Source organism: Natator depressus, chromosome 10 (assembly GCF_965152275.1).
Source record: "Natator depressus isolate rNatDep1 chromosome 10, rNatDep2.hap1, whole genome shotgun sequence".
Classification (NCBI taxonomy): Eukaryota; Metazoa; Chordata; order Testudines; family Cheloniidae; genus Natator; species Natator depressus.
The window spans coordinates 76,741,071-76,802,840 of NC_134243.1; the positions used below are offsets into that span (position 1 = coordinate 76,741,071).

The following is a 61,770-nucleotide window of genomic DNA, read 5'->3' on the forward strand; positions in this document are numbered from 1 at the left end:
GAAGACAGGCAAGAATAGGAAGTCATGTGATCTCTTCCAGTCAAAAGCCCAGTTGGGGAAAAGTTGGGGGAAGCAACAGGGCTGCAGTTTTTTCAACATTTTGCCGTGGGGGGGGGAGGGGTGTAATTAGAAATGGGTCAAAAGCAGGACCTTGAATCCAAACCCCTTTGAACACTGGGGTTGGGAGGTGAATTTGAATCCCCAGATTTAAGTCAGGCATGATGTTTTGGGATCTTGAAGGATTCTAAAGTGCTTCACGAGCTACTATACAAACCCTCCAAAGCAATGATTTAATCCCCCATCGAAATGCAGCCACCTCTGCGATGGCAGTTGATTAACAGCATACAGCAGCACTGCTCAACAGTTTAGGACAGGAAGTGACGATTCCATATCTAACTGAAACTGCCGAGGCAACTTAGAGAGGTAGGATGCAATCACCAGCTGTGACTTGGCCCCGAGGCAGGTTAACAGCTGTGTTCTTCCAAGAAGTGCCCTGGATCGTTAATGACCTCCATTAGCAGAGGATCCCCTTACAGTAAGCAGGGGTATTGGTTCAGAGGTTGTCTACTGAATTACCAGTATTTGCAGCACTACGTTATTCCCTAAAGGTCTCTTAAAGGTCTCCAAGTATCAACGCAACCTATCCTATAGGGTCATTTGGCCCATCGTTGACCTCTGAGATAATATGTGACAAGAGCAACTGTACACAGCAATTCTAGGACCGAAAATGAATTTTTCCAAATATTTGGTGAATCAGAAAGTCCAAAAAAACCATTTTGGGTCAAACGAAACGTTTCATTTCAACAAAATCAAAAGGTTTCATTGCGATTTCAACCATTTCAAGTTGGTTTAAAAAAAAAATTAAAGACAACTTTGAAACCAAAAATTTCAACCTAAAAATCCAAATGTTTTGTTTAGAAAAAGGCTACCCGAAACATTTTGATTTTCTCTGATTTTTTTCTTTGTGACTGAAACAATTTGGTGAAATTGAAGCAAATTCACAAAATGTTTCAGAGTCACCAAACCTACATTTTTTGCCAAAATCAAGTTTTGGCCAAAAACATTCACCCAGTTCTAGTGCAGTGCTTAATTTGTAATGAAAGACGTGCTGGGACTCAAGCAATTAGGTGCCGGGGCTCAAGCAATGTTTTTACCTTCATAACAGACGCAGCAAGCCCAGAGGTGCACTGCTGGAGCTATGAATTGCCAAGCCGAGAGGTGCTGAGGCTCAGCCCTGGCAAGCCCTGGCACAAATTCAGCACTGTTCTAGTTTCTAAGGCATTAAACTCAGAACAGCATGGAGAAAAACAGGCACTCAGGCAGGTACTGATGGATTCCTGATCCTGCAAACACTGATGTACACAGGTAAGAAACCCATTTAGTTCAGTGGGGTAGTGGGCTCTGTCAGCAGGCTCAGATGCGAAAGAGAAAGCGTACGAGTATGCTTGGCAGAATCCAATTTTTATATCTTTATCGTTTTGACAGAAAATCCTGGTGTTTATTTTTAAGCATTTTTGTTGATTTACATTGTCACAGTTGCAGGAAATTATGAGAGAGCTGTCAGGCAACAGGTCTTTCCTGACAGTTGAGATATATAATCCTTAAAACACCGAATCACCAACATCCCACGTCAAAACAGGCAAAGCGCTTGTCTTCATGATGGCGCTAAAGCGACGCTGATGTGGTCTGTCCGGCAGAGGTGAAAGTAAGCCGGTCCGGTCCGGCGTACCGGCAAGAGCCCGTACGCCGTGCGGGACCGGACCGGCTTCCCCAGGTGGTGCTTTAAAGGGCCCGGGGCTCCAGTCACTGCGGGGAGCCCTGGGCCCTTTAAAGTGCAGCCCAAGCTCCATTGCCGGAGCCCCGGGGTAGCGGCAGCAGGGCTCCGGCGGTGATTTAAAGGGCCCGGGTATTTAAAGGCCCTTCCTCTTCCGGTTGAGAGCATGCCCCCTTACTCAGGACTCCGGAGTACCGGTAAGTCCTTTAAGTTACTTTCACCCCTGCCGCCTGGTGAAGACGCATCGTGTACATGGGAGAGCGCTCTCCCGTCTCAGTAACGACTCCACCTCAACAAGAGGCAGAAACGACGTTGGCGGGAGAGCGTCTCCCACGGGCCTATCGCCGTGTGGACACCACTTTAAGGCGGTGTAACTTATGTCGCTGCAGGGGGTGATTTTTTCACACCCCTGAGCGATGTAACTTTTTATGCTGGTCGTGTAGACCAGCCCATAGTACATGCCCTTAAATCAAATGCCAATAAGTTCCGGACATAGGGTGACCAGACAACAAGTGTGAAAAATCGGGACCGGGGTGGGGGGTAATAGGAGTCTATATAAGAAAAAGGCCCCAAAATCGCACTGTCCCTATAAAATCGGGACATCTGGTCACCCTATCGGGACCCAGCATTATTCTGTACGTTGTAATTATTATGGATGGAAATATTTCCCCTCCCGTTTCCGGTACGGGGAAATCAACGGTTACCAACATTTACCAAAAAGAAAAGGAGTACTTGTGGCACCTTAGAGACCAACATTTACCAGTAAAGGTCCAATCTTTCCAGGCGGGCGGCCCAGCTGCCGGCTTGGCTGGGCTGGGCACAGGCCTTGTCGGACAGGGCCACGCTCTCCTGGAGCGTCCCGTTCATTCTAGGCCGCCTGCTTGGGGCTCCTGACTGCTTAGGCTCCTGGAGGGAGGAGGAGAGTGACCCGGGATGGGGCCACTTCCCAGCCACCCTCCGCTGCAGCCCGGCATCGCTGAGCCAGCCGCGTGGGGGGGGCTCGGCTCCGGAGCGCGGCGCGGGGGCGGATTTTGGGGCGTCTCCCCCGGGTCTGGCCGGGGAGGAGCCCTCAGCCCGGGGGCGGGGAGGGGGGCACGGCTGGAGAGAGTCATTTGACACCGTCTTAGCAACAAAGCCGCTGGCGGCTGCCGGGCTCGGCGCAGCGGCGAGCGGCGCGGCGGACCCGCCTCATGCCGGGGGCTTGAGGGCTCGCCGGGGCTCGGATCCCCTCGGGGCGCCGGCGGGACCCGCGCGATGCCGGGGCGCTGACCGGGGAGCGCAGCCCGGGCGCTCCGGCGGCTGCAGCATGGAGGACGGGCTGGGGTCCGAGGAGGAGACCTGTGAGTGGGACCCGCCGGGCGGCGAGCGGGCCGGGCTGCGGGGCTGGAGCCGGCTGGGCGGCGGGTGGGCTCGGGGCGGGGGTGGTGGGGATGGGGAACGGGGCATGGCTCAGTGGAGCGTAGGTGCAGACACGCACCTGCACACTCAGCGAGCTCACACTCACGTTCACACACAGGCACGCTCAGCCAGAGCACACACAGACACACTCAGCAGGCGCACACAGATAGAGACACGCACTCAGCGAGCTCACACTCACGTTCACACACAGGCACGCTCAGCCAGAGCACACACAGACACACTCAGCAGGCGCACACAGATAGAGACACACACTCAGCGAGCTCACACTCACGTTCACACACAGACACACTCAGCAGGTGCACACAGAGAGACACACTCAGCGAGCTCACACACACATTCACACACAGACACACTCAGCAGGCGCACACAGATAGAGACACGCACTCAGCGAGCTCACACTCATGTTCACACACAGACACACTCAGCCAGAGCACACACAGACACACTCAGCAAGCGCACACAGATAGAGGCACACACTCAGCGAGCTCACACTCACGTTCACACACAGACACACTCAGCCAGAGCACACACAGACACACTCAGCAGGTGCACACAGAGAGACACACTCAGCGAGCTCACACTCACGTTCACACACAGACACACTCAGCAGGCGCACACAGATAGAGACACGCACTCAGTGAGCTCACACTCACGTTCACACACAGACACACACTCAGCAAGAGCACACACTCATGTTCACATAGACACACTCAGCAAGCGCACACAGATAGAGACACGCACTCAGCGAGCTCACACTCACGTTCACACACAGGCACGCTCAGCCAGAGCACACACAGACACACTCAGCAGGCACACACAGAGAGACACACTCAGCGAGCTCACACTCACATTCACACACAGACACACACTCAGCCAGAGCACACAGATAGAGACACACACTCAGCAGGAGCACACACACATTCATTCACACACAGACACTCAGCAAGCTCACAGAAACACATAAATGCCGACACACTCAGCTAGAGCACACACTCAGCAAGCCCCCACAGATACAGAGATGCACACACTCACACTCTTATTAATTCACACCCAGACACTCAGCAAGCTCACAGACACACTCAGCAACAGCACACACTCATGTTCACTCATATCCATTCACACCCAGACACTCAGCAAGCTCACACAGATACAGAGAGACACACACTGAGCAAGAGCACACAATCATATTCACTCACACACAGATACTTAGCAAGCTCACACACTCAGCAAGCTCACAGAGACACACACATGCACACTTAGCAAGCTCACACTCGTATTCACAGAGATTAACTCAGCCAGCTTACACACTCATTCACACACACACTCAGCAAGATCACTCAAAGACACACTCAACTGATGCGCGCGCGCACACACACACACACAGAGGTGAAATCAAATAAAAATGGGGGCGGGGGGGAGAGAACCCATCGTTATCAGGAAAGGCAAATATTTTTAAAACTACCTTAAAATAAAACCCATTTGGAAGAGGATGGACTCTTTTACTCCTACACAAACTATTGTTAGTCTTTAGGTGGGAAAGGGAACTTTGCCAAAGTTGAGACTATGGAAATTATTTAAGAAACCTGCCCTTTGGGTTTCATTCATACATGAATGAACATGAAAATAAGACCAGGGATTGCTGTGCGAGTGATGCCATTTTTATTATGTTCCTGTTTGTCATTAGACTGTAGAAAATGGAAGTGAATTGTCATTATTTGTAAATCCATTATTGAGGGTTTTCTATAGCGCCCATCATCCTAGTATTTGAATGCGTCCCAGGTAAATCAGGTTTGCATGTTGAAGTCCCTAGGGATTTAGGATGTTTTTTACAGAGCAGGAGTTTCCCTGCAGTTTCTATTTTTGATGCTCTTTCAGAATGGCTCTTCAAGAGTTCCGGACCAAATTCTGCCCTCAGTTATGTCAGCATAAATCTGCACTATTTCCTTTAGAGTCAAGGGTTTAGCTCTAGATTGACTGTACACTGGGGTGATTTAGGGCAATTGGGCCCACTGGGTGAAATCAGGGATGTTACTTTTTTAATATTTTATTTTTACAGGAAACGTTAGAAAAACGGGCCCATTCTTATGGGCTTTGTAGAGCACCCTGTAGACACTGAGTGCTCCATGCATTATAAATAACTGTGGCATTCCAAATATTAAAGTAACACTCAGGGTATGGCTGAAAGCCAGAGACAATTAGACAGGAAATTTGGAAGAAATGAAACTCAAATCTTAATTCACCCCATTGTAGCAAGTGGGGATTGCATACATCTTTTATATGGAATTGGATAGGTTTTGCGATCATTCTCAGTGCATAAACGGCAAGGCAAGGGGGATGTGGACTATAGTTTTAAATTTTCCTCACTCCTATTACTAACATATTAGACTATTGAAACAGAATTTTTAGCACCTAATTTACTTTGCATAATTTCTTTGATTTTCTTACTTTTGCATTTCTCTCAGTTTGGCTACTGAAATGAAACTGGTTAGTTTTCATTTTTATTTATAGTCAGTGTCAGCTTTTGGATCTTAGGTCTCCAGTAAAGCAGGTGATGGTTTGAACTAAAGAAACCTCAGAAAATTCCATTCATACATAGGCTTTGTAAAATCTGGACAGGGATCTTTTCTGTTTTTTATTTTCTGTAATGCATCATGCACTTCTGTGATGGTAAATTTAATACCAATCATCATCCTATTTTCATCACATACTAATTCATGATCCCTCTAAGCACAACATGGAGTGATGGTAACACTGCAAGGCTGAAGCAACCACAATAATTGATCTTCTTTGTGTTCCACTGATTTAAATAAAACAAAGACCGTTATTTTAATACATTTTTGCCCACAAATTTCCTTTGCTGTTTTTCAAAATCTCTTGCCCAATAAGCTTTCTGCAAGTGATACTTTCAAAGCTGGAGGGGGGGAGAAACAAAGGGCCTGTGTCTGTCTGTGTGATGCTTTTGCCGGGGACAGAACTGGAATGGAGTCTTAGAACTTAGTAAGTAATCTAGCTAGATATGCGTTAGATTATGATTTCTTTAAATGGCCGAGAAAATAAGCTGTGCTGGAGGGAATGGATATTCCTGTCTTTGTGTCTTTTTGTAACTTAAGGTTTTGCCTAGAGGGATTCTCTATGTTTTGAATCTAATTACCCTGTAAGGTATTTACCATCCTGATTTTACAGAGGTGATTCTTTTTACTTTTTCTTCTATTAAAATTCTTCTTGTAAGAAACTGAATGTTTTTTTCATTGTTCTTAAGATCCAAGGGTTTGTGTCTGTGATCACCTATGCAAATTGGTGAGGATTTTTATCAAACCTTCCCCAGGAAGGGGGGTGCAAGGTTTTGGTGAGGATTTTGGGGGGAAAGACATTTCCAAATGACTCTTTCCCAATAATAAACCCGGTTAGACGTTTGGTGGTGGCAGCGAAAGTCCAAGGACAAAACAAATAGTTTGTACCTTGGGGAAGTTTTAACCTAAGCTGGTAAAAGTAAGCTTAGGAGGTTTTCATGCAGGTCCCCAAATCTGTACCCTAGAGTTCAGAGTGGGGAAGGAACCTTTACATATGACGATTGAAGCTAGTGCCCAAACTCCCCTTGTCTTCAGTGGGAGCAGCAGGGCCGGTCCCCTCTAGGATACTACTGTTCCCCATTCAGCTTTGTGTTAATTATGGCTCTGTTGATGGAAAATCTTGGCAAGGTGTTTTGGGAGATGGGGGGGCGGAGCGTCGTGGAAAGGGAGGAATGAGCAAAAGGAAAGTTGAAGTTATGTCTCTGCCACTCATGAAGCCTGGCATATGGATTATCAGAATGTATGGCAAAGAGTACACAGTTGATGCTTAATTGGTACTGATATAGATATAGAGAGAGTGCATATATAAACACACACTATGCACCCTCAGCTGATGTAAAACCACAGTGAAGTCAATGGAGCTACATCCATTTACAGCCACTGAGGATCTGGCCCAACAAATCTACCATCATCATCTGCCTTTAAAATCCCCAGCGCTCATCCATGCAGCAGATTTGTCAGGTTGAAACCATCCATCCTGTTCCGCCATCTGCCCTGCTGTGCATCTCTTTCGCTTGACAGTCAGTTAGGCAAGATGGGGTGAGAGGGCAAGCTCCTCACACATGGTATCATTCGCCCAGGTTACATCATCCCACCCAAAAGCATAGCTCTGAAGATCACGCTGCTTCCTAAAAAATGGGTTTTGTCCTGCCCCAAAATAAGCAAAACCAGAAAGCTGAAGTTCTTCATATGCTGATTTGGAACCAATTTCTGATGTGTTTATAGCAGTTTAGTCAGTAGGGCACTGTCTGTCTCGCTCATGTGTGACTTTGGAAATCTCTCAAACTTTACCCTCAAACGCTGTCAGGCACGGAGTATTAGTTTGTAACAATGAAACTGGCTGGTTACTGTTTATTTCTTGTATTGCAGTAATGCCCAAAAGCTCCAGTCAGGATCAGGACCCCACTAGTTGTTAGGTGCTGTACAAATGTAACAGACGACATCACCCCTGCCCCCAAAGCGTTTATAATCTAATGTAAGACAAATTGCTTTAATAAATAGATGGGAAGGGATTGAGAGGATGAAGGTAACCCTGTTAATAACATACAGATACACTGGCTAGAGATCTCTTGCTGATTTGTTGCTCTCGGTTTCATTATATAATGGCATGTACATTTCCCCAGACTCTTGGTTTTATTGCATTCATTGTAAGGTGGATCATAGCTTTCTATGAAAGGCACCACAGCTATATTAAGCTACATACTCTATTACACATGTAATGGTGACATATGGTAGGTGACGAATACAAATATTGCATAACTGTAGTGTTTGACATCATAGAATCACAGAATAGAATCATAGAATATCAGGGTTGGAAGGGACCTCAGGAGGTCATCTAGTCCAACCCCCTGCTCAAAGCAGGACCAATCCCCTATTAAATCATCACAGCCAGGGCCTTGTCAAGCCTGACCTTAAAAACTTCTAAGGAAGGAGATTCCACCACCTCCCTAGGTAACGCATTCCAGTGTTTCACCACCCTCCTAGTGAAAAAGTTTTTCCTAATATCCAACCTAAACCTCCCCCACAGCAACTTGAGACCATTACTCCTTGTTCTGTCATCTGCTACCACTGAGAACAGTCTAGAGCCATCCTCTTTGGAACCCCCTTTCAGGTAGTTGAAAGCAGCTATCAAATCCCCCCTCATTCTTCTCTTCCGTAGACTAAACATCCCCAGTTCCCTCAGCCTTTCCTCATAACTCATGTGTTCCAGTCCCCTAATCATTTTTGTTGCCCTCCGCTGGACTCTTTCCAGTTTTTCCACATCCTTCTTGTAGTGTGGAGCCCAAAACTGGACACGGTACTCCAGATGAGGCCTCACCAGCGTTGAATAGAGGGGAACGATCACGTCCCTCGATCTGCTGGCAATGCCCCTACTTATACATCCCAAAATGCCATTGGCCTTCTTGGCAACAAGGGCACACTGTTGACTCATACCCAGCTTCTCGTCCACTGTAACCCCTAGGTCCTTTTCTGCAGAACTGCTGCCGAGCCATTCGGTCCCTAGTCTGTAGCGGTGCATGGGATTCTTCCGTCCTAAGTGCAGGACACTGCACTTGTCCTTGTTGAACCTCATCAGATTTCTTTTGGCCCAATCCTCCAATTTGTCTAGGTCCCTCTGTATCCTATCCCTACCCTCCAGCATATCTACCTCTCCTCCCAGTTTAGTGTCATCTGCAAACTTGCTGAGGGTGCAATCCACACCATCCTCCAGATCATTTATGAAGATATTGAACAAAACCGGCCCCAGGACCGACCCTTGGGGCACTCCACTTGATACTGGCTGCCAACTAGACATGGAGCCATTGATCACTACCCGTCTGTTCTCTAACCTTTTGTAACTTTTCTGTTATCTCACAGACCACTATAGCCAACTGTTTAATGGACGCCATAAAAGCAGGAGCCAAGAACTCTCATTCATCCACAGATATAGTGCTGTAAATGACAAGACAAAGAAACTTGCTAGTGTTAAAAGCCAGGGATGAGTTTCTAGGTGACGCCTGAACAACTATTGACTAGAATGAATCATAAATGACATTGTCCATCTGAAACTCTGACATTCCCAACAACTAAGGAGTATGACTTGAGAGTTAGTTATGGGCAAGGTAGAAATTAGATTTTTCTCTTTCCAAATGTGATGCCCAATTCTTCAAAGCAGGTCATGCCTGAGAAGTCCTAGTACAGAGGTAATCCCATGACAGTCAGTAGGATCGCCCAGGAGAGTAAGGATAATTTACCTGAGTAAGGGCTTCTGGGATCCCCCACTTGTATGTTTATTCTAACTATTGTCTAGGATCCTCCCTTGACTATCACTTCAGGGCTAGCTGTTGGGACCATGCTGGATTGTCTAACATCCTATTATACTTTGGACAATGCCGTTCAGAGAGTTAGAAAGGTGATCATTGCTGTCATAGGTAAAGCAAGAACTAGAAATCCCCATTTGTATTTGAAAGCCAGAATGAGGCACATTGTAGGAGCAAAGAGGTATAATTCATAAACCACATAAAGACTCAAGAGTGGGTTAAAATCTGACCATGCTTGATTTGACTAACAGAAATGTCAGAAAAACCTACCTTTCACCGGTCGGTCAACACAGATCTTCCCAAAAATTAAGCTGGACACTGGGTTAGTTACATGGCCCTTGTGCTGCGCAGACGCATCAGAGAATGTCACACTTCCTTGGGTGGATTCTTGAACGGGCAAATACTGGCCTATCACATCCTTCATCTTCCTTTTTTCTTCTTGCTGACATACATGTCCTGAGTCCGCTGTCCATTGTAAGAAGTCAGGGGAAAGTAGGTGGAAAGACAGGGAAGGAAATGGTAACATCACACTAATTGTGGTGGAAAATCTAGTCCCAAATTCAAGGTTAAACCAATTTGGAACAATGGAGATGGAACACGTGAAAACTTGAGCCCAGAACATGTTCCCCCAGAAGAAAATCCATTGACGAGCCAAAGTTAGGTAGAAAAATCTACAGCCTCTAGACCTGGTGTGTTCAGCGGGGGCATGGATTGGCCAGCTGTGGATTGGGCAGGGGCATGACTCTCCTAACCCCTGGTGTATCCTGAGTTCCATGGGGAAATCCCATAGATCAAGAGATCCTTGCGGACTGGGAGGCGCAGACACCCTGAGCCCCACATCCACTGGGGCTTCTTCACTGGTATCTGGTCTAACATCACTGTCCAGGGGGGAGGAGGTACAGAGTGGAAGCTGATACTCATGGCTCCGTCCCATTCCTGCTCAGCCAGCTAGCAGGACTCGAACAGTGCAGAGTTCATGGAAGGGGGGTTTTGAGGGGAGGCTGCTGAACAATAGATTTGAGGTGGATTCCTCGTCCATCAATGTCAGAGGGGATAATCTGGCCTCTGACGAGGAAGTTCAGGAGGCAACATCTGCATCTGAAGTGAAAAAAGCGGCCCCCAGAAATCTGTAATCCCGAATGGCAGAAGGATGGCAAGGGTGGGCCGTTGAGACCATCACTCTATACTAAGGATTCTCACTTTAATATTAAGGGGCAAAAGTAGAGCAGTGCAGAGCAGCCAAGATGGATCCACAATCTGCTGAAACAGGTTTAGTGGCTGAATTAATAACTTGTCAGAGGAATTCCCCTGGAAGAGCAGCGGCACAGACAGCATGTGATCCAGGAAAAAAATCCCTCTGCAAAATGGCCAGACATGTTTCCTCCTTACAAATCCAGCTGTAGAGCCTCTCTGTCAAACACGCTGGAAAGATGCAGAGTCCAGAACTGGGGTTTGATCTCATTAGTTAGCAGGAAGGTTTATTCAACAAAGCAGGGAACTGGTGTGATGTGTTAACCCAGTGCCCCATCTGAAAAGTAAAGCCATTTAACTCGCTCCTACCGCTGCAGGATTAGTGCAGTTATTCTTAGCAGAAGTGATGTTCACAATAACCATAGTCTATTAACGTATTTAAAAACTAGTCCCTGCCCATGCTGGGAGATACTTAAGGAACCTCTCTATACTATGCAACGCTGCTGACTCATGTTCGCCCTAAAGCAGTTACTGCTTAATTAAGACAAGGGGCCAGATTCTTATTAACACTAAGGCCCCTTTACTTTGCTCTGGCCATATAAAGAGGCCTTAAAGTGAGCATAGCTGTAATTTACACTCACTTTAAGACCCCTTGACAGCAGTGTAAAGGACCCTAGGTGTAAATAAAAACCAGGCTCTTCCTATTTTAATTACATATGAAAACCTCATTCAAAGAACATCAAGGTTGCAAAGTCAAGCACTCAGAGGTTAGGATACGCCAGTATTAAGGTTGCCCATGCAACCTTAATTCAGCCCCTACATGTGCATATGATACAATCTTTAACTACATCATTACATTCAAAGGCACATCCCTGACACCAAAGTGACCCCCTGCCAAATTCCAAACCCCTGCTCCAAAGCATGGAGGCGCTAGATGTTCTCAATCAAATGATTGTAAGAATTTTTTGAACATGGGCAAAACACTGTATTTTTGCCCCCAATCTCATTCTCAGAGCAGCTGTACTGTTCTTGCTGAAACTTTCCCCAATATATTTCAGCTTAAACACTTAAAAGTTTGGCAAAGTTCTAAGCAATTAGAAACAGGGTCTTCTAATGGGAAGTGTCGGACAACCTTCCTGTAACAGAGAGAAAAGGAAGCGTGGAGTTATAGCGGATATATGGGACTGGGGATGAAGAGGAGAGGAGGCTTATTTCCCTCTCCGCCGCTGACCTGCTGAGGTGACCTTGGGTAAATCACATGAGCTTTCTGTGCCTCAGTTTCCGCAGCAGCAAAATGAAGGTAGTAAGACAATTACAGAGGGACGGAACAAATAACAGCAGAGGGAGAGCAAGATAGGGATGTGTAGGAAAGAGAGAAAGGATGTGTTTGCAGCTGAGGTTTGCAAAGAACAGGAGAGTCAAGAAGACAGAGAGGTGGAGGGGACGTGTTCTTCATGGCAGGAACTGCAGAGGAGAAGGCCCTTGCGCCTACAGGGAGGAGACTGTGTGGAGGGACAGAGGAGGCCAGTGCTGAATGACAGCGGGAGCGAAAGGGCCACAGAGAGACAAGATAGGCAAGAGCAAGTCCAGGAGGCAGGTTTGGAAACCAGGAAGGCAATTTCAGTCTGGCTCCTGAAATGGATGAGAAGCCGGTGGAGCTGGAAGAGGACTGGGGTGACGCAGTCATGCTCCTGTACGTGTGGGAATGCAGGGAGCAGCATTGTACACACTGAAGTCTGGAGGGCTGGGACTTTAGCAGGCAACAGAGGAGGTAGAAGCCTAGCCAGTGAATTATCCTTCCTAAAGCCCATTTATGATGAGTGAGTGAGATGCAGGAAACATTCAGCAGGAACGGCGATTACTTCTTGCTTCTGCTCAGCACCACCACTTACCGTACTGCCTGTCTTGTCTTTTCTCGTGCTTCAGTGCTTCATTCAGAGAAAGAATTCCACAATGCAGCAAAGCGGAACGACATAGCCAGGATGCAAGAGCTCATCAGGACAAGGGTTAACGTCAAAGCCAAAAACAATGTAGGTGCCTTTTGCTTTCTAGCTGCAGAGGGGACCCTCGGAGCTGCAGCCAGCAGAAAGCGTTAGCATCCAAACTGTGTCTCCAGACATAAAAGAAACGTTACTCTCCTCATTAGTTGCTCCTCTGGGCAAAGCGTAAAAGCATCGACCCAGGGCCAAGTAGTCAATGGTAGAGCACATCCTTCACCGCATTGAAATCCAGGGAGTTGCACCCTGCATCAAAGTTGCTGCCCCAATGCAACCCCTCCTGGCTGGATGCGGCATTGCAGCATCTTTGCCTCAGTTTCCCCCCACTGTCCTTTGGCCTACTGCAGCCATAGCAGCGTCCTAGCTCTCCGGCCGCAGCACTTTGCCACAGAGTCCTCCAACGAATGTAAACAGAACCAAATCTTTAGCCCAGCTGGGGTTAGCTGACACAGACGTGCCGCTGCTGTTCTCTGCTGGCTGCCTGTCTAGCCACAGGCTTCTGTGCCTTGGTCAACCCCATGGGCTCTGGGGCTGGCACACTCCTCCCCTCACTCAAGAGTTCAGGGAGGCTACAGCTCCTCAGGGCCCCTGGCCCCAGTCAGGCTTTCAGCTCCCCCGCTGGAGTAGCCTGTCTGCTCCTCTCAGCCTTCCTTCAGGCTGCTTCCCAGAGAGAGGAAACGCTCCACTCCCCCTCACTTCACATCTTGGTCTTCCCCCTGCCAACTGGGCTCACCCAGTTTTTCATGGGCGGGGGAAACAGTTCCCCTCTCACCCAGCTGGCCTTTATCTCTAATTAGTCCTGGCCCATCCTCCTGGTTAATTGGCCTCTCGGGCCCATGTTCACCCTTCCACAGCATGTATGGCGCAAACACCCCTTGGCCTAAAAGGATTTGAAAGCTGTAAACACTGCGGAATGAGAGGAGTTGATTAGGGTGATTTTGAGGGGACATAACTAAAAATGACGTCGAGTCTCAGGATGTTTACTAATAGTGAGGGTCATGTCAGTCTCCCTGGATGATGACGCACAGAGTATGTTGCAGCTACAAAGACAGGCATTGATCCCACACTCAGAACTCCCCCTGTACTGGTCAGCAGAGCCGTGGGAAATTGGGGTGCACAAGGAATTCAGACTTGGGGCCATACTTGAAGATTTGTTCCATCCATCCCTTTATCCAGGTGCCGCCATAGCTCTCCTGAGCGCAGAATCTGAGCAGCTTGTTCTTTGGACGGTACCACTCCTTTTACAGGCTGGCTTTTCCAAGAACAATGTGTTTGCAATATGTGCCCAGGCCCCTATTCCAGAGCAGGTCCTTGCACAAGAACCCATTGTACTTACTCACTGGATGGGGCGCTTCATGAACAAATGGGTCCCTCCCAAGCATTTACAGAAGTGCTTTGGAAAATTATCCCTGAAGGCCATAGGTTGAGATTGTCCCTCACTTTGTTTCCCTTCGGAGAGATCTCATGCATTTACCATCAGTCCTACTTGCTTCCAACTCACTCTGGTTTTTAAAAGAAAGTGTGTTTCCCCACAATATAGAGCTATATGGCCCAAAGACCCTAGTGGCTCAATCCTACAGTCCTTGCATTGCAATGGGAGCTTTGCCTGCATTTAGATTCCGGGGTCTTGCCCTGAACCTGCAAAATCCAGGGTGTCCACTTGCCCTTCGTCCTCTGTTTCATTGCAGTACCTTATGGTGCAAGCTGCAGCGTGGTGCGTGAATACGCACTGTGGGTGACATCCTGGCCCCACGGAGGCAATAGGAGTTTTGCCATTGACTCTGCTGCACTGGGATTTCATGCTGTGCTTGTATCCACCTTCACTTTCCCTTTCCTCCTTTCCAGACAGACAGGACTGCCCTGCACTGGGCCGCTGGAGCTGGGAACGAGCAAGCCGTGCGACTGCTGCTGGAGCTCGAAGTCCCGGTGGACGACAAAGACAGTGTATGAGTGTGACTCTCCTTTGCAGCCTGTCTGCAGGGGTTGGGGGTGGGGGATTTGTCCTAAATTTAATGTAGTGCTCGTAGAAGGCAAGGGATCCGCATCAGCCAAGCTTCCTTCAGACTGTCTCAAAACACTAGGGGTGAGAAGGTCATTCAGGGTCAATGAAATCCTTCACCTCTCTGCTGAGGCTGTGAACCAGGCTGCAAGGGGGGACCAGCTGGATGGGTGGTTTGTGGGACTCATCCGCTCGGTAGCGAATGGAGCCCAGCAAACCAAGCCAGCAGATGGGAACAACTTTCTGCCAGTGGGTATGAGATGCTAGCCTCGACAAAAGGCTGCTTAGCAGTCACTGATGCAGCTCGCACCCAGAGCTGGGGTCCTGGTGATGAGACAGGGAGCTGGGCCAGAAAACGGGGAAAGACTGAAACATTTTATTTATTTATTTTTTATCTCCATTCAAATTTCCTTTGACATTTTGAAGAATGACGACCCGCTGCAATGTTGGGGGGAGCGGGCGGGGCAGGGAAGGGCTAGCGCAGGAAGGGTGGAAATGGCTCTGTTTCCTTTGGCACAGTTCGGAATGAACGCACTTCTCCTCTCTGCTTGGTTTGGCCATCTGCGCGTTCTTCAGATCCTCGTGAACGCCGGTGCCGAGATCAGCTGTGTCAACAAGGTGAGGCAGCTTCCTCATGCACCCTGATATCAGCTATTCGTTGCCAGTAGGTGACAGGGAGAGAGAGAGGAGAGGGGTAATTTCAAACTAGTCTTCTGTGTGTAATTACAGTGGGGAAAACCTGGGAGTGCTGAGAAAGCAGGAACCAGGAAATGACTAGGAAACCTGACCTTTGTAAGCACTGCGGGGCTGTCTACACTGGGGACCCTGTTGCAGGGGTTGCTTTTGAGCTTCCGCACAGAGCATGATAGTTGTACCCATACCAATGTCTTCTGAAGCATCTGTCTCATAGTTCTAATGCCATTAGTCCTCCTCTTACATGATTCCATGGCTGTCTGGGGGTGTGCGGATCTTATCATTCATTTCTGTAATATTATAAGAAGAATATACCCATGGGCTTAAATCGAGCTATAGCCCTTCCTCCTTGCCATGGGCAATAAACTCCTCCAGATCTCTCAGCAGTCAAATATGTGTAGCAAACCCAGGGGAATATGACGGTCCGTATTCTGTGCTGTATCACTGCTTTTGAGAGAAGTGATTGGGTGTCGTACCGCGACTTCACATTCCCCCACACCCAGACTCATGCCATCTGTATACATGACATTCCTGCTGAAGGAAGGTCACTTCCCAGAGGAGTGTTATAAAATTAATTCTTGTTACATTATGTCATGGTTATGGTGTTTGCACAGTCTGGCTGCTCTTGTGATGAGGGTGTGACACGCAGGAGCATCTGTAAGAGGTTGATGGTTAAAGGTTATTACCTCCTGTGACATGGCAGGGGCAGCAGCCAGCGATTCCAGTAGCTGCTGTTCCCTCTGCGATATCTGACATTCGACTCCATCCTCTCTGAAGAGGATCTGGCCTGGAGAGTGGACTTTATAGCCAAGCTGCAGGGAATTTTGGGGATTCAACCTAAATGAGTTGAAGTGGCCTTCCCAGTTTGGAGCTGTTCTAATCTCTGCTGGAAACCTTTGAAACCGGCATGTCTGTGTGTTGGGAACTTGTATTTTTATGAGAGAGGTCCACAAGCCAGTACACCCACCCTGCACAACAGAGAACACGAACCTTTTACTAACAATGAAATCAGAAGACTTGAGCCATTTTTATGGCAACTATACAAAACAGCTAGAGATAGACAGTGAGTTTATTATCGTGATGGGACAGCTTCTTTGTGATTGTACATTTTTTGCCCGGTCTATGATAAACACATGCTGTAAACCCCCCTGACTGTGTAATGCAGGGAAAGGTTTACATGGCATTAGGAAGAAACATTGCAACACTCACTACCATTATCAGCTGCTTTAGTCCCTCTCATCAGCTGTTGGTATTCTGTACTAATTTCAGAGAGGAGATACAGTATAATGGTTGGAGTGGGGGAGTAGCTGTCCAGGTTCTGTTCCTGACTCTGACTCAGTGTATGGCTGGGTAAATTACTTCATCTCTTCGCATCTAGGTTCATCTGTAAAATGGCTATAATAATTTTTGCTGCAAAGCTGCATACGGCTTTATCAGCTCAGGTTTGTATGGCACTTTGAAAGCGTAAGATGGAAGGTGCTATAGAAACGGACAATATTACAGTTGAACCTCAGAGTTACAAACACCTGGAGAATGGAGATTGTTCGTAACTCTGAAATGTTCGTAACGCTGAACAAAACATTATGGTCGTTCTTTCAAAAGTTTACAACGGAACAGTGACTTAATACAGCTTTGAAGCTTTACTATGCAGAAGAAACATGCTGCTTTCCCTTTTTTAGTAGTTTATGTTTAACACAGCACTGTACTGTATTTGCCTTTTATTTTATTTTTTGGTCTCTCCTGCTGCCTGATTGTGTACCTCCGGTTCCAAATGAGGTGTGCGGTTGACTAGTCAGCTCGTAACTCTGGGGTTCATAACTCTGAGGTCCTACTGTATTAATAAATAAGCAGATGTGTTTAAAAATTAACCTCAGTTGGGCCAGAGCACGTCAGTTCATAGGAGCAGTGAGCAGCCATCTGCAGCACATGCTGACTGAGCTGCTAGGTGGTGCCATCCAGGTTTTCTAATAGGAACAAGCTGTTAAAAAAAATCAAGCAATTCAGTTGCCGATTCAGTAAAGAAGTGTGGTTTCCTCCCTCTGCAGAACGGCAGGAACCTGCTGCACTGTGCAGCTCAGAGAGGGCACATCAAGGTGATGGAGTTCATTATGGAGGACCTGGAGGACGTGCATGTGGATAAGACAGACAAGGTAGCAAGATGCTGGACCACTTCCAGTTTTATAGGGCCTGATCTTGCTCCATTGACATTAATGGGAACATTCCCATGGACTTCAACAGGAGCAGGATCAAGTCCTCGGGGCCAGATTTTGCACTCAGATGCACACAGAGGGCAAATCTGGGTTGTGGCTTTAAGAACATAGCAGGGCTGACTCCTCATTCACACCCAGATTCTTGATACCTTTACTGATGTTAAATAACACCTCACTCTAACAATACTGCATGCCTATTAAAGTCAATGACGCCACTCATGGAGTAAGGTGCTAGACAACATGGGCAAGGGAAGCAGTGTGGCCTAGCAAACAGGACACTTGACCGTTACTGAGGAGATCAGGGTTCAATTCCCAGACCTGCCACCGGTTTGTTGGGTGACCCTGGGCAAGTCACTTCCCTCTCTGAGCCTCAGTTTCCTCATCTGTAAAATGAGGATAATGATACTGACCTCATTTGTGAAGCGCTTTGAGATCTATGGATGAAAAGTGCTATGTAGGAGCTGGAGATTATTAATATTACAGGTATCACACTCCAACCTCTGGTTCTCAAGCAAAGGCCTGCAGCAGGAGCTGAATCTTATATCCCACCAGGGCTTTGGAGCTGTGCTCTGGCTCTGCTCCAGCTCCAGGCAAAAACCCGCAGCTCCACTGCTCTGGAGCTGCTCCGCGCTCCAGCTCCTGGCTCCGCTCCAAAGCCCTGAATCCCACCTCAACGGTGATTTGACTCTGGCTCCAGTCAGTAGAGAATTCTACAGCTAACACCCTCTCTCATATGCTAGTCCCTTGGAGTTTCAATCCAGGTTCCATTAATTGAAGCCTGCTTCCCTAACATAGCTGATGCAGTGGGGCACGGGTAATAGTTTCCTTTTCTTATTACTGTATCTCCCACAGGTCTTTTACTGATTGATTGCTGCTGATGTGTTCACGGTGCAGGCCTTTTTGTCAATCTGTTAATAAAGAAAGCACTTGCATTCACAAGGCACAACTCCAGCACCACATCCTGCCCTCCTGCACACAGAACCCTCACTGATGTCAATAGCAACCCTTTCTTTCCTTACCACACAGTTCCTGTAGTGATCCATTCGCTTTGCTGCTCAGAAAAAGTGGGCTGAACGTGCAAATTACCGTTAGCCGAAACCTTTATTAAAATAAATGACTCACCAGATAATTGATGCTGCAGATCATTTTCCTTTTCTCTTTTTTAAACTGTAGTTTCCTTGTGATAAGCCTTTTACTTTCCCCTCTTCCTGTGAAATAAATATTGAGATTAACTTGCCCTTTTATTGTGCCAGATGAAACCAAAGTACACCAAAATGTTCATACCCGGGCGTGGTTCAGATCAGCTTGTTTCTATAGGATCGCCTCCAAATTTAAAACAAAAAATGTTTTGATACTGGTGATTTATATTATCACCTTTAAGTTACAGCAATAATAACTGGGGGTTGAAATACAACCAGCCTGCCAGGATATGAGTATTCACAGAGACATTATTTTTGGGCCTTTAGCAAAAATCATGGTGTTTGTGCTTTCCCAGTTTTCCACATTTCTTCTTTCTGTCTTTCTTTTTTCTTTTACCTAAAGATGGACAAGACGGCGTTTCATCTGGCTGCAGAGCATGGGAGGTTAGAAGTGGTGGAGTTCCTGATTGGGTCAGGTTGTAGTCACAGTGTTAAAGACAAGGTATGGAAAGCAAAAGCCATTGGACAGGGCCAGAGAAATGGAACCAGGGACTAGATGGCTCGAGGGACTGTTAATGGGATACGGAGCTGGGTGGCTGGCTGAAATCTAGCGCAGGTGGGTTGTGAGCATAAGCTCATCAGCTAGTCGCACAGTCGTCTGCAGTGTCTGTGCCAAGGAAATTTCCGCCCAGCTGTTTGCAGTCCAAGTACACCACCGTAGTGGTGTAGTGGGGCACGGACAGGGGTGACACGCTTCCCTGAGCTTTCTGGATGTCATAACTCTAAGGTACATTGCGATGAAGTTGCAACCTGACTCTACCAGAAAAAGCCGTCCCATTGGCTTGTCTGCAGGTAGATGGTAGGCCCCTAGTGGGGAGAAGGACACAGTGGGATTTCTATGCTTGGGCCCAGACTGAGAGAAAATGACAGATGAAAGGATCATCTGTTCAGTCACCTAGATCAAAGAATGTACATACTCCCATGATTTGCTGAACATTAGGGGCACTCCTATATTATGGTTATGGGAGATGTCTCAGTAACTAGACAGATAAAGGAGACAGAAGACATTTGCCCCATTCAGAGAAGGTCCACGAGACCAATGCACCATTGCTCTGTAGTGTGAAATCTGAGGCATTACTGACACTACAGTGATAACAAGATCCTACTGCAATGGGGGACTGATACGTGTTCCATAACAGTAATAATTCACATCACCTAGGATATAAATTTGGGAATCTGGGAGAAGCATATTATTGTTACAAAGTAATGTTCTACGTATATTAAGAGACTCCTAGACCTCCCTTTGATGCACTAAAGCATTTTCATCAGAATTTGATAGTTTTTTTTCTTAGATGATGATTAGTAGATAAGAGAATGACTACAGGAATTGCGGTCAGACGAAATCACCCTAAATATTGGTTTGCAGAGAGTTGCTTTGTCTGGGTACTTGATCATGCAGTTTATTTACACACAAAACAATGTTTATTTGCAGGAAAAGAACACAGCCCTACATTTGGCTGCTAAAAATGGGCACCCCACAGTGCTGCAGAAGATTGTGGAAATTGGACTGGGCCTAGAAGAAAAAAACATGGTGAGTGCAAAACAAACCAGACCAGAGCCTCCCTTTCATCCTTATAGGCGATCTCCCATGCCAGCTGATTTAACCAACCCTACTGGCCAGGACTGATGGGGACTGTAATGAGGTTAACCGGGGCTTGTCTGTCTCTTGGGCGGCGGGGACCCCCACTGCCTCATTAAGTTCGGGAGGAGGTCTAGCAGGGAATTAGTCCGGCCAAAGGAGTCTTCCTCCACGGCCTCTGTGAGGGCAGAAACAACACAGTTAGTTGGCAGCCCAGGTCCTAGGTCAGGGCGGGGCAATCGTGAGTCAGGTGCTCAGGCCCTCTGGCTGGGGCTGGGCAAGAACAGTATATAACCAAGGAGGCAAGGTCCTAGGTCAGGGCAATGGTAAGTCAGGTGCTCAGGCCCTCAGGCAGGGGCTGGGCAAGAACAGTTTATCCACGGCAAGCCCAGGCCCTGGGTCCAAAGGCCTGGGAGAGGGGGAGATGGCCACCCGCGAGTTGGGGTGGCAGGGGGGACGCAGGCCCTCCCACTCCACTGCATCCCAGCCCGGGGCCCTAGCAGCAGCAGAAGACCGGCTGCTCTGTCAGCGGGGATCCTGGCCGCAACACACTGACATGGGTTCTGGCAGTGCTGCAGCCAGACTAGGGTTGGCTGCCCCCGGTCTACTTCCAGAGTCCCCCTCTTGAGGGACCTGGGTTAGGGTGGTATCCTCGGGGGTTCCAGCACCATGGGTTCCTCAGGATCGCTGGTGCAGGGCAGGCTTGGCCACTCCTCCAGGTAGCTGGCCTGGGGCAGGCTCGGCCAGCCCTTGTGTCTGCCATAGGTCGCTGGGGCTTCCCAACCGGGAGATAGGCTGGAGGCGTCTGTTCTCCCCTGCGGCTGCTCTCTCAGTGAGCTCTGGGGTTGGGTCTTTATACTTCTTCTGCTACGCCTGACCCTCTAGGGGGTGAGCTCAGAACTCCCGGGCTCCGCCCACTCTGGTGTCTGGAGGGGCTCGTCTCTCTCTAGGGCAGCGGAGACCCACACCGCCTCACTACAGGGACTGTATCTCGAACAAGTTTATGTAGCTATCTGGTTTTATTTAAAATGCACTGATCCAAAGTGCTGGGCATGTGTACAGAATATCGGTGAAAGACAAAATACCTGCTGGACCAACAGCCAAGACCAAAATCCCTCATTGTGACACTTGTTTATCTTCTCACCCCTGCACATTCGGGATGCCTAAGCAGCTAATGAATTTTGTTTTAAAATAAATCTTGCTGAAACAATGTTGACTTAGTCACTGAACAAATCACCCTGCTATCTGAGATCTTTCTCTCTACAGACGAACATCGAAAGTGTCTGTGGCGGGAACATAGTTAAGGCTTTCTGGTTTTTTGAGGTTTATGCATTTCATTTCGGGTGTTTATTTTCTTAGCAATTTTTGATTTTTATGTAATGTCCAAAAATCAGGGGAGATTCAGGGTTTTCTCTTTGTATATACAGTAATATATAGTGTAATGAGTAATCTCTTTGTAATGTTCCTTAGTGCAACAACAGTACTGGTTCAAACAGCACTACGTTAAAGCACGTTAGGGACCCTTTAGTGCACACCAGCAGGGTCTCCATGGAGCAATTAATGTGCAACACATTAACATGCTTCAGAAATCATGCTCCCATCGTCTGCATTACTGCTCCATGTAGACAAGCCCTTAGATACATGGAAGCATTTCTGCTGTTTATTGGACAAACAAAAAAAAATCAGTATTGGGGATATTTTGTCAGTTAAAACCTAAAATCAGAAGACCTAAACATAGTTAAAACCCTGGATAGCAAATACTGGCTCAGTAAAGTCCTTAGCAATTGCAGGGCACGCTACTAGTTAAGTTTATCAGCGTTCCCCTTATACCCTATTTAACGCTCTCTTTGCAGAGTAAATAAGATTCTGGTAAGGTGACATTTGATACTCCCTGGGATTTGATACTCCCTGGGAGTATATGTTTTAATTATTTTATTATAGTGTGTTCTTGTCGATGCACAAAAACATCTTTAGATCACATTAAGATTGTGACCTTGTTTAATCAAAGCTAGTAAATTACAGGGTTAGGCATGGAGTCCTTTTCAAACTCACTCTTTTGTACCTAGGTAGAATTGCACTAGCTAATACGTGTGGGTAAAATCACTTTGCTTACTGACCCTGGGGCAGATGGATTAAAGAACAGTGTATTAGATATGACTGATCAGAACATTCAGAGTCCCATGCTACACGCAAACCTGCCACTGCAGTCAGTATGGAACGAAGCTGTCACTGCATTGTTGGCATGTGTGTGTTAATTTCCTTCCTTTTTCTAACTGTAGTCTGGAGGGAGAATGAATCCCTGGTCCTTAGAACCATGATTTTAACACATCAGGGGTTTGGAAGACAAGTTGCCAAAGAAGCCCAAGTTAATGAGTGGCTTCTCCCGCCCCACAGCTGTGGCTTGTCCTTCCCTATGAAACAGAGAGTGACACTTGCTTTATTAGAGGCTAACAGCCTAAGCTAGCATGCCCATGTCAAGCTTGTTCCGCTGTGTTTCCAGGAAGGTCTGACTGCTCTGCACTTGGCTGTGGAGGGAGGCCACTACGACTGCGTGACACTCCTTTTGGAAGCTGGTTGTGACGTTAATGCCCAAACCCAGGTGAGCAGGAACGGTCTGAAGAGGGTTCTGTCTCTGAGCACTTCACGTTCGTGCTACCTGTAGCAACTGTGTGGCTGGCACAGCCTTTCACACGTGGTCAGCAATGCACACACAGGGCTAATCTCCATCCACCTTCCGGAATGCTACTTCTGTTAATAAAGTATCAGTGCAGGTGGAAAAGCCATTTGCTAAAAGGCGAGGTGAAACGCATCTGAATTTTGTATCTTAGAGAAGATTCCCTCTAAATGGGTCAGTCCTGCATTCCTTGTACCTCCAAAACTCCTGATTTCACTGCAGGGCATGGGCAATCAAGGCCATTCAACTAAATCGTTGCATTCCCATGTGAAAGTGGCTATGGCTTTGGTTGTGGAGCTAGCCAGTTGAAATCTACCATCCTAGTATTGTCGCATCCTTAACTGTGTGCACTGATTTCCTCCCTTGCTCCCCAGTGGAAGGAATGCAGGGAGAACTCTTGGGGTGGCCTCTAAAACAACAGGGATCACTGGGAAGCAGAACGAACAGAGGCCCCGCTGGAAATACGTCCTTTGGCTTGATAAAAGGTCCCAACTAATATCAGCTGTATTGCTGTCTTTCTCAGAAAGCGATGACCTGCCTTCATTATGCAGCACTCCATGGCTATGAAGACATGGCCAGGGTCCTTGTTGATGCAGGACTCTACATAGATGCAGTTAATCATGTAAGTCACATTAAATGGCTTTAAGCATTGATGAACACATAGAGCCAAATTCCAGCTTTCTTTTCTTGGCAAAAAAATACGAGGCTCAATTCAACATTGCAAAAGTATGTATTGCTACGAGCCTGTATTGTGGCTAATCACAGCACTCCATTCAGCCAAGGCAAGATCTGTGTCGGGGAGAACATGTCCTCTGATCCTGGGCCCTGCCTGAGAATGCCACTGGGCAGCTCAGTTATGGAGTGCTTACCATATGGAGGGTCCCTTCATGTCGCGGGGCCAGAATTGGGTAGAAAACTGCTGCTCCCTCAGGCCACCCTGAGTCTGCGTGCACCTGTGTGTAGACTAATCACCAGCCATTGTCAAGAGAGCTGGTTCCAAGAAAGCAGAGTTGAGTTGCTAGTTGACAACAGTAGCTGCAAGCTTGTTCCCACTGACTTCAGCGGGAAGGCGGCTAAACCTAGCCATAATCATTCCCTTGCAGAACCTGGAACAATCCCGGCTGCAGTTTATACATTAAGCCAAAGGCTGCATGAATGGAAGTTAAGTTTCAGAAGTAGCCATTGTGTTCCGGCCAAGATGCCCTTCCTGTTAGGAACCGGGATGTAGGCTGTCTGGCCTAGTGGGCAGAGCAGGCATCCAGGTCAGAGAATGGAAGCGGGGGTAAGAGCCAGAGTCAACTGCCAAGTCCCAGAGCTAGGGGGTTGAGCCAGAGTCAGGACCAGTAATCAAAGATAAGGATCGGAGCTGGGGTCGGATACCAAATGCCAGAGCCAAGGGTGGAGCCAGAAGTCAGAACACGGGGGCAGAGCCAGGATTGGTAGCCAGTGGTCAGGAGCAAGGTGAAAGGGCAGGAACTGGAGAGTGGCATGGATCAGACACGGAGCAGGAGCAAGGTGGGAGCGAGGAGCTGGTCAGGAGCAGGGCTGGATAAGAATTGCAGGAGGCAGGCAAGAGCAGGAGCCAACGTGGAGGCAGCAGGAGGAAGTCTGCACAGCTGCTCAGACAGCCCACGTGGCTCACAGCGGGTATGAGCCAATCAGGCAGCTGCAGGCCTTGGGGGCTCTGATAGACCGTCCTGTGGTGATTGACTTTCCAGGTTTAACAAGGTGGTGCTTTGCTCATCTCCGTTGGTGCTGACAAGTTAGCGTCAGCAAGCCAAGGCCCCCACAGCCCCAGGATGCAGACCTACATCCTTGGATCCTTACATTCCCCCCCTACAAGCAGACTCCAGGACCCCAAGCTGTGTGTGAGCTAGAGACCCCAATGTCTTTTCCCCCTCATATGCAAATAATGCACCTTCTTTCCACAGCAACATGCATCAGCCATGCACATTGCAGTGCTGCAGAACTTTCCAGCCATTGTTAAACTCCTCATCGACGCAGAGTGCAACCTGGACATCCCGGATGAAGTAAGGCTCGGAACCCTTCCATCTCTGAGACGTGAACCACATTCACCGAGGTTTTAAATCAGCCAGTTCTGAGCAGGAGTGGGGAAAAGAACAACACTTTTAAATGTGGAAAACGTGGAAGTTCAGCTCCTGAAACATGAAAACAGCTGAATTGTTCACATTTTCCAAGCAAATGCAGGGCCTGGCCCTGCAACTGCTCTCTGTGCACGGGATTCCTGTTGAGTTCCTTGGGTGATTGAGACACAAAGTTTGCCAATTCAGCCCTTCACCTCTGAGCTGTACACAAAGAGAGAATTTCAGCACAGAAGGATATTTTGAGACAGTTAAGAATGACTGAAAATGGGGGGTAAGGTTGGATTTGGTAACACAAAAAGATCTTTATCACCCAGCATTTGATTTTAGTTATTATTCATTCTACTCTTGCAGTTATCTCAATGCACGCTTGCTTGCTTCATGCCTGCATCAAATTGCCACATTATTTTGTTTGGTTTCTTTTAAATTTCCTGGGATTTTCCAGAAGTCCTTCAGTATGAAAAGAAAAAAATCACTACAGGGGTATTCATATTGACCTGTGGCCTTACGTGCCATAGAATGTTGATGGGAGAATTACATGGACGTTGAATGGGCATGAGGGAGCACGGAACATGCTCCTCTGTACACACTTAGCCTTGTTTCCCAGTACTATTATAAATGGCCATGTTTCTTCCCATCATTCCTGGCCAGCATTTCCTCCCAGGTATTTCATCTTGCTTCTGCTCTCTTTTTACACAGAGGCAGCAGACACCACTTCATATTGCTGCAGAACACGGGAGACAAGACATAGCTGAGATGATTCTCATAGCAGGAGTTAACTTGAAGTTAATTGATAAGGTAAACATCCTTAGGGATGGGGTAGATGCGTGGGGATTGGGAGGAAAGCCATGTTTTGTTTGATCTCAGCCCATGAGTAAAAGTGACAGTGTTCTTAACATACTAACATTTTCACGGCGTAAACAGTTAAAATAATGCTTTTTGGGGAGGGAGCAGAGGGTGTTGAATTTTTGAAGGGGATGTGAATGAGTCTTAGAAAAGTACAGGGTAGTTCACGCTTTGCTATGCAAAGTTCTCAGACCCGACTCCTGCTCCTGCCACATATCTTCACTTATAACTGAACAATGTTCTTCTGTAACAATCATAAATAACAGGGTATTGGGATTATAGTGCAAAGAAACATTTTAATGGGTAAAAAAAATAAAAGATCCAGTGTGTGTAGATCTGAAATACCCAGCATTCAGTGCTCTGCTTGCTGGGGAGAAAAAAGAAACCCCAGAACTCCAATTAACTAAAAGAATTTTAAGACGACCTGGCAAATTCTGTTCTTTGTTCTGAGAGTGTAGCTGGACATATTTGCATGTGTAGGAAGAAAACTCAAGAGCATTCAGCCACAGGTTAATATCAGAGCTACAATTCGCTATAAAGTTAAACAACAGCAGGTTTTATAAACAAAGACCAAATCCAATGACTTAGCCTTAGGTACAGAACCGAAATAACTGTTTGTTGTTGCCACCATCTGGCAGCTCTTGGAACTAGAGCAGTGGTGCTCAACCTTTCCAGACTACTGTACCCCTTTCAGGAGTCTGATTTGTCTTGGGAACCTCCAAACTTAAAAACTACTTGCTTACAAAACCAGACATAAAAATACAAAAGTGTCACAGCAAACCATGACTGAAACATTGCTGGTGTTCTCATTTTTACCATATAATTATAAAATAAATCAATTGGAATATAAATATTGTACTTACATTTCAGTGTATCGTACATAGAGCCGTGTAAACAAGTCATTGTCTGTATGAAATGTTAGTTTGTACTGACTTCGCTAGTGCTTTTTAAGTAGCCTGTTATAAAACTAGGTAAATATCTAGATGAGTTGATGTACCACCTGGAAGACCTCTGCGTACCCCCAGGGGTACACGTCTCCCTGGTTGAGACCCACTGAACTGGAGGAAGACACTGCACAGAGAAAACGTGCTTGCTATATTGAGGACATTTTATCCTCGGTACAAAGTGAGAACTCTTCATTACCAAAAAGCCAACCCCAACACAGAATTCCTCTCCTGGTATGCTGCATTTATTTCTGATAACTGATAACTGATAGATAGATAGGAATGGGACTGGAATACATATCTATCTATCTATCTATGCACACACAGAGTTCATGCAACATACTGTTCATACATTAATAGTCAAACTGACCTGTGTCGTTTTCTAGGAGATGGTTTCTGTTCATACACGAATTGCGGAACTTTGTGGGATTACACAGATCAGTTCCGATTCATACACCTCAATGAATCTGTTGAACAAAGGGCCATAGTTTGTCTCAGACTTAACACGTAGTACTGGATTGTGCCTTCGGAGACACGGGTGCAAGCGTTCGTTACTCCGTGAATGTCTGTAAAGTGCTTTGAAGCCCCCTATTCTCTCAGTGGTGAGATCACAGACATTTCGGGCCAAGTTGTGGTTGCTCCTGCCTGCGGGGGAGAGGGCACGCAGAGAGGGCATGGTTGCTGTCGGAGAGAGGCATAGGGAACCTGGATCTGGGCGGAGCACAAGGCAATTAGCAAAGCTACCACTGGGCTCCCAGAGCGGAAGAGAAGGTGAGCATTGAGTGGCATTCAGCACTTAGAGTGACCAGCTGGGTTTGGAGAGTGGCTAGAGCCTGCCCCCTGCACTTAGTGCTCAGTGGTGCAGCAAGTGCCATTTTGAGACTCCCTCTCGCACCCCGTGGAGGCACTAGGCTTGCAAGGCACCCAAATCTATCTTGCCTATATAAATGTTGCTGATCCCCTTAGTTTGGCTTCTGTAAACCCTGCTCCTGTAACAGGTAAAAATAATTCTGCTTTATCCTCTTAAAGAGCTGGGAATAAAGTAATGGCGGATCACATTTGTCTAGCACCAATAGTAAGTGGGGTGTTTCAGCTCCCACGTATGATGGAAGCTCCATAATCACTGCAGATTGATGAAATGGAAGGATGGTCCAGTGGTTAACGTGCTGGCCTAGGACATGCGTTCAAGTCCCAGCTCCACCCCAGACTTCTTGTGTAACCTCTGAGACATCACTTGTGTCTCTCTGGGCCTCAGTTTCCTATCTGTAAACTGGGGATAATAGCATAATCCCTACATTCAAGACTGGGAGGTGCTCAAAGACTATGGTGTCAGGGGGGTCTGATTAGTCTCTTAAAGAGACAAATGGCAAATATATATTTTGGGCACAATATATTTTTTTTTTAAATCCCCTCAATTTCAGCAAGGAAAAACATCCCTGGATGTAGCTGCCCGGGGCAACCATATCAACTTGGCGGACATGATTATCAAAGCGGATCGATTTTACAAATGGGAGAAGGTAGGCATCATACACTGAGCCGAGTATCCTGAAAAGCATCCTTTCTACGGAGACAATTCTCTGTGCTCACCGGTACGAGGGGAAGAGAAATGCAGAAGATCCCATGGCAAACAGCTCTCTGTTTTCACTGCCCCGTTAGAAAAAACAAACAACAAAGCAGCCCACAACTGTACCAAAGACTTTGCTTATTAATATAGGAGTCCCTGCTGTTAAATATCCCAGGCTGCACTGGGAGGAAGGGAAGCTGGATTTTCAGAGATATTTAGTTACCAAAAAGTTCCAGATTGGTGCCTAGTGGGAGTTTATAAAGCACCTAAGCAGGTCACGCATCTAGCCCCCATTGAAAGTCAAAGGGAGTTAGACACTGTCACAACTCCCAGTCAAGCGCCTCCTCTTTGCCACTCACCAGACTGCTGTGAGGGGATCCAGCCAGTGAATCCCCCGATGTTTTAAGCCTCTGGAGTCTGAATAGATCCCATGCACTGTTCCTATCTTGGGGCCCCTAGACATGCTCTTGGTATCATCTACCTAGCAGCCCCTCCTAAGAGCTCAGACCTCGCAGTCCAACTGCTTAGTCCCTGGAACCAATGCTGACCCCCCAAGATACGCTCATAGCTTAACACCTTCTTCCAAAACTCCTGCTGCGTGAGTATTCTGGCTATAATTTACTGCTCCCAGGGGCACGTGCTAGGTGTAGCAGATAACGTACAGACACTCTGCACAGGATCCTAACACATTATTGCTCTTTCTTTAATAGCACGAGACACACAAAGTTCTAAAAAAAAATAAATAAATCCTACCAGGAATGCCCTGGAGTCTCCAGGAATTAAAGATGAATCTTCAATTAAAGATTGTCATGTGATGAAACCTCCAAAACTACGTCCATCCAAAATCAGCAAACCTAGCACCTTCTTACCTCAGTTCCCGCACCACTCCAAAGTCTTCTGGGGGATCGGGCGTCTGGGGTCACCCCCAGCGTCTTCCTGTTGCAGTGCACGGCTTGGGTTCAGAAACACAGAGCCTTCTCCCCCACCTCACTTCTTCTCTCTTTGCCAGTCCATCCCCTTCCTTCTACCTGCCCAAAACTTCCTGTCCGTCTCCCCTCCACCCCCCATGAGTTATAACTGCCTGCTTTGTCAGCCCTGTCTCCAAGCTGGAGAATTTCAGCTCTCTCCACTCCCCGACTTCCTTCAGACCCGAGGAAGAAGTATCATTCTCCCAACTCAGACAAACCCATTGGCCCAAGGTGCTTCACTCTGAGTAGACCATAGCTGAGTTCTAATGGCCCAACATTGTCCCTTTCCGGGAGGTAGGCTTGTCAGCATGGTAGATACACACTGACAGAGGGGCATTCCTGATACCGCAGCTTTCACAGCAACACGATATTATCAGCCAGAGTTCTTAAATTGTAAATAGGTTTCCCAGATCACCCTCCCAAGCAGCACCTAACTTGTTTAGGCCTTCTTATAAATCCCAGCAGGAGTTCTTGGAGGATGGTCTTGTAGTGAAGGCCTAGAGCCAGGCTATTGGATTCTATTCCAGGCCCTTAGACAGGCTACCTGTGTGGCCTTGGGCAGGCACTTCCTCCATCACAGGCAGTTGTGAGCTTTCATTCATGTTGCTGAAGCACGTTATTCAAGAGCGTCAGACGGAAGGCGCTGTAGAAATGCAAATTGTTACCTACATGGGCTTCTGTAGCCAGGATGCCATTAACAAGATTTATTAACCCACAGAATTGGGCCAGGATGAAACAGGACAGTTAGTAAAACAGAAACGTGCTGTGTCAGAATGAACTTAAGCTGCCCCAGGGGCAAGGCTGTCGGATATTACAGACCGGCCATTACAAACAAAAGCATGGTGAGTCTATTGCTGGAAGAGCACATGGGCGTTTTAGTCCAGGAAATGTTACTAAGGATGATGCTACTGCTAACAACCCAGTGTTAGTTTCCTGTTGTCATCAGAACATCAGCCTGTGGAACATTATAGCCTATAATCAGGTAATGCGAACAGAGGGCATAGTTCAGCACAGCACTGCTAGCAGGAAAGTTAAATTGCTTTTTGGAAGTGAAGGGATTCATTGATCAGGATTGTGATATTGTGGGGGTGGGAGTGTTCTCTGACCCTAAAAGAAATGTGAAGCCTCACACTGACACTCCTATTTTAACATCGTAGGACAGTCTCAACAGTGACTCTGACTCCTGGGTGGCAAAACACTTAACCTTTAAACAAGATCACAGGCTGGAAACGCAGCACATTCGCTCAGTGATGTGGAGATTAGCTACTAAATACCTCAAACCCAATGAATGGAAGAAGCTTGCACATTACTGGAAATTCACAGATGCACATATCAGAGCCATTGAGCAGCAGTGGGCAGGTATAAATCAGATGGCCTCTCATCTACACCAAGCATTTCCATCCCTTTAATCTATATATTGCTAGTAGATAATTCTCCAGCAGTGGCACTGGGCCACATGCTAAGGAAGCCACCTGGTTCAGATGGAGCAGCCACAAGATTGCGTTTGAAATGCTTTATAAAATAAATACGAAAATGTGTACTCACCTGAAAATGGCTAGTAGGACAGTTCACAGCTCCTAAACAAGGGGCCTGCTTCCTCTCCCTGGCTGCTAGAGAGACAGCCCAAGCATAGGAGTCCTTGTCCCTAAAGGGAAACTTGATTGCTGTAACTGACAAAGCAAGAGAGGTCTGAACACCTTTCTACAGAGAGAGGGCATTTTCAGGCAAGCGGATAAACATTCCTTACTGTTCTGCACAGGGAGACCACAGACTTTCAACAGAGAGATTTTATTAGTGGTGGCCTGGTCTTAAGGGGAGCCAGCTTCCACCAAAGACCCTGGCCCCACTGGGCCGGTTTGTCCTTGGCTTGCCCCTCTGGTAATTAGGAGTAGACCTAGAGAAAAGCATTTGGAGGGCCACCAAAGAGAAACCTGCACTGCAACCCCAGCAATGTATGCCTGCCCTCCCAGGGAACAGGCAGTGTTCATTTTCCCTTTTGGCTCAGCACATGGAGAACTATGGGGGCAGTTAGAAGGGTATGTCAGGACAGACTGCATTCTGAGCTTGGAAATATCCCTGTTTGCACAAATCACAGCTCTGAGTGGAAGCATGGAAGAGCCTAAAGAGTCATACATTTGAACAAAACATACTCTGCCAAATTCAGTCATTTACTTGCAGATGGCTTTCAGAAAACTTCCAGTTCAAGGGCCTGGGTTGCCATAAATAATTATGTGAAGTCACACCCCACCCCCCCTTTTTTTTTTTGCAGCCTATTCCATTAAATCTTTGACATTACTTTGGATGTGGTACCAAGACTTTTAAGGGGCCAGATTTCTTGTTGAAGCCAACCTATTTTGACCCAATCCTTTCAGCTAACCACAATTTCATTCACTTTCCCCTGAGGTCCGGGCCTTGTTTCCTACTCCTGTTTTGCCAGGGAGCAGCAGTTGTGGATTAAGAGTGTAAGCAAAGACAAAGGTGCTCTGAAATTCACACTATGAAGGTTACAAGAATGTCACTGCTGAGATATTTTCAGACAAGATGTAAGCATGACCCATTAAAAGAGACATAAATTTGTCCCATCAGTAAGAGACTGTAACCCTTAGTGTGCCCAGATAGATTAGGCCAATAGATCAGAGTAGAGACCATTCTCTTTCCTGCAACTTTGTTCTCTCTTAGAAACCTTCTAAATACCTGTGCAGCTTTTGAGCTGTCCTTCCAGGAGAGCAGGGAATGCTGCCAGGGCAGCAGTTAAGATGCATCCCCTCCTGCAGAGCCAGACATAGAACAGTGCAGAAAGGGGGAGACAGGGCTCTGGTTTCAGGGACCTGAGAAAGTTATTCAGCAAAATAGCAGAACATGAAGTACTTACACCTACAAAATGCAGACTGAATCAAAGCTACGGTAGCACCAACCCATTCTGTCCCGGCCGACAGCAGAACCAGTGTGTTACCTGGTGTGAGTGCAGGCAGCTGAGAGTCCAAATGGTTTAAGAAGTTGGAGTTGCTGTTTAAAGAGCAGGTTTGTTTAATTTCCATCTCGGATCGCTTCAATTAAAAAAAAAAGTAGCGTGGCTGGGCAGCAAATAGGGCCAAATTTACCCTCACATCCATTCACTCAATTCCCACCACCGCTGAAGGGAGTTCCACGGGTATCACACCAGAACTGGACGCAGTCTACAGCCACCATGCAAAGTGAAATACGGTTTCATCCATGTATCATTCTTACCAGGTACTAAAAGCTACAGGGAGCATGGCCACAGAATGTTGCTTATTTGGCTTCATGGTGTGATCATGGCAGGAGAAAATCCAATCAAAGGACTATACGAAGGCCTGGTGGGGATTTGTAGAAGAGACTTAGCAGGTAACAATCAGTCACTTTCCTTTTCCTTTGAGTAATACAAGCTTAGCACCATTTGAATTAACCTTTTAATACATCTATATTTAATTTCTATAGCTGTTGCGTAATGTAAGTACAGCCAGTCCTTTTTCTAAATACAGAGTCTTAAGCTATTAACATCCTCAAAGTCCTCAGGAAGTTGTCTTTTCCCCCCCTTGTTTTTATGAAGTATGCACATTTATACATACTGCTGGGCTGTTTCTCCTGCCGCTTTGTATCTCCCATTCGCCAGAAGCATTTACTAGAGCAAAAATACCCACACCCAGACACGTAGAACCTCCTTTAAGTAACTAGGATTAAAAACCAGACTGAGTAGACAACCCTCAGGAGTAAAATTAAAAAAAAAAAAAAATCAGCACTGATGTTAAGCTGCCACTCAGCACAAAGGTACAAGTGATATTTCTCATTCCGCTTCCCCTAATGGGTGAGAGGAAAAACACCTGTGATGTTTGTTTTACAGAAAGCATTAGGAAAAAGGCAAATGCAGAATCCACTTCTCCAAGGAAGTGTACAGCAATGTAACAACTGAAGGGGAAATGACTGTACGATGCTGCCTCAGCTGGTTTCCCCCTAGAACCACAGCGATTGAACCGGAATCATTGAACTATTCACTAAAAAGTGGCCATAAAACTTTTAAGGGCTTCTTGTCATGACAAGTGGCATTTCTGCTGCTTCCACTTGAGTTCAGGTAAACGACGAGACACATCAGCACATGCTAATAATTTTAAAACATCTTTATACAAGTGTGGGGTTTATTTGCTGTTGCATAGATGCTGGTGACTATAATACAAGCTAGGTGAAGTCTCATTTGTGATACTGTGACTACATTTCAATCAGGACTGTGATATTTTCTTACTGTAATTTGTTTACATCTCATTTTTGTATGTATAATTTTTTTAATTTTTTTTTTTTTAAATAAGTTACAAAGGGGAGAACCTTTCTATTTAACATGTAGTAAGTTGTGTTCTTTACCCAAACCTCTTCAGTTTTTGTCTGTGTCACTTGTGGTTTATTGTTGGAGGAATGCTCAATTGTTTAGCTGCTGGTGTCGATACATTTGTTGTGGGGTGGGGAGGGGTGGTTGGGGGGGATGTTATCTGGACTGTATGAAAAATAGGGATCAGGTTTTGGATCCCAAAGCCTCAGTTTCTCATTAGCTGGCATTTGAAAGGCTACAAATTCCATAGTGCTGTGCAATTGAATGTTTGTTATTTAGAATCTGCCCTTTCCAAGGTTAAAGTCATACTATAGATTTGAGCCATCTTCACACAAATACACAATTTAGGGAAACCAAAATACAGTTTTGTTAGAGAGTCAATACTTTTCCAATTCATTTTACCTTATATAGATGAACCACTTACTTTTTGCGCTCTAAAAGTGCACAACTCAAAAGCGAGGGGGATTTGAAGATTCAGTTCCCCTCCCTGGCACATAAACATCTGCATATTCCCTAAAGGGAAAAATGTCAGCATATATGCTAACATGTTATCGCCACACAGGTAGCCTTGCCTTGAGTGCCAGTACATGGTTTACTCGATTTCGGTACAGAAGAGAGTCACCTGTTATTTATACCAACCCTCACAAAGAGCACACTTTTCTTAAGAAACACTCAGCAATTTCTCATGTGAAGTTTTGTATTTTTTACAGTGTTTAAGGGGGAAATAAAATCTGTTCTCCAATAAACGAGAATATTTTTCCTGTAAGGTGATGGGTGATTTCTTTCTCAGTTCAATCTGTGTTTTATAAAATACTTTTTAAAATTCACATCCACATGCTGAAAACACTCTTATCCAACACAAGTAAATCGGAATTCACTATGATTCAAGCGGTTTTACTATTCAAGAAACACCCTTAAAGAAAATCTAAGCAGAATTTAACATCCTTCAACAGACCTTTTCTGATGGTAGCTCTACACTTTGATGCTATTTACATCCACATGCAGCTCTGAAAGATCATGTTAAGCTACAGTAATTCTATTTAGTCAATTAGAAAAAAGCCACTTGTTGAAATTGAAGTTTTATTGAAAACCATTGTTACAGCTAGCAAGAAAGTTAAAAAATGGTAATGCTTTATATTTCAGGTAGAAATAAAGTAACTAACTTGCAACACAACTTATGAAGCAAATAAGTGATGGCAACATTGGCACTTCAGCATTTTTTTAATCCAAATATTCAACAAAATTATAAATGCGCTTTTAAGTACACAACCTGCATGTGCAATATATACAGCTAAATAAAAATATAAAAAAGAAATGGGCTTCCGTTTTAAGAATGTGGTGGTGAAGACTTTGGTTGCAAAATGTATCTCAATTCTTTAAAACTGGAGTCTTCTCAAAGGTGCTTCCTTATATTCAAAGACAAGCTTAAACCAAAGTATCCTGTTACACTGCTGTAGATTACTGTTCTCGGTTGCATTACACTGAATAATATCAACCCTATTGGAGTTACACAGTGATAACCGGCTACCATAAGAAAGGCAGATTGGAAACAGCAGATTATATACAGGAAGACAACCAGATTGGTTCACTTCTTTAACTGATCGTGAGAAAGCTACTGCTGCTCTTGTTCACTGCTGCTCTGAAGCTTGATTTTCTGGACTTCCAGTTCTTCTGCACTAATCATAGAAGGATCAATGGCTGCATATCGCGTACCGTGGAACTGCAGTAAGTGTATCTGTTGGACAGGAAAAGGCACTCTGAAGCAGTCATACAGAGTTATGGGTAAGGTACAAGGTAAAAGGAAAGCAGCACTGCCTCCCCAGCCAGCGAAATCCAGGAACCGGTCCCCATTATAGTTCAGTCAAAGCACAGCATTCGTTCGTACACCAAAATTTGCTCCACCTACACGGAACACAAGAGCGCAGGTGGACTGCAGAGACCAACCTCAAACCCAGGACCAATCAGTGTGGCTGCTGTGTAGCCCCAACCCCTGCTCACCAGTTGGGTTCAGTGCCTGCAGCTCCCAAAGGTTAGGGAACAGCAGCAGATGAGGGTATGAGAAAGATGGGACTCTGCTAGGAAAGGTTTGAATTTCAGAGGCTTACTTGGATGTAGACGTTGACTTCAGCACTTCTGCAGAGATAAGGGAAATTGCCTCCTGTTTTAAGGTGAGCTCTTCTGGCACTGGGGTACAGTTTGTACATTTCTTCTTTTGCTTCAGTTGAAAGTGCACTCTGATCAAACACCTTGAAAACAATCAGAGTAATTCTGAAGCCAATCAAGTTTTTTGTAGCTACTTACCATAGCATACTAGAAGCGTGCTGCCCTTAGAATAATTCTAACAATCACCTCACTGCTTTCTAGCTTCTTTGTGGTGTGATATTTGCCTGACAGTGAAATCCATCTCCAAGAATAAAGCCCCCCGTCTTACTGTATAAAATAAATTACACATATCCTCTGATGCTTATTTGACATGTGTGAGGCTTTGCCCTCCAGTAATAAACCTAGGAGTGATTTCCTATATTGTTCACATCTGCCTCAGTTATTACAGTTTGACCTCAACATGACACTGAAATTGATAGGGATGGAGAACAGTTGTATCTTTAAGAGCAACTAAAATTTTATAGGCATGTCATAATCCAGAAAACTGAAGTCATGCTGCCCTAGTTTATAGCACCCTGAGCTCAGGTGGTACTGTGCATGATACCCCAATGACATTTTACATTTAATTCATAGGGTTGCATAATGAGTAGAAAGTAACATCTAACATGAAATTAGATCTTCCCTGTTTTGTTATACATAGGTGATGAAGTATGAAAGTTGCTCATGGAATAGCTAAATCCTACCCAACCAGCCAGGTGAAGCAACAGGCTAAAATAAAGAAGAAAACAAAAAAAACTTACGTCCATAATAGTTACAGGAATGTCTCGAATTTTATGAGGTTCCACATAGGAGTTCTGGCAGTTGAGGGTAAGTCTCGAAGCTAACTCACTCTGGCTCAGGCTTTCCAGCTTTCAATAAATGGAAATAAAGACTATGAATTCAGTTTCACTTGGGGAGGTTTATGGTAACATAGCAGAAGAAATGGGCAGAACCCAAATTTTGCTAAGGAGCGGGAGCTAGGTTAGGTGTCCAGTTGCCCCAAATTTGAGTGGCACTGCAACCCCAGGCACAAGGTCGCCACAACACTCCCTCAGATTTGGTCCATCGTGATGGGGGGGCAAGGAGGAGGGTGACCAGGCCAAATACAAACGAATGACTTTGCACCCTGGTGCATGGGGTCACAATGCCACTCAATTGTTCTGGCCGCCCCTCCATCATCTGGTCTGGGGGGGCCACCTCCCCCCACCCAATCATTGCACGCCTGCAAAGAAATATGGTGGCTACTGGTCATTTTTAAAAAGAGCCCTGACCACTACTTCCTTAAGAAGAGCTTAAATTACAGTTTTACATCCCTACAGTATCCCCTTCCAGGCATGAGAGGCAGACTTCAAAGCATCCTCAACTACATAATGACAGAGGCATCCTGTAGGGTCTCCAGTGTCCCAGGTGCTGCTTCTCTAGAGGATGCTAGGGAGTCAATACACTTCCACGTACATTAGCCTTTTTCTCTTGAATGGAGCTTGAACTTAACCACAGCTAGCTAGGCAAGTAACACTGTTTGCACGGCATCTTGAAAATATCAAGTGTCCCTTAAGGAATGGAGACAAACAAGAGGCAGATCCTTAGCTGGTGTAAACGGTCATAGCTCCATTGAAGTCAATAGAGCTATGCAAAGTAACACCAGCTCAGGGTCTGCCACTTATTGTTTATCCTTTATATTAGATAAGTAAAGATGGCAGCAGTGTACCTATGGCATATATGTTATGCTATCTCTAGAAGCAAGGTTAAACATGCCCAACATTACCAGAATTAGACATCTAGGACTCACCCTATCAACCATGAAATCAATTCCATCTGCCATTACAGGATCTACAGGACCAGAAGCAAAGTTTCCAAGAACAATTTTCTTCAGCATAAATGCAGGCATTAGCCAAAAGCTGAAATATAAACAAGAGATCACACGAAACTCAAGTTTAAAGACCTCCAAAAATAATAAAATTGTATTTTCTGGTATGCATCTCTCCTCTGCCCCCTCCCTGCTCTGCAAAAACACTTGTTTCATTTCAAATCAAGTGGTTTGTGCAGGGCTTCACTAGGGCAATCATTACGTAAGCTTTTAAGATAACAGATGGAGCACTGCGTGTATAGGAATATAATACACTGAAAGTTATTGACTTTATCCTGCGAGAGTGTATTTTAAATGTATTCTTTGCCACAGTGGTTTCATTCGAGCTTCTCTGTATGTAGAGTTTAATATACCCAGGTAAGCAAAACAAAGATCTACTCTTGACCCAGTCTTTCCCATGTCCGATTGTATCAGTCATCAAAGTTTGAGACAAAAAACAAAAGAAACTTCTCTCCAATGTTAAAATTCCAGGTTTCAAAATCCTGATTGTGAAAGTGTGCACCTTCCTTGTAACATGGCTTTTTAAAGTATTTTGCCACCTGTTTTTCCATTGCTTGCTCAGATTACCAGCAAGTAATCGGTTTTTGAAACTGCATTTGTCTAAAACTCTGACATTTTACTATTAAATGTCATTGTCAGTCTTTGACTTATCAATATTTCTCACCTGTTTGCAGTCCATGTCTGGTTAAAGATGGAAGTGTCACTGAAAGAATTACACAGGATCAGAGACTGAACTCTGGGGGATTTGTGTGTGTACTCAGCAAATTTTTGAGCCAAAAAGCCTCCCAAAGAAGCTCCGAAAAGGTGAACCTAATTTAAATCCAAACATAAGTACATGTCGTGTAACAAATCAATCCTGAATATCCATGTATAACATATTACAAAAAGCATAATAAATAACATTACAATGCTATTCCTTTCCTTGTATCCTGACATAAACTGAAAGCTTATTAGAAATAACTGAAGTTCACAATTTTATTTTCAACCCCAAAAACCTAAAATTCCTCTCAGATATTGTAATTTTAAAAAAAAGATACTTTAAAGACTGAAAATAAAGGCACAGGCAACATATTTGTCTCAAAAATTCAAATCAGGACGTTAGTATATTTATCATGCCAAAATCAATATGGTATGAACACTTATTTTAACCACTCTTCAATAGCTATTCCAGATTGACGATGCTGTGATAGGTCATTTAATACCATTACTTACTACGGGCATTGTTTATCTGTATTATTGTAGCACCCATTGTGCCATGGACTGTCCAAACAGAATAAAAAGACTGTCTCTGCCCTGAAGACTTATGTCATTAATTAATAGGATTAACTTTGAGGTTTTAACTAAAAAACGGAAATTAATAAAAAGCCACATGCAATTTAAAAAAAAAAAAAAAAAAAAAAAAAACAAGTCCTGACAGTAGTGACTAATGAATCAAAGCAGGACAACTTTTGGATCGTGTTTGCTTCGATTTTGAATTTCTGGTTTTTAATTAGCTTGCATCATAGCATAGACGTTTTCTGCATGTTAGTTCTTAATAAACTCTAGGCTTTTTTACCTAACATTTTTATAGCAACCCCACGTTATTTGCCAATCTCAGGGCACTAACTTTATCCAGTTGTAGGTGGTCTAGTAGTTTCCTGAATCCGTCGCAGAACTCAAGGTGGTCCCAATACACTGGATACTGCAACTAGAGTAATAAAGTAAAATTAAACTATAGTCAGTAATCAAATGAAGCTGTTCTTTGAGCAGCTGCTCTTTCATATCTCCAGAAGCACCTTTCGGCTTTCTGCTTAAAAAAATATTTAAAGCCCTGCATATTAAAGCCTGGCCATATAGATGTAGATAAGATGTTCAACATGATTACTGGATGATGTACAACAGAATGAGAATCTTGCATACTAGACTGATGTTGTTTCTGGGGTTTCCATACCATACAAAATCAGCAGAACTAAAATCATTAGCTAGTAAAGATGTAGAGAGTCACTTAAAGCTACACTACTGTTTGCATAAATAAGGCTTCTACTAAAAAATTCAGATCCTCCCTGTGGAATTCACAGCAGCAGAGAGGCATCAAGATAAAGTGAGCTGTAGCTCACGAAAGCTTATGCTCAAATAAATTGGTTAGTCTCTAAGGTGCCACAAGTCCTCCTTTTCTTCTTACTACAACTAAGTCCTTCTAAAAAAATCTTGTGACTTCATATTTTCAGACATGCTAGCTAGGCCAGTGAGTAATCAAGTTGTATGCCTTTTCAGTAAACTCATCCTCTTAAGATAAAGGACGGCAACCCCTCATCTACTGTACAACTGACTTGTGAACAGGAGGCAGAGCTGAAAGGTTTCCTTCTGAAACAACAGACACTGGTCACTGCTGGAGGAAAACCAGATTGACCAATGTCTGATCCAGTAGAAAGACTTATAAATTCTACCCATATTAAAAAAAAACCATCAGCTTTGCTCCATTTTGAAAGATGGAAGGTGAAAGGTGCAAACTATGATGGAAGCAGACATAGAAAGGGGAACAGGACCAGAAGCGGTCAAGGAAAAACCAAAGGCAGTAAAGGCCTGAGGGGCAGAGACCCATAACTACATGAGGACAGTTAACCTAAAGGCTCCAGTATGACTGAAATTTCCCACTCAGTTAAATTTTTAAATACCAGGTAACACTTCTTAAAATGATATAGATAAGCGGTGTAGTCTGGCTGTATTTTGACCAAAGTTACATCACGTTATATGTTGGCCTTTCAGAGAAGCCAACTACCATGGTTATTTTCCTGACCAATATCAAGCTGAATCAGAGAGGAGCTAACAGAGGTCCAACTGGAGACAAAGCAAGGCAGTGGGAAATGGTTGCACTGGAAAGACTGTCACCTGCAAACTTAGAATTCCTCTTGTACAAAACTCCAAGAGAAAGCAATGAGTAGGGTTCTACCAAACTCACGGCCATGAAAACCCATCACAGACTGTGAAATCTGGTCTCCCCTCATGAAATCTGGTCTTTTGTGTGCGCTTCTACCCTATACTATACAGATTTCACAGGGGAGACCAGCGTCCTGACCCAAAAGGGGATCATGGGGGGGTTGTAAGGTTATTTTAGGTGGATTGCAGTATTGCCACCCTTACTTCTGTGCTTCTGCTGGCAGGGCGCTGCCTTCAGAGCTGGGTGGCTGGAGAGCAGTGGCTGTTGGCTGGGCGCCCAGCTCTGAAGGCAGCGCCCTGCCAGCAGAAGCACAGAAGTAAGGGTGGCAATACCATGTCAGGACATCCTTACTTCTGCGCTGCTGCTGCCGGCGGCTCTGCCTTCAGAACTGGGCTCCCGGTCAGCAGCCGCCACTCTCCAGCTGCCCAACTCTGAAGGCAGCACTGCTGTCAGCAGCAGCACAAAAGTAAGGGTAGCTGTACCGCAACCCCCCCCCCCCCCACACACACACACCCCAACCTTGCAACCCTTCCCCGCACCCCCCCCTCCCCCCCGGACTCCTTTTTGGCTCAGGGCCCCTACAATTACAACAACATCTTGAAATTTCAGATTTAAATAGCTGAAATCATGAAATTTAGGATTATAAAAATCCCATCACGATGAAGTTGACCAAAATGAACTGTGAATTTGGTAAGACCCTATGAATGAGACATCAGCAAACACCAACTCCTGATGTTCATGGAGTAAAGAAAAAAAAACAGATCACAGAACTAATTCACTAGGTATAAATCTAATATACATTTTTGTATGTTTCACCTACTCACTTTTGTGAACACAGGTTTGGTTTAGGCCTAGTTTTGCTACCCCAGAATATACATTAGTATAGCCTTCCCTGGAGTTCTCTGCTTTGATTCCTCCAAAAATTATGAGCTAAATGGACTTAGAAGCTGACCTTTCCCAGATGCATCTAAAACTTTGGTTTTATTTACTGTAACATAAGAGCAAACAAACACTGAATTTTGATGTAGCATTGAGAATACTCACAGCAATAACTCTGTAACCCCATCCGGTCAGTGCCAAAATCTGCTGGAAAAACACATCTGCAGTTCCACTTACAGGTGGAAGAAATATGAGTGGGCACCTGATGATCTTAGGTCCTGCATCATATAGTGACCACACTTTACTGTCATCATCATCTACTATGATCTGGAAGAAGAGAATTTAGTGAAATTTGTATAAGCTTGATACCAGGTATCTCCCTTTCAGTTTCTAGTAACGTTTTTCACAAACCTGTGCTACAAGATTTTTCTTTCAAACAAGTTCACCCTTTGCTCCCCTTCAGAATAAAACTTTTCACCCCTTGCCTGTTTAATAAATGTGATGTTTACACTGTCCGCATACACACATCTGGTTGTGAAACAGAAAAGAAGCTGGTCAGACTATCTGATACAAGCTAAATTACTTTATCTCTGAACAGTATGGTTTTAGTTAATAGAACAGTCACTGTCTTATCGAAGTTTGTGATGTTCTGAACAACTGAAGTCCAGTGCAAGTGCCAGAAGTAAATTGTCAGGTTGCAGAAATTGTTTTAGGTAGGAATCTTTTCCTTACCAATATACAAGTTACATAACCCCAGCTGAGCTAACGTTTGGTTTGAGTTTACCAACTTCCTGAATCAGGCACTCTGGTCCCCTGTATCAGATACCAATTTTCATACCTAAAATTACTGTATAGGAATAAATCATGGGAACATCCCAATAGTCTGTTTACAAACAGGACAGACTCTCAGAAGATAGTATACCATAAGTAGCAGCACAGGCTTGGCCAGGAAGAAAACTCCTTCTGTGGTGTGACTAGCCCCCTGCCTGCTAAAGGCCTGATCATCTATACCACCAAGAACATCCTCCGACTGTGAAACAACATCAAAGTTCTGGGTTGGAAGGACAGCACCCTGCAACCGACTCATTTTTTCTAGGCCCTGATATATGGAGGTAGATGGGGGTGGGCCAATAACTTGCAGCTCTGGTGACTATTCAACACTACTATCTTAAATAGACCCAGAAAATTGTGATCACTAATTTGAAACAATGGAGGTCTGATTGTAAAACAGGGACACTGTACAGAGGATACCCAAAGTAGTACAAGCTGGAATGGGACAGAAGGAGCTGATTTACTGTCAAGGAGGAATTCACTAGAATGTTCAAGGGAGAGAAGTTGGAGAGGCAGAGCAGCACAAGACCAACTGAAGCAGTGGCTAGCTTAGACCCCGGCCACTACTGCTGCCCTTACAGGCCAAAAACCTTCAGACCCTTGTGTTCTGCCTGTCTTATGCTAGGACTTCAAGACCCAAGAATGAAAATCCTGCACAAATGCCATCTTTAAAAGAATAAGATTGAGAAGTCTCAATCTCCCATTTTCAGGGTTTGTTTTTCAGACATATTGCTGTGTATATTTAAAATGTTTTTTTAAGGGTACAAAACTCACCAGTAGTACAGGCCTATAGGCCAAATAAACTCGGTGACCATAAAACCCCCAGATAAAGCCTATGCAGTACAACAGATGCATGACCTCTCTGTTTATGTAGCTGTGATCCATTTTAAATTTACAACTTATTCAACTGGTAGCACCAAAAGCTTTTTCTCATTGTCATAGCAGTACAACCCCTCTCTTGATACGCCAGGAATGCCAGATCACAAATCCTAAAATCTGCTAGGCTGACGACAAATCTGTGGTTTACAAGGAAGTCTGTACTTGAGGTTCAGGGAGCATGTGATTATCACATCAGTAGTTTTTGTAAAGTTTCCAAGCAATTTAGAAAGGACTTAGTGCCAGGACTTCTCAGAGCCCTGGAACTGCTAAGGAACTCACATTTCTACTTTTACATTAAGCAAAAGAAAGTTCTCCTCTGCTACGTAAGATTATTAATTGAATCTGCTCATCATGGCCCTTTGTGTTTGTGTAACAAGAGCATATCTTCATGATTTTAAAATGAAACATACCTTAGACTGAGTACTTCACTTGAGGATATTAACAAGTGTTAAAGAAATGATTAAGACTCAATACATGTGATGGGGAACTGAGGTCCACAGAGATTAAATTACTTTCCCCAAAGCCAGACAATTAGCGGCACCCAGAGTGTGGCAAGCACTTGTTCCATTTGAGACAGTCACATAATATGTAGATTTACTGTGATGTGTTTGCATCTGCAATAAATGTTGCACAGTTGAGTCACACTGATTAACAGCTGATTCAGACAGGTTACTGACCTTCTTCTGTTCTGTTATACCACACTTGATTGATCAATGAATTTACATTTTGGGTGAAATCTAGCTCCAGTGAAATAAATGGCAAAACTCCCACTGACATCAGAGCCAGAATTTCACCCTATGACTGTCTCAGAGCAGGATAATATTGTAGATAGTAAGACATACTGTTTTACAGATAGCCGGTGTGACATTTTAAAGAGACGGAACACTCCACTCGTACAGCACCTCCTACCTGAGGCTCTCAAAGCACTTTATGAAGTTGAGTTCATTTATCCTCTGCGTTCTCCCCACCCCCAGCCCCATTTTACACTCAGGAAACTGTGCTATATGCAGTTTAAATGACTTGCTCAAAGTTTTGCAAGGGCTTCCTGAATGACAGAAACAGCACAAGGGCTCCTGCCTCCAAGCCCTGTCCTCTACCCACAAAACCAACTTTCTTCCCCACCACACACATCTGCAAGTCACAACTTGTACCTATAAAGCACTTTTCTTTATAACACTGCAGCCTAACTATGGGAATGACTTCTCACATTTCGGAAATGCAATCGCCAGTGGGGTGGAAGGCAGAAGCCATTCTGCACCAGAAGTACTAGTAGCTTAAAGGAGAGGAAGTGAAGAGCCATTTCTCCAGTTGGAACTGCAGGGTGAATTTTATGTAAGCAGCACAGTTATCTGCAGTGGACTTTAGCCAGTACGCCACAGTAAGTACTCAGCCCTGATCCCCTTGCACTCTTTGGTCGTTACTGATCACAGGTAGTAAGGAGTACGGCTATAAACAGATAGCATCACTCAAACTAGGATCAGAGGCAGAGTGAAAGACAGTCTTTAAAAACTGATTTAATTTTCAGCATCCCGCTAAGCCTCTTTCTAGAAGGAACTGGCTTCCATGTATTTATGATCTCAGCAGGAAGGGGGAGAAGTAGCAGTGACAACACGTGGCGGGTGCAGGAAAAGCGATGAGAAATAGCCTAATATCTCCAAGCCTCTCATCCCCACTACTCCACAAAGAACAAACTGTGGGAGCTCACTACGTTGATCTGGTGGCAGCACAAAACAGCAGCTAGGACTGGAGGGAAGAACTAACTATGCTGTTTTCTTGCCAGCCCTGTTTACCCTCTCTCTGCGTCAGAGAGCCTTGCCTCCTCCTCCTTGCTGACCATATTGCTAACAACCACAGCCAAAGAGGGAAAGGTCTTATTCCTAGAAACAACCCCCACAATGAAGTATAATTAAAATTGAGCTTTTCCCCGTCAGAGACCAAGACTGGCTTGTTTAGGTCTCACCCACTACCCGTATTCATCATGGTGGTATCTTTGACTCTGCCTACTTCAAAATAAAAAGCGACAATCAGTAAAGAAAGTTATGCGCATACTTTGAGGCTCAGATAAAACTCTCCTCACTGATTACCCTGCAATTTATACATATTTTTATTTAATAAAATCAATCAGCAGCAAGTGGAGAGTTATACTTGCTCAAGAGTTTACATGCAATGCAGTTCCTGTAGAAAGTGGCACAGTATTCCATACTCACTGAATCTTATGGGTGTTATTTCCATCTCATTAAATCCCCAGTATGATGATATGCAGGCTAAATTATGACCTCAGTACACCTATGCTCTCTCTCGGCCTACAGGTTAAGTGCAATTACATCTGTGCATACCCATTTTGGGCATACCCTGGAGGCAATGGGACTACAAAGAGGTAATTTGGCCTGCAGCACCATTATTACTCATAATAATGTGTGAGATGGAAAGAATCCATAGCTTGACTGTCAGAACCCAGGATGAATTTGTGAAGCTGACAGCAAAAGTATTTTACTAATTGCAAACGGAATGAATTTGACACGGAAATCAGTGAGATACAATGAGCAGAGAATCCCACATGCCTTTTATTTAAAAAAAAAGTCACTTCTTGGGGAGAACTGCACATGAAGATTTGGGACCAAGCATAAGCTGTATTTAAGAACAAAGATACCCACAGTAACTGTGGTTCAAATATGTTGTCTCTACATAGTGACCTGGGTGAAATGCAGCTCCTAGCATACTGGGCTGCAAGACTCGCTGCAAAGCAGTGCTCTTTGGGAATCACATAAACACCCTTTTGCAGCACTTAATGTCCAGAGCAGGGGTAATAAGAGGTCTGCACATCCCAAACACTTGCTCTGGGCAAGCTGGGAAGATGGCTGGATAGCGAGAACATGCAGAAGCTCTCAAATCCTCCCCCACCCAATTATCGCAAATAATGATTTTGCTCTCCAATATAGCCCAGGCATCTTTCTACTTGTGGGAATCGAGAAAGCAGCTCAACCCTAGGAAGGTGAGCTGAAACCCAAAACAAGCAACAAATCTAGATGAGTCAAGACAGTAGCGCTGTGTAAGCATATGAATTGCTGGGCATAGAGGGAAAGCCAGCCGCAGCCCCAGCAATGATTGTACATAGCAACCCTTTCAGCTCCACAACCGTTTTCTAATCTCAGCTTCAAACGTTTGTGGCCACAATAGCGCACTCGTGGCCCCCAACAGGCACTGCTTTCCAGAAGGCTCCCAAAGCTCAGGTGGCACCATGAATCCCACTAGAGGTAACAGATCACCTCCAATGAAAGCTACATTAATATAAAAGTACTTGCTGAGTACTCAAATACCATGGTGATGGGAGCCATGTCGATACCTAGGTCTGCCACCTCCTGTGACTATTTTTCATTACCCACAAAGGCCCATTGCTTAGGCAATTTCCACCCCTGCACCCCATGACCCTTCAGAAGTAAGATACCACTTCATAAACAGACAACTAAAACCGTACATACCTTCTTAAGAGGAACTGTACTTCTGAACCAGTTATAGTCAGGAGAGACTTTAATCTCTCCCATGATGTTTAGATGAAACTGAGGTTGCGTAAACCTGAAACACAGACATGTGATGTTTCAGATCAAGAATGTAGGTTTACACTAATCCAGTGCATAGAAGCCTCACTGTTTATACAAAGGATACGTTTGTTTTTACCTCTTCGCAGTTGACTGTCCTCCCTTGTCAGTCTTCCAACTTGTGCCGTGTTTACTTATCCTTAGTTTTAGTTATAACAACTTAAGGATAGTCAGATAATGTAGTCTCTTCATCGAATATTACTAACCCTCTAACTAGGAATCGACGGTGTCTTGTGCAATAAGAACTTTTCATAACAAAGCATTCCAGTGTAGCAGCTCCTGAAAGGAAGACAGTATTGCAGGGTTTAAGATGTTTTTCAACAGTAAGTTTATTTTAAAATTCCTTTTAAGCCCGTTTATCAACTGCTCCAAGGTAGCCTCTATTTGAATTTGTTGGTACTTCGCTCACAGTTCAGACAATGGACTGTATAAGTAATTATGTTTCATAGGTCTACAGTCCATTTAGTCAAGCATTCAGACAACACCTCTCATTTAAGTATAATTAACTTAAAAGCATCTTAAAACATGTTAAAATGCTCTCTTCAGATTATGTGATACCTATTGTAAAGAACAGTCAAAACTTCAGGGCTTGTCCACATAGGGAAATTGACCAGAATAACTATTGCAAAATAGCTTCCTGTGCAGATAGCATTCCAGAATAAAAATCACTTTATTCTGGAATAATTAGTGTACTTCTAAAATGGGAGTATTATTCTGGAATAAAAGTGATTTTATTCCAGAACAAAGTATCTACATGGCACTATTCTGGAATAGCTATTCCAGTCAGTTTCCCCATGTAGATAAGTCTTAATAAGATTACCTGCACATTCTGAATATTATATATTCTATATGGGATCCTACTTATTTGTAGTAATGAAACTTACATGACTGACATGGGACCTACATTTCACTGCCTGATTAAGCACTAGTTGATTAAGAACTTCCATTTGTACAGCAAATGATGCCAGATAATTTTTTAAGTTCATAGTTGTATGCTGACTGCTTGTTAACTTTAGTTTGCAAGGGAAATCCTGCTACAGTGATGCTTTTCATGTGCTTACAAGAATACAGTGGATAAGGAATGCATAATAAGTTTCCTTTTATTAATTATCATTACCCAATTATAATTAATGGCCACTTGTTCATTTTTCTTAGTAGAATAAGGCAATTCCTGATTCTGCAACAGATTCTGGTCAGTTTCCCTGAGGGCTAGTCTAGACGGTGTATAAAATCCATTAAAAACTAATTAATTTTGCACCTGCACTAAAGAGTTAGTTACAATTCACTTTCATGTCTTCAGAACTCAGATGCCCATTCTCCTGCTGTTTAATGACATGCAAACTCTGAAGGAAGGGCATATTTCCCCTCACCCCACCCATCAAGAAAAATGCACACCTCTTACCTACAGTTTTTAGTACTGTAGAAAGTCATTTTCACTATACAACAAATGTTTCCAGATTCAGAGTTTTCCCATCCAACTGTGTTGGCTGTCATTTCAATGTTGGCTAAATTACTGTTTACAGCACATATTTTACCACTTGTGCTACTCTGGATGCACAAAAAAGTTATAACGGAGGCCAAATGCCTCTTCCACCCAACAGACTGCAAAGTGCAACAGGCTCAGACATTACTGGAATGGGAAGGGCAGCTGTGCATTAGAAAAAGAAGAGTAGTTCATTCTACTAATTTGCACCTGCCAAAAGTATGGCTTACCCTGTTCATATATAAAACACATACGGGATGGGATGATGCAATGAAGTACAGCAAAAATAGTAACTACAAACAAAAAAGTACAATGAACTTTATCCTTTTGTACTATATTTATTATTTACATTATAGTAGCAGTCAGAAGCCCAAGTCAGGATCAGGGTCCCACTGAGCAAGGCCTTGTATGAACACATGTAAGGAAACGCTAAACAGGAAGCATTTGTTTAGTCTGTCAAAAGGAATGGCATGCTAAAAGAATAATTTTGTTCACTACAAAAGGATTAGAAATCAATTCTAGCTATAATCAGTTCTCATCGTTCCTCTTCTTCTATCTGTTGTTTTAGTACCATTATTAGGTGATGGTGATAGGTGCCAGTTACAACTTTGGACACAGGGTTCCTCAATCCATATCTTAGGTACAGGCAGCATCTGTTCAAACTTTTCCCTCTTATTCTCACTGTCCTGTCAATGTACCTCAACAATGACCTGAAGAGGCCCCCTCATTGGACTGATAAAGCATATCAATCTCCATGCCCATTCAAACCTTGGGATCACTACTGAGACTGCTAATAAAGATCCCAATCAATGCGTTTTGTGCAGTGGACAGCTATCTACTAGCAATTGGATTGAGATCCTCAAACTCACGTCATGTAAGCAAGCCGTCCATCAACTGATAACTAAAGCCAACCACCACCACAAAACATTTCCCCTTAAATTTGCTCGGTTTTTAAAGTTTGCTCTGACCATGCCTGTACCCCTTGTGTTTGTCTCTCAAGAGTGCTTGTGCAAATGAATTTCAATGGTATGAAATTCGCTTTCGGTGAACACTCAAAGCAACATATGCAAGTGTGCACAGAAACAGAATAGTAAGTTCACACCCATAAGTATTCGTGCCATTAATGCTTGCACGCTCTTTGAAGTCATGAAACAGAAACAATGCCAGGAAAGGTAGCTGGGAAATCAATGAACCAGTACAACTCATCTATAGTGAACAACAACTCTCAGACTAGCTAATGACCAAGCCAGTGTAGTTAGTGTATTTGAATTTTTAAAAAATGAATACTTTTAAACAAATACATGTAGGAAAATGTTGCGTGTTGATGTACATCCCATAAGCAGGAATAGAGATTAAATGTGTCCGATACATTTTTTGAGACTCATTCACACCACCTCTCTAGTAACTTTCAGTCACTAATCGTCTGAAGTGCTTTTGAGCCTGTCACAGGAGAGGGAAAGCGGCATATATTCTGTTAATTGTTTGGACGTCTATTCCCCCAAGCTGCATCTGATCTGCCAGCAAGAGACCAATAGGAACCGCTACTCAGCCCACCCATCAAAATGTTTGCTCTCCTGACGTTTCTTGCTGCATCAGCCATGCTATTCCTGCTCCCATGGACGCAAAATCTGAATCAGTAAATCTGTGTCTGAAACAAACTCTGCTCATATTGGTACAGGCAGCATAGTCACAACAGCTGCAGGCGCTTTAACTTACTAAATAAATTAAAAGTGCCACCGCAGAGAGTAAAAACAGCACCTTTGGGGATATGAGATTACAGGCCCCAACCCTCTCCGCATTCCTGCCCGCCATTCACTCCCCTCCCGCAGCACAGGGGCCAAGAGCCCTCTTCCCCCTCTGCTCCCCCATGAAGAAAAGGAGGACTTGTGACACCTTAGAGACTAACAAATTTATTTGAGCATAAGCTTTCGTGAGCTACAGCTCACTTCATCCCCCCCCCCAGCACAGGGGGGCCCCAGAGCCCTCCTCCCCCCATTCACTCCCCTTCCCTTCCCCCCGCCCAGCACAGGGGGGCCCCAGAGCCCTCCTCCCCCCATTCACTCCCCTTCCCTTCCCCCCGCCCAGCACAGGGGGGCCCCAGAGCCCTCCTCCCCCCATTCACTCCCCTTCCCTTCCCCCCCCCCCAGCACAGGGAGGCCCCAGAGCCCTCCTCCCCATTCACTCCCCTTCCCCCCCCCCCCAGCACAGGGAGGCCCCAGAGCCCTCCTCCCCATTCACTCCCCTTCCCCCCCCCCCCCAGCACAGGGAGGCCCCAGAGCCCTCCTCCCCATTCACTCCCCTTCCCCCCCCCCCAGCACAGGGAGGCCCCAGAGCCCTCCTCCCCATTCACTCCCCTTCCCCCCCCCCCCAGCACAGGGAGGCCCCAGAGCCCTCCTCCCCATTCACTCCCCTTCCCCCCCCCAGCACAGGGGGGCCCCAGAGCCCTCCTCCCACGCTGCCCCCCATTCGCTCCGCTCCCCTCCCCTCTCCCAGCACGGGGACCAAGAGCCCCCCCCCCCGCTGTGGCAGAAGAGAACGGGGGGGGGCTCTGTGAGGGGGGGGTCCCGCGCGGGCGAACCCCCCGCTCCTTACCGGCTCCTCCCGCGCGGCGCTGCAGCGGAGGGGAGGGGGGGGTCTGTCGCCGAGCCTCGCTCCCGCCTCCTCCCAGTGAGGAGCGGACCAAGAGCCCGCTTCCGGGTGCTCGGCCTGCGTCCGGTGGGGGCGGAGGGAGCGTACACGCGCACCACGTCATCACACAGGTGCGCGTTCCTCGCGGACGGCGTCCATCGCTACCGAGGCGGAACAGTGGCGACACGTGACCTCGGCAACGACCTCGGGGGCAGGGCTCACGTGACCTAGACTAAGTAGGGGGTCATATGACTGGTTCGGCGGGTCACGTGACCCTTGGCAGGCAACCCTGCGGGCTGAGGGGCACGCCCCCACCCGGACGCTCAAAGAAGTGGTGACTCCCTTGCTTCCCACGTGGGCCTCTCTCACCCCAAAGGGCCCCCTGGGCCCGAGTCCAGTGACACTGGGTAGCGTCCTCCATGGTGACTCTGGACCAGTACTGCCAACCCCAGGAGTTCAAAAACCACCAATCAGGACCTCCCTGCAACTTATGAGATTGGCTTAAAGATCCCCAGGTTTCATAAAAAGAGAACAACTCCGGTGTTTTTTTTCTTTGCCTTTCTGGTGTTGGAGTCGTTTAGGGTGCGCTTAGGACGAGTTTTAAAGCTTTTCTCTACGTCTACAAGGGCTAGACACTTGTTTAAAGAAAGCTGAGATTCTTACCTAATAAACAAAAAGAAAAGGAGTACTTGTGGCACCTTAGAGACTCCTTTTCTTTTTGCGAATACAGACTAACACGGCTGCTACTCTGTTACCTAATAAACATGACTCCAAGAGCTGGGGCTTTAAGTAACCATGAAAATCACTGCAAGACTCCTGATAAAATACGAGAGTTGGTCGTAGGGATCTAATCTGCACTCAGCCCCATTCCAGTGTCTATGGATAGCAGTTTATAATGACTTTTTTTAAACTAGTGAAAGCCAGTAGAACAGATAACCTTGCAGATATTTGTGTACTCATATGAGGAACTGGAGAGGGGAGCTCCAGCACTTTTATTTCTATCAGTGAGTTCAACTCTACTGCATGGTCAATAAGAGTTAGGATGATCACCTTTGTTGGATGGAAATCAGGGAAAATGAAATGAATCCGGGAAAATGAAAAATAAGGGACAACACTTTATTTAAGAGATGTTTTAGGGAAACACCATTTCCCTTAGCATATGTATTTTTCTCTCAAGTGTACATTTCTACTGCCCTCAAGTATTCGATGCAATTATCATAAGCATCAATTAAATGTTCAAAGTAGTACTTACCAGTTTTAATACATTTCAGTACACAGGTGGTCACCCCAAGGGTCAAATCAATGAAATAAGGGACCCTCCCTTCAAGTAAGGAACATGTGGTAACCCTAATAAAAATGCTCTGCTTAGAGCTATGTGAAGTTATGCTGCACAAAATTTAAGATTAAAGGCTGATTTTTGCTCTCAAATGGTTATCTTGCAGCTCCTGTGGTTTTCAATTAGAGCTGTACCTGTACATCTGACACCAGGATTTAGCACAGCTGAAGGCAGGGTTTTGCTGTTGTTTTTACAAAGATTCTGATGAATGTTCTGTTTTCACTCTTTTCAAAACTGGCCATTTGGGATTTGATTATAATGGGCAGAACATGATGCTTCAATTCATTTTGGCAGGTACCATTCTGTATGTATCAGATTCTGAAAAGGCCCTTGTCACATTATAAGATGTCGGTTGATTACAACAGCTGCATAATTCAAATGATGCATCATTGGGGTGAGGGAGGCAAAATATTTCCTTTGGACACAAGATACATTAATACGCTGAAAGTGGGCAGTGAATTTGTATTCTCTACCGAGAAAGCCAAGGACCTAGGGGTAAAAATCCTTTGCTATGTGTTAGAAAGTGAGCTGAAGGCGGTTGAAATGTATTTTAACAGCAAAAAAAAAAAGAAGATAGCAACTTTTCCCTGACCCAATGCTGCAACAACAGGAAGTCCTGATGAAAAAGAGAGAGCCCATGTTTTGGAGGGAAGTAATTAAAGGTGACCTAAGGGACCAAGGTGGGAAAGTAAGTTTGTGCCCTTTTCTGCTTTATGCACATCTCCCATTGAACTCTGCCATGCCTCAAAGGGCAACATCTGGAATTTGTGAAGTAGAAAAGCAAATTACCAGTAAAGGCTTTCCAAACCAATGTTTACTTTATTCTGATTCCTGTGAGCCCCTCGCCCATTATGCTTGTGGAGAAGGAATAACTCTGGACTGCTGCTGCCGCCTAGAGGAGAGAGAGAATATCATTATTACTTAATGCAATGTATTGCAATTTATATCCCTGATCATGCTCTTATGCATATGCTGACTTCACATGTGAATAGTGTCATTGGTTTTAACAGAACTACGAGTGCATACAGTTAAACGTGTTCATACGTGTTTGTAGGATTGAATCTTATTTTAGATAGTTTTCAGAGTAGCAGCCGTGTTAGTCTGTATCCGCAAAAAGAAAAGGAGTACTTGTGGCACCTTAGAGACTAACAAATTTAGCCGATGAAGTGAGCTGTAGCTCCTGAAAGCTTATGTTCAAATAAATGTGTTAGTCTCAAAGGTGCCACAAGTCCTCCTTTTCTTTTAGATAGCATATTTCATACAAACTATCATCTGAACACTACACTGGATTTTCTAGTGACAAAAGATTTCTGAAGACGAAGCTTTGGGCTGAGGAAGCTATCATCCTAATCTTATTTCATAAATCTGGACCACTTTCCTGAGTTTTATTCAAAGTTCAATTCAAGTCTAATTAAAAATAGCGATATTAATGCCACAGAAGTCCAGGTTTAGCTAATTATCTTAAAATATCTGAATGAACTTTGGTATACATTTGGCAACAAACCTTCATGTATAAAATAGCACACATACTTGAAGCCAACAGTACCTTTCCCCCAGACCTCCATGGTTTATGAGTGCAAGTCATTCCATTTCTATCGGTGCTTTTCAGTTGTTGAAGGCACTTCCCCTGCTTGTCCCGTTCCAGGCCTTTCACAAGGAGCTCTGTAGATACAGCATTAGAAGCAAACACTGCATGGGACCTATCTGCCCTATGTCTGGCTGTAGATAGTGCTGTTAAACCTGTATTTCATAAGGCTCAAAATCCATCCAAAATTTTATCAGAAACTACAAAAAAGCATCTAGTATTCATGCTGCGTATGGCAGTGTCTCTCTATATCAGGGGTTCTCAACCTTTTTCTTTCTGAGGGCCCCCCCTCCCAAATGCTATAAAAATTCCACAGCCCACCAGTGCCACAAAATCTGGTTTTTTGCATATCAAAGCCAGGGCTGGCTTTGGGGGGTAGCAAGCAGGGCAACTGCCTGGGGCCCCAGGCCACAGCGGGCCCTGCAAAGCTAAGTTGCTCAGGCTTCGGCTTCAGCCCAAGGTGGCAGGGCTTGGCATAGGCGTCGACTCCATGTGTGCTTCGGGGCTGGATCACACACAGGGGAAAATTGGTAGGTGCTCTGCACCCACCGGCAGCTCCCCGCCCCACCCCAGCTCACGTCTGCTCCGCCTCTGCCTCCTCCCCTGAGTGCGCCGTGTCCCTACTTCTCCCGCTCACTCCCAGCGCTTGCCGCTGGGAAAGAGCTGTTTTGCAGCAGCAAGCTCTGGGAGGGAGAGGGGAGGAGGGGGAACACGGCGCGCTCCAGGAAGACGCGGGGCTGGGGTGGGGATTTAGGGAAGGAGTCCAATAGGGGCAGGGAGGGGGTGGAGTTGGGGTGGGGACTTTGGGGAAGGGGTTGGAATGGGGGTGGGGCAGGGGTGAAGTCGGGGCAGGGGCGAGCACCCACCAGTGCTGGGAAAAGTTGGTGCCTATAGGGCTTGGGGATCCAGGCTCCAGCCCCACACAGCGGGGCTTCAGCTTCCTCCCCTGGACTCCAGTGAGTCTAACACTGGCCCTACTTGGTGGACCCCTGAAACCTGCTCGTGGCCCCCCAGGAGGCATCAGATCCATGGTTGAGAATCGCTGCGCTATATAACTCCGCTATCAGGGATGGACAGATGGTTTGCAGGTGCCGTTAAGACACAAAGGGATCAAGTAGTAAGTTTCTTCTTCTGCCCCATTACTTGAGAGGAAAGTCAGGACCAACTCATTGCAGTTCATCCATATGTGGCCAGCATCACAAGCTCTGCAAGTGTTGCCCAAATGCAAAAAGGAAACAGAACCCCCCAGCATCTGTCAGAGGTAGGTACATTCTACCCAGGATAAGTCTATACCATGTATTTGGGGGTTTGACCCATGTCTCTTTGTCATTTCTGTCCATTCCTGATCAGATTGCATGTTGTCCAGGGCATGATGTTATGATTTACGTCTCTTTCCCCAGAGCTGTACACAGTTTGGCCTCTTTTTTTTTAAATGTAGAATCTTCTATCAGTTCTGACAATCTGAGGAAAGATCTTTCTCAAATTCCTGTGTATTTTAGATATTGAAGTAAAATATATACACCTCCCCATTTCAATTTCTCTTGGGTCATATTATATTGTGTGGTCAATTCTTCCTGGGTTTTCACTGTTTACTATTTGTGTCTCCAATTTGTACCTTCATAATTACGGTTCTGTGTTTGGTAGAGTCTGTTTTACCTTTGCACGTTTCACTGTAGTGCTGCAGGCTGGTAGAGTGACAGTTCTGTGCAAGGATGTGTCACGGTGATTTAATGACTTGAGCCACATTCCATTTGGATTTATTGTTGGAATTTTTTCTGAGCTACTAGTGCTTTGAGGGAAGTGAATGCTATTTCTGAGATGGCACCAGAAATTTATATTGATTGGGGAGGAGAACTGATCCAATTATTCTCTCCAGTCATTGTTGCAAGAATTGCTGTGCACACGTAGTATTTGTTTCCAGAATTATAGCTGTAGGTTTTCATAATGCTGTGGAGATCAGTCTGCTGTGCCCCCTGTGATCAGACACAACACTGCAGGTGGCCCCTGCCTCAGTTTTCCCTCAGACAGGGTATAAACAAGTCCAAATAGACCTTTGTAGTATTAAAGAGCACCTTCTTCCAAGGGTCTCATTTATGTAACAGAAAAGGACAACATGAAAACATAAAAAAGCTTCTGTCGGCTATTTTTCTGGAAACTCTCTACGTGTGGGTTAATCAGTCTTATATTTTGCTCCTCTAGCCCCAGAGCACTCTCAGGCTGAATTCCCTGACTGGAGCTTGGGCCTCTTCTGGGCATTCAGCCAAATGCTAGTCTTCTGCTGCCGGTGCCTCACGCTTTGCTGAGCCAGTCCCCCGTAGCTCCCCAGGAGTTCCCATGCCCAGTTTGTTCTCCTAGGCTACTTGGGTCCTTGTTTGCAAGCACATTTTGTCTGGGCCTGTTCCTCTCTCCGTAAGCCTCTGCTCTCCAGAGAGATACCTTTGGAATAGCTTCCTAACCAGCTTCCCTGAGGAGGCCCTGCTCAGGAGCGTCCTCTGTTTGGTGGCTTTCTAACTGAGTCCTAAGGAGCCAGCCCCTGAAATTTTGTCTCAATAGTGCCTGTTAAGGCTTTGTTCCCATTTAGTGGAATGGACTGAATAATTGTAAGCTGGCCTGCCTCCCCCAGCCCAGGAAGGACTAGTGCCCAGACCAAACTCTGTTCAGGTCATTCCTTCAGGACACAGTTTTATTTTTCATGTATAGGATTCACAAATACAGTTGTGCGAGCTGGCAACACTGTGAAACGGGTAAACAGTGAGGTGCAAAATTTGCAGATGATACAAAACTACTCAAGATAGTTAAGTCCAAAGCAGACTGCGAAGAGTTACAAAGGGATCTCACAAAACTGGGTGACTGGGCAACAAAATGACGGATGAAATTCAGTGTTGATCAGTGTAAAGTAATGCACATTGGAAAACATAATCCCAACTATATATATATAATGTTGGGGTCTAAATCAGCTGTTACCACTCAAGAAAGAGATCCTGGGGTCATTGTGGATAGTTCTCTGAAAACATCCACTCACTGTGCAGAGATGTCAAAAAAGCTAACAGAAATGTTGGGAATCATTAAGAAAGAAATAGATAATAAAACAGAAAATATCGTATTGTCTCTATATAAATCCATGGTACGCCCATATTTGAATAATGCATGAAGATGTGGTCGCCCCATCTCAAAAAATATATATTGGAATTGGAAAAGGTACAGAAAAAGGCAACAAAAATGATTCGGGATACAGAACAGCTTCCATATGAGGAGAGATTAATAAAACTGGAACTTTTCAGCTTGGAAAAGAGAGGATTATGGGGGGGATATGATAGAGGTCTATAAAATCATGCCTGGTGTGGAGAAAGTAAATAAGGAAGTGTTATTTGCTCCTTCTCATAAAACAAGAATTAGGGGTCACCAAATGAAATTAATAGGCAGCAGGTTTAAAACAAACAAAAGGAAGTATTTCTTCACACAGTAAATAGTCAACCTGTGGAACTCTTTGCCAGAGGATGTTGTGAAGGCCAAGACAGGGTTCAAAAGAGAACTAGATAAGTTCATGGAGGATAGGTCCATCAATGGGCAGGGATGCAAAACCATGCTCTGAAGTGTCCCTAACTTCCGTTTGCCAGAAGCTGGGAATGAGTGACAGGGAATGGATCACTTGATGATTACCTGTTCTGTTCATTCCCCCTGAAGCACCTGGTATTGGCCACTGTTGGAAGACAGGATACTGGGCTAGATGGACCTTTGGTCTGACCCAGTCTGGCCATTTTTATGTTATGTTATTTAGCTTATTGAAAAACTTGAAATGATTGGGTCCTTTGGCTGTTTGATGGCATGACGTGGCCAACATCTTTCTTATTTCTAATTATGTTGTATTCACAAATTTGTACCTGAATATGGCTTGATTTCCGTTTGTAAACTGTCATAGCTGTTTCTTGTATCAATTCCCCACCACCTTCCCTGTTCACTCTCCTCTCCTGCATTCCCCTTAGTTTAAATCCAAAAATAAAATACCAACATAACATGTAAATCAGTCCCCAAAGACCACGCTTTGCTGAACCCTGAACTCCTGTACTCTCTCTATGAACATTTGAGAGGTACAGTCCAGAGGAGATACATTCTCCACTTATGGGACTTCAACCCTCACCCTTGGGGGTAGATTACCATCTGATTGTTTAAATTACACGAGGGAGATTTACAGAGCCCATAAGGGCCCCTCCCCTCTCTATTTTCTCCAGTCTCTGTCACCTGTGGATCACCCCCTCCCTCAACCCATTGCCCACTTATTGTCTCTACTTTTTAAAATATTGGACACAGCTATTCGTTATAATCATCCCAATTAAAGCAAACGTCATACTGTTTTCTTTATAACATGAACACAGTTATTGTTCAACTGTTCATTCCTAATGACTCCCAAAAGTCTCTTCTGGTTACTCTTCAGGTACCTAAGTCCTTCTGTTCAGCTTCACTTCTGTCATTGCCAGTACATTCTCTAGAACCTTTTGTCTTTTCTTTTCTTATCTTCCTTTTCTTGGGTTTTGATTCTTGCACATGTGCACATTCTGTCTGCCTGGGGGTTAGTTGTTTGGGGAGGAAGAAGGTTGGGAGTTGGGGGGATGGAACAGGGATCTGCGCATTTCTAGACAACTCCAGCGACAACTAGCCTGGTAGCAAAAACATCTGGAGGAGTGAAATGCAAAGGGATCTTCTGCATGAGATTCAATCAGAGGGAAACCAGAGAAAGGGAATAAATCCTTGACAGAAAGGAGAGGGGGAATGAAGAAAGTTAAGAATATGGGGGAGAAAGAAAAGGAAAGACAATAAATGGGCAAAAGAAGGAGAGGAAGCAAACGAAAGGCTAGGCAATTGGTGTCGTGGAAATGGTGACCCTGCAAAGCAGTGTTCGATTCCTTGTACCAGTTTCCCCGGCCATCTTTTATCTTGAGCTGACAGGTTAGCGAAAGGGAGAGCCCAGAGCCAGGGGAAAGGTTAAATCCAGTCAGACAAAATGCACGCACAGGCCGACAGAGAGAATCAAAGTGAAGTTTAGAGAATTCAGAGCCAGCAATTGCAGCAAAGCCCCTCAGGCGTGGTTTGGGGGGTTGCTGGCTGGGAGCTGAGCCCTAGGATGTAGAGGAGGGGTGACCCTCTGGTTTAGGGGTGGGCAAACTTTTTGGCCCAAGGGCCACATCTGGGTACAGAAATTGTATAGTGGGCCATGAATGCTCACAAAATTGGGGTGGGGGTGAGGGCTCTGGCTGGGGGTGCGGCCTCTGGGGTGGGTCCAGAAATGAGGAGTTCAGGGTCTGGGAGTGGGCTCTTGGCTGGGGCAGGAGGGGTGGGCTGTGGGGGAAGTGAGGGCTCTGGCTGGGGGTACAGGCTCTGTGGTGGGGATGAGGGGTTTTGGGTGTAGGAGGGTGCTCCGGGCTGGGACCAAGGGGTTCAGAGGGTGGGAGGGGGATCTGGGCTGGGGCAGGGGATTGGGGCATGGGGGGTGAGGGCTCCGGCTAGGGGTGCAGGCTCTGGGGTGGGGCTGAGGATGAGGGCCTTGGGGTGCAGGAGGGTGCACTGTGCTGGGTCTGAGTGGTTTGAAGGGCGGGAGGGGGATCAGGGCTGGGGCAGGGGGCTGGGGTGCAGGGGGATGGCTCAGGGGTGCAGGCTTCGGGCAGCGCTTACCTCAAGCAGCTCCTGGAAGCAGCAGCACGTCCCCCCTCTGGCTCCTACACGGAGGTGCAGCCAGGCGGTTCTGTGTGCTGCCCTGTCCACAGGCGCCGCCCCCAGAGCTCCCATTGGCCGTGGTTCCCAGCCAATGGGAGCTGCGGGGGTGGAACTTGGGGTGGGGGCAGCATGCAGAGCAGAGCCCCCGGCTGCCCTTATGCATAGGAGCTGGGGGGGGACATGCTGCTGCTTCCAAAAGCCGCGTGGAACAGCCCCCGACCCTGCTCCTTGGCTGGAGCACCAGAGCGGGGCAAGCCCCAGATTCCACTCCCAAGCGGGAGCTTGAGGGCTGGATTAAAATGGCTGGTGGGCCAGATGCGGCCTGTGGGCCGTAGTTTGCCCTCCCCTGCTCTGATAGGATTTGATTAGCACAAAGAATAACCTTTTCTATGTCTGAAGAAACCAAACTGCCCCTTGTGGACAGCGCGGAACGGAGTTCCACAGGAGTCTTGTCTCAAGGTAATGTCTGCTCTTGGGGAGGCAGGTTTGCTTTGCCCTGGACAGCTCATCCCTGCAGGGGCTAACAGAATCTGGACCTTGTCCCCAGGGAGCAGAGCCTCAAAGAGAGGGCTGGAGGGGCAGCCAAATGCCCAGGTTAAGAGGTAGGGGAGACCCCAGCCCTGCCCCATGTAACCAGGACAGCCAGAAACCTCTTGCCAGCCCCCTACCAGCTGAGAGACACAAATAGAGCCGGTCAAAATGATAATAACTCAGCTGCCAAGACTATCCAGCTGGAGAGGGAGCACCCAGCATGGCTGCTTCTTTTTGTTCAGCAGCTGGGACTATTCTCTTGCCTGAGCAGAGTAAGCGCAGAAATTAGTAATGGGGGGCAGATTGAGCCGAGTCCCAAGGAATTGCCCAGCTAGACAAGTCGGCTTCCCACTCCTTGCACGGGGATTTTGATCAGTTAACATTTCAGTGGCCAAAGGCTCAAAGATCTGTTGACAAATGTTTTTTCCTGCATCACCCTTGCCCAGGGAGTGGTGCCTGCCCTGGTCACTAATGGTTTTTAACTTTTACTGAGCAGAAGATCATAACTTTCCCCTCAAGGACGGTTCTGTACCCTCCCTTCTTCCAGCCTCCCTTCCCCCATTAGATCTGGCTTTTCACCCTGTGCCCGCCACCAAGGAATCAAACTGAGCCCCAGTTATGTGCTAACCATTTATTCTGCCAGAAGGGGCTCTAGTCCAGTGACTACAGACTTTTCCAGACTACTGTACCCCTTCCAGGAGTCTGATTTGTCTTGCATACCCCAAGTTTCACCTTACTTAAAAACTACTTGCTTACAAAATCAGACATAAAAATACAAAAGTGTCACAGCTCACTATTACTGAAAAATTGTTGACGTTCTCATTTTTACCATATAATTATAAAATAAATCAATTGGAATATAAATAGTGTACTTATATTTCAGTGTACCGTAGATAGAGCAGTACAAAATTTTAGTGTTGTACTGACTTTGCTAGTGCTTTTTATGTAGCCTGTTGTAAAACTCGGCAAATATCCAGATGAGTTGATGTGCCCCTGGATGACCTCTGTGTGTCCTCAGGGGTACACATAACCCTGGCTGAGAACTACTGCTCTGCTCAAACCCTTGCTCTCATTCACAGCCTCTCTGGCACCCAAGACCCTGGAATGTGCTTTCTTCCGACTAGGACAGGGGTGGCCAACCTGGGGCTCCGGAGCCACAAGCGGCTCTTCAGAAGTTAATATGCGGCTCCTTGTATAGGCATCGACTCCGGGGCTGGAGCTACAGGCGCCAACTTTCCAATGTGCCGGGGGGTGCTCACTGCCTGGCTCTGCCGCAGGACCTGCCCCCACTCCACCCCTTCCCGCCCCCTCCCCTGAGCTTGCAGTGCCCTCGCTCCTCCCCCTCCCCCCCAGCCTCCTGCATGCCACAAAACAGCTGATCGGGAGGTGCAGGGATGGATGGGGAGGCGCTGATCGATGGGGCTGCCCATGGGCAGGAGGCGCTGGGAGCCAGGGGAGTGAGGGAGCTGATGGGGGGGCTGCTGATGTATTACTGTGGCTCTTTGGCAATGTACATTGGTAA

The 61,770-nt window shown here is 45.6% G+C and overlaps 2 protein-coding genes and 1 long non-coding RNA gene across 5 annotated transcripts; 1 reads left to right on the forward strand and 2 right to left on the reverse strand.

Moving 5' to 3' along the window:
• Nucleotides 1-2,969: 2,969 nt before the first annotated feature.
• Nucleotides 2,970-33,964, forward strand: ANKDD1A (ankyrin repeat and death domain containing 1A). 3 transcript variants are annotated; one of them, XM_074966557.1, is made up of 15 exons: nucleotides 2,970-3,114; nucleotides 12,681-12,784; nucleotides 14,597-14,695; nucleotides 15,327-15,368; nucleotides 17,489-17,593; nucleotides 19,196-19,294; nucleotides 20,285-20,383; nucleotides 22,932-23,030; nucleotides 23,629-23,727; nucleotides 25,037-25,135; nucleotides 25,907-26,005; nucleotides 28,419-28,514; nucleotides 30,687-30,888; nucleotides 32,761-32,892; nucleotides 33,389-33,964. In XM_074966557.1, the coding sequence occupies exons 1-15, from the start codon at nucleotides 3,081-3,083 to the stop codon at nucleotides 33,448-33,450; spliced, it is 1,470 nt and encodes a 489-aa protein (XP_074822658.1). In that variant the 5' UTR covers nucleotides 2,970-3,080; the 3' UTR covers nucleotides 33,451-33,964. The 3 variants fall into 3 exon arrangements, with proteins under 3 accessions (XP_074822658.1, XP_074822657.1, XP_074822659.1); XM_074966556.1 differs by having other exon boundaries at nucleotides 15,270-15,368; nucleotides 33,389-33,963; XM_074966558.1 differs by lacking the exon at nucleotides 12,681-12,784 and having other exon boundaries at nucleotides 3,096-3,114; nucleotides 15,270-15,368; nucleotides 33,389-33,962.
• Nucleotides 33,965-35,104: 1,140 nt separating this feature from the next.
• Nucleotides 35,105-51,301, reverse strand: SPG21 (SPG21 abhydrolase domain containing, maspardin). Its single transcript, XM_074966559.1, has 10 exons — nucleotides 51,052-51,301; nucleotides 47,056-47,255; nucleotides 46,860-46,953; nucleotides 41,836-41,997; nucleotides 39,481-39,561; nucleotides 38,539-38,684; nucleotides 37,797-37,905; nucleotides 36,769-36,876; nucleotides 35,971-36,111; nucleotides 35,105-35,600 (listed from the first exon to the last, which is right to left on the reverse strand). The coding sequence occupies exons 3-10, from the start codon at nucleotides 46,920-46,922 to the stop codon at nucleotides 35,478-35,480; spliced, it is 933 nt and encodes a 310-aa protein (XP_074822660.1). The 5' UTR covers nucleotides 46,923-46,953; nucleotides 47,056-47,255; nucleotides 51,052-51,301; the 3' UTR covers nucleotides 35,105-35,477.
• A 1,852-nt stretch (nucleotides 51,302-53,153) lies between these two features.
• LOC141994584 (uncharacterized) lies at nucleotides 53,154-59,769 on the reverse strand. Its single transcript, XR_012641175.1, has 3 exons — nucleotides 59,676-59,769; nucleotides 53,970-54,085; nucleotides 53,154-53,315 (listed from the first exon to the last, which is right to left on the reverse strand). It is a non-coding gene; the product is annotated as an uncharacterized LOC141994584 (long non-coding RNA).
• Between the last annotated feature and the right edge of the window lie 2,001 nt (nucleotides 59,770-61,770).

Coding starts and splice junctions, on each gene's coding strand:
- ANKDD1A (XM_074966556.1), top strand. CDS start 3,081: ATGGAGGACGGGCTGGGGTCCGAGGAGGAGACCT. Junction 19,295..20,284: donor GTCACAGTGTTAAAGACAAG/GTATGGAAAGCA, acceptor GTTTATTTGCAG/GAAAAGAACACAGCCCTACA. Junction 25,136..25,906: donor ACCTGGACATCCCGGATGAA/GTAAGGCTCGGA, acceptor CTTTTTACACAG/AGGCAGCAGACACCACTTCA.
- SPG21 (XM_074966559.1), bottom strand. CDS start 46,922: ATGGGAGAGATTAAAGTCTCTCCTGACTATAACTGGTTCAGAAGTACA. Junction 38,685..39,480: donor ACCACCTACAACTGGATAAA/GTTAGTGCCCTG, acceptor GATTTAAATTAG/GTTCACCTTTTCGGAGCTTC. Junction 35,601..35,970: donor AAGTCAACGTCTACATCCAA/GTAAGCCTCTGA, acceptor CCTGTCCAACAG/ATACACTTACTGCAGTTCCA.